This window comes from Hippopotamus amphibius, chromosome 3, assembly GCF_030028045.1.
Source record: "Hippopotamus amphibius kiboko isolate mHipAmp2 chromosome 3, mHipAmp2.hap2, whole genome shotgun sequence".
Lineage (NCBI taxonomy): Eukaryota > Metazoa > Chordata > Mammalia > Artiodactyla > Hippopotamidae > Hippopotamus > Hippopotamus amphibius.
The window spans coordinates 79739215-79811303 of record NC_080188.1 but is presented as its reverse complement, the minus strand read 5'-3'; positions in this window follow the sequence as shown (position 1 = coordinate 79811303).

The following is a 72089-nucleotide window of genomic DNA, read 5'->3' as shown; positions in this document are numbered from 1 at the left end:
AGAAAAAGAATATCACCAGTTATTAATAGAGTCAATTAACATCTCTGCAAATGCCTTATTATTTTCGTGTGCATGTGTGTGAGTGTGTGTTTGAATGTGTGTGTTTGTGTGATAGGCATATTTCATATTTGAGACAATGCTGTACATACTGTTTTACAACTTCTTAAACATAGTTTGGCAATTATAATTGAGAAAGTGAAAAACATAGTATGTTAGCATCTGTCATTTGAGTCCCTTTTAGAGGCAATCTACTGTCTATTGGGAAAATACCTTGATGAGTCATTGGTATAGAATATGAGACCCAGAAGGCTTGGGTGTTAGCAGGCCTTAAGAAATTATTATATGTATGAGGAAATGAGAGGAATTATCAATTTCCTGTGCAATGAAAAGAAAGAAGAAAGCAGAGTAAAGAGAAGGAAGAGGTGAGAGAGAAGTCAAAAAGATGGTGAGACATGAAGGCTGTGATAGGGAAACAGCTAAGGAAATTTCCCCAGTGATGTGCTGGCCAAATGACATCTATGTCTATTATTTTGTTTGGGGATATTTAACTTGGTCATCCAATTTTTAGTAAAATCTTCAGTCCTTCAAAATATCCTGTGAGAGTGATTTTAATTTTTTGGCAGAAACTGAGGAGGGGTATAAATTGTGTTTCTAAGTCAACATAAGTGAAGAGAATCAGCAGGGAACCCAGGGACAGAGGGGACCGGAGAACTTGAGTTACCTGGCAATGTTCAGAGTATTTGAAAGAGTTTGGGGCTGTCACAGGATATAGACTAGGGGATTCCAGCTGAGTATCTAGATCTTAGAGGGCCAGAAAATCTCACATGCATTTGAGTTAGGTTTATTTCCCTTAAAAAAATGTCTACTTCATTGAAGTATTCATACTTATTAAAAGTGATCAAATGATGTTCTTTTAGAATTTTAAAACATTCCATCTATCACAGTATGTCTCTGTCATGCCTAATATCATATATGTGTGTTTTCTATCTTTTTATTCATATTTACACTTGTCTTCAAAAAGGCCAAGATCTTGGGTTAGTTGATCTATTCCGTCATTTTCTATTTCTAATTCGTTCACTTATGGCTATGTCTTAATTAATTATGCGTACCTTGGTCCTATTAATATTAAAGCATATCAAAAATGTGTAGAGGATAAAACAATCTACACTCATTCACCCACCTAATTTAAAAAATAACATATTACATACTCAAATCAAATCCTTGTGTATTGCTCCTCATATTCCATTTTCCTCCCTTTGTCTCACAAGTATCCAGTACCTGAACTTGTGTCTAATATCCCTATGCCATTTTTATAAGTTTGTTACCTATACATGCATCCATAAATCACTCATAAATATCTCCATCTCTTCCCCTGCCAAGTTCATACACTCACACATGCATGTGTTCACACACACACGTAGGCACGCATGAGTGTTATCTTTTTCGCTGGATATTTAGGAGTAGAATTTCTAGGTCATAGGTTACTTGTTCCTACAATCTTACTGAATTGTCAACTTTATCACCAAGGTGTTTGTGCTGAATTGCCGTCCCAGCTGCAGAGAGTGAGAGCTCCTCTTGTTCCACACTCTTGCCTTACTATTGTTAAACTTTGTAGTTTTTGTCCATATAATCTCCTCTCTTTTTATATCAATTTGCTTTCCCCTAATTATTAGCGAGATTGCATATATTTTCATATTTATTGTATGTTCAGCTCTTAGTTTCTTGAATTGTCTCTTTGTGTCTTTTTCCTGTTTTCTATTTGATGGTCTTTTAGTACCAATTTTGAGTTCTTTACCTTTCTGGAATATCCTTCTATTGAGCTGGTCATATCCACTGCAAAACAACAACAGCAACAACAACTTTTCTAAGCCTGTGTGCCTGTGTTTCGTCTTTTGCTTTTTTTTTTAAATATTGTTTTGTGATGTACGTAAGATTTTAATATGAATGTGATGAGTTGTCAATTATTCCCTTATAAAAGTGCTTTGGGTCTTGTAAGAGAAATCCTTCCGGCACTCCAAGGTCATATTTTCTGGTATTTTACCCTTCCACTCCTGTTTTCTTTAAATATATTCGGTTGAATATATGAATTGTTTCTTTCCTCTGAGAGTAGTTCCTGTACATTTTCTTGATCAGTTAAAAGAATCAGATTCACAAATTTCTCTTAAACTACCTTGTCTACATCTCATTAGTTTACACATGCAATGTTCTCATTACTCTTTAAATATTCTTTACATTCAGTTTTTATTTCTTACTTGTTCCTGGAATTATTTAGTAAAACTCTTTTCTTTAAAACATTATCTCCAATTTGTTTTATTTAAAAATACCACCAGGATCTGTGTAGGTATTAACTAAGTGTGACCAATATTTTCTTGTACAAAGTGTGTCATTCTTATCTGTGGAGTCTTTTATCTCAGGAAATTTCCTTCTAATTTGCTTTTTAAAAATATTGGTCTATTTATGTTTCCTTGTGACCTGTATGTTGGATCTTAATATCCTGACCTTTATATCTACCATTTTCTCTCCCATTTGGTCTCTTTGTTGTTATTCTCTGCATTTTGGGAGAGCTTTTCTAGTTTGCCTTTTGCAACATGACATTTTTTTCTGCAGTGTCACGTCTATCTTATTCTAAATCCGATTTTAATTTGGGGGGGTCATGTTTTATTTATGCTTTTAATACTGTTTTATTACTTCACCCATTTTTTAATATTAGTTGTGGTGTTATCTCATCTTCTCTCTTTTGTTTCATAGATTACAAATTTCCCTAGGTCTTATTGAGAGGACAAAGTTTTCTCAAGTGTACTCCTTTAAAAATAACAGAATGTCCTCTGCATCTCACATAGTAATGCTGTCTTCATCTTGCAACCTGCTGAGAATTAGAGGAAGAAGCTGATGAGTAACAGGTGTGGCTTCAAGACCAGCACAGGTGTTGGGAGGTTATATTATGTCCCACACACCTTCTCTGAAATTTCTCACAGGACAAAAGGGCCACTATGAGGAGCTTCTCTCAAAATGTACACAAAAAAGTGGGTCTGAGCCTCATAAGGGGTGGTCTGTCATGCATATTGTAATGTACCATCTGGATCTTCCTTCATCCTCAAGCTTCTGGGAGTGCTTCTGGATGATAGGTCCCGTTTGCAGGAAATGCACTCACGTGCAGAGGTATCTTGCCAAGGTCACACACCTTCCTGGGAGAAACCTGCCTCCAAGGAATAGTCCACATCGCAGTGTAAAGCCCAGTTGCCTCTCCCAAGCCAGGGTAACTTTGAAGGTCCATTCCAGCTTTAGAGCTCTTTATGGGTTTAGCTGAGAGCTTTGTTAAGACTGCAGCATAGCCCAATTTCTCCTTTTACCCCATCTTGCTTCCTTTGTATTTTTGACATGGAGGTTTCCCCTTTAAGCAGTAGTTCCTAATAAACTTTCTGGACGTGGATCTCTATCTTAGAGTCTACTTCCTGGGAAAGACAACCTGCAACATGCACTTAGCAGTCATTTACTCATTTCTTATATATATATATATATATATATATATATATATATATATATATATATAATTATATACATTTATTATATACATATTCAAATATATATATATTTGAAGTATAGTTGATTTACAGTGTTGTGTTAGTTTCAGGTGTACAGCAAGGTGATTCAGTTATATATATGTGTGTATATATATATACACACACACACACACACACATATATATGTTCTTTTTCAGATTATCTTCCATTATAGGTTATTGCAAGATATTGATATTGAATACAGTTCCATGTGCTATAGAGTAAGTCCTTGCTGTTTATCTATTTTATACATAATAGTGTGTATGTGTTAACCCCATACTCCTAATTTATCCCTCTCCTTACTTCAATATATACTTTTTAATTTTAAGAACTACTATGTGCCTGGCATTACTGTCAAGGCAATGAGCCAGAACAAAAGCATAAAATGTAGACCCTAGAATTAGCAGTCAACTCAGGGAAATACCACACATGCTTAGAGAATAGAGCATGTTATATAAAATATCACCAAATACTGGCATTAATGAGAAGATCATGGGGACCAGGGGATCAGACCTCCCAAAAATGAGGGTTTGGGTTACCGCACCAGGTAGTCTGCCAGAATTCTGCAGACTTTACTTGGTAAAGGCAAGCAGAGAGTCAGAAAGTATACAATGGGTTGCTAATTGCATAGCAAAACAGCAAGAACAAAAATTACTCTCTCTTTTTTTTTTTTTTGCTGAAAATAATGGACTGATATACAGTTACCTTAATGGGGCTGGCTGTCATCCCTAGCTCTCTGTGACCATGTGGGTGAGTCTGTCCATTTTATGGGTAAAATATTAGCAAGCTCATCCTGACACTTATCCTCCCACATACTTAAAAAAAATCATTTTATCCAGGCTGATTTTATCGGTTAAAAAAAGAAAAAGCTGACATTTCGACTCTCCATTTACTGACTGCATAATTGGTTCCAACCCCTCACTTGGTGGGGGTAGGATTGGTGATATTGACGCCCTATGATTCTAGTTCCTGTTGAGAAAGGAGCCCAATTGCTGAATATGTGATCAACGTCAGTGGAGAAAACAGATTTGATTTCCAATTAGATGTGAGTAAGCGGTTCTATTCATCTAAGGTGGGTCTCTTTTGAAAACATATTTATTCCACCACCGGAGCATTTATGATCTTCAAATTTGAAGGTTAGGCCTAGGATGGCAGGATTATTTTTAGAATAAATATTTGGATCCAGCTACAATCTTAAAGATCTTCCTTAAACACTGTAAGGAGAGGAATTTCTGTTCTTTTTCTTTATTTTTTTCTACTTTGTAAGAGGGAGAGACTATTTCCTCTCTCTCTCTACTTCATGTACACATAGTCACAGTAGAACTTGGACTAGTTTGTGTACATATGGAACACCTATTAGCATATTTATTAACTACACCTTGTTTAATTTTTGCTGCATATGTTTAAAATATAAGGAAGACCTTACAGTATTCTAAGAATTGCGATTCTATTAAAATACTAAAGAAAGAACCTTCATAGGAACTGTAAAAATATGAGACAAAAAGAAAACATGGAAAATTATCCCCTGCTGATGTTAGTGAGGACCATATAAATTTAGGGGATCTTGTTCAAAACATTGATAAGGATAAATTAATGTTGTGTACCTTGTACTTCTTCCTAAAATAAGACCATACCCAATTACCCTGTTAGCAACTATATCAGTTTTTTGGAGTTTAATTCAGAAAGCAGAGCCATTATGAGTGATGTGGAAGTATAAATTTATTAAAGGGGCTAGATCATACATAATTGTTGGAACTGATTGACAAAGTCTATGGAAGGGTGCTGCTGCTGCTGGTTTGTGGTCCTGAAGTTGTTTCAGGTCATCAGGACTGGCAGTCAGTCAGGATGAAATACTCCATGTGAAGCAGGGGATGGCAAGGACTAACTGGAACCTACAAGGAGGAACTGAAACTCACATCTGTCTCTCACCACCTTAACCCTTGATGACATGGGTGACCTACAACAGAGGAAGCTGATACCTGTTCCCACAGACCTGCACATACATCTAGCCCGGGACTTGGAGAAGCTGAAAGAGGAGCTGGAAGGGCCGTAAGCTTAGCTGTGTCCTCTGCCAAGAGAAGCCAGCAGATTAGCGGCCCCGTGCGTGAACTGCCGGGACGCTCGGCCGCCTACATCATTCTTCAGAGGGTAATGGCTGCTGCTTCATTTCCACCTTCCAAAATCTTGTGCAAACTTTTCTTGTGGCCAATCCTCATCTGGGTTCAGAGACAGGAACATTCTCAAAAATGTATTTCCAGCTCAGGTAATTTGTCACTAAACATGAGTTCACTCCTCGGTATCCAGCTTGGTATCCCTACATATCTATTTTAAGCATGTTTCACTTCCAGATAAACACAATAGAATATGATACAACTATCCTTTGTACAACCCAAAACACACAAACTGCCTCTGTATAATACGAGTCCCGTATGTCACTTTATCCATCTTTGGTTTATGTTCATGCTTCTTCCAGTTGAGTCACACTCTCCCTTTGATATTTTGTGACTTATACATTGAACTGTGAGTTTAACCAATCAACATGCCTTATATTGGATGGTAGGAGAACAGGAGAGGGGACAAAAGATTGGTTAATACACATAAATATGTATAAACGTAGGAAGAGATGCTCATAACTGTTACAGCAGTCATTCCTGATACCAGCAATGTGGTCGAGGCTTACATTTACACCTTCTTTCCTCCATTACCACCTCATCGTCCCTCAGTAGCGCCTCACCTTGCTGTGATTCCATGCCTGGTGGAGTGACTCAACCTTCATTCCTGAAACATCTGAGCCATCAGAAGTCCTGTCTTTATTGGGTTATTATAGTTTAACATTAACATGTACCACAGGATAAAGGACTACTAAGAGGTGCCCTAGGTGACCTGCATCCCAAAATGCCCACTCCTTATGCCCACTGTATGGTAGAAACTCAATTTCCCTCTTAGAGTTAGGGCCAAATGCCCCAGCCAGGAGAGTAAGCTCTTATTTGCCTATTGATTCACTGGCCTCCCTTTCCAGGGGACAGTCTCAATTTCCAGTTTAATGGAACCATTGCTGCGTGCCCTGGTGGAAGCCTCCTCTTGGAAAGGAAGACCTGTAGAGCAGTAGAGCCCAAACTTTTAGGCATGGAAACAAAAACTCTGCTAGTGGATCATTAGGGGTAAAAGAAGAGACACTCTTATTCCCATTCTTTGATCATGCTATGGGAAAGACAGAACCATGATTTGGTTCCTGTTTTGGGGTTGATACTACATCTTAGAGAACAGGATCCTAGCCCTACCAGATGTGGCCACCCAGTTGGGGTCATAACAAAATCTTCCAAATCTTCCTTATTCACACTTGATTAGTTGCTCAGTGAGTTCCTTCCTCGGAAGTAATGCTACGAGGAACATCATGGTAGTGAATAAAGCATATGCAGGTGGTGCTTTTAGCAGAACAAATGTGGGCAGTGAAGGAAAACCTGTATCCCAACCAGGTGTCTGTTGCCATGAGGATAAAGCACTGCCCCTTCCATGATGGAAACAGACCAGTGTAATCAACTTGCCGATGCATAGCTGGCTAATCTCTCTGGGGAATGGTGATACCAGAATATATTGCCGGCCCTTTGGTGAAACAGACTCAAATATTTTCTTTTTTGGTTATGATCATAGGGAACTCTCCAAGAGGCCATAACTATGGTTGAGAAGGAGGAGGCCATGTAATGGGACTGTGGGCCATGAACACCTGGGCATCTGTGCAATTTGCTCCTGAAACTTACTTGTACCTCCATGACATGCTCAAGTTAGACCTCATATCTACCCCTTCTGTTGGATGAGTGAGTGTTTCCGTGCATATCCAACTTCATGGTTTGGTGGTCAGACAACACCCAGGTCTTGCTGGGTACCTCAGGCTGCATGGCAAATGGATGACCCATGGTCTAGGATTCAGTCTCTACCGAGGCCCAGTAGCAGATCAGAAACTGCTTCTTAAAAGGAGAAGTGATATCTGCTGATTATGGCATAGTTTTATTCCAAAATGCTGAAGAGCTGCACAACCATTTACCTATAAATGTTTGCTAATGGTTCTTGACACCATCCAATCAATCCCCCAAAGACACTTCAAGCATCATAAGATCACCTGGGTAATACTGCCCAAGTGGAAAAGCAGGTGGCATGTCAGCCTGGACCTGTGCAGAGATGTCTCTTGTTCTAGGACACACACACAACTGGCATCCTTTTGAAGTTATTTGATAAATGAATACACAAAGCACATCCAAATGAGGCATGTGATGCCTACAGAATCCAAAGAGATCCAATTGGCCTTGTCTATCATTTTTAGTTGTAGGAAATATAAGGTCTAGCAACTCTTTCTTATATTGGAAGGAATATCCCACTGTGCTTCAGAGCATAGTTTCCCTAGGTATTTCTAAGGGTGACAGGTCCTAATTTTTGTGGGATTTATTTCCCACTATCTGGCAAGCATCTATCTTACCCAAGTGTCTAGAGTAGCTGCTACTTCTGCTCACCAGGTCCAGTTAGCATTACATCAACAAGGCAAAGGTCTAGCAGGATATTCTTTGGAATGGTGAGGCAAATAACGCCCCTCTGGACTAGATTATGATATAGCACCAAAGAGCTGGCATAGCCTTGAGGTAGGTTAGTAAAGATATTGGGTTGGCCCAAAAGTTCCTTTGGTTTTTAAGTAAAAATAAAAGATGTATTTTTCATTTTCACCAAGAACTTTATTGAACAACGTGCTCACTGTTTTGTTCCACTACCTTCTCCAAATTTTTTAGGCAACTTCATAATTCCATCTTCCCAAAACTTTTTATCTTTTTGAGCAAAGAACTGTTCCAGGTGACTTTTACAGTCTTCCAGGGAATGGAAATTTTTTCCATTAAGAGAATTTTGTAAGGACCGAAATAAATGGAAATCCAAAGGTGAACGTCCTGATGAATATGGCAGATGAATCAGAACTTCCCAGCCAAGTTGTAGCAGTTTTTGCCTGGTCATCAAAGAAACATGCAGTTTTGCGTTATCCTGATGGAAGATTATGCGTTTTCTGTTGACTAATTCTGGACACTTTTCATGGAGTGCTGCTTTCAGTTGGTGGATTGCAGTTGGGAGCAGTACTTGTTAATTAATCATTTGGTATTCCGGAAGGCAAAGGAAACTGCTTCTGAGATCTTTGCTAAAAGGCATAGAAGAAAAAGTTACTCATCAGAATAGCCACATATCAGCTGCTGATTTTCTCCACAAGGAAAACATTGGAATAGCAGTTGGAATAGGAGTGGATACCTGATTTTGTGGGTACCCACTACATACCAAAAGATCTGGCCAAATAGGCAACTTGAATGGGGATGTGGTAAGAATCACCACCCCTGTATGTGTCAAGAGTTTGATATTGGCAGTAATTCTTGCAGTCTCACCAGAAAGCTATACTGGTTTTGGTTTACTATTTGGTAGGCAGAGCCACTTCCAGTGGCTTCCACTTGGCCCGTCCTGTCATAATAGCTTTAGCTGCACAAGTTTGGGAATCAATATGGAGAGTGTGGGTGTTGTTAAGTATATTCCTCCATCTGTGTATTCACAACTGGTCCAACATCCCCAGCATAGGTTTGGCACCCAATGGACCCACTGAGATGAATGTGAGCCCAACCTGTTCACCTGATATTTATAATCCTTTTCTCTGGCGGATGGACCATAGCATCATTCTGTGTCTCCAGGAATTAAGTTCAGTTCAGAGCCAATGACCAACAATTCCCAAAAAGTTGGGGTTATTTCTTTCTGAAATGCATAGTCACCCTGACAAATGGCCACAGACCCTTTTGGGGAAAAGCTGGGGAAGAACATTTACAGTGTAAATTTTCAGCTATGAGGCAGGATATTTCCTCATGGATGACCCAGCCTCCGCTTCATTCAAGGGGCTTTAGGTTTGTAAATTAGCTCCGGGAAGTGGTTGAGAGGCATGACCATTGTAATGATTAAAGTCAGACTTCCATTCACCAGAAGAGATCTCTACCACTTACACATATCAAGTAATACTGTACTTTAAAAGGCTCTGGACCTATTTCTCTTCTGGGGGCACATTATTGGCCAACCCAAAACTCTTTGTGGACCAAACCACCGTGTTTCTGGCCCTTAAGTGTCACAACATGGTACCTTCCACTGTAGGGTCCCATTGTCCCTGTTGAATTCAGGGAGTCTAGCTTGATTACAGCAGTTCCCATGGCTATTTCTGGACCTCAGAGGACAGCGACTCTACAGCTCCTTCACAAATGTGTGCTGCAAAGCCCCACTGAGGAGGATGCCCTCCAGACATAGCCAGTGGGTGGCAAGCAGGTCCTCTCTAGCATTCCAACCTTCGTTGGATACCATCTTCTCCACGGTACAAAGAAAATTTAGTCATCTAACCAAGATGCCTGTCACAGCCACTCCCAGCTGCTCAAGCCAAAATAATGAAACTAGAATCTCTCTTTTTTAAAAAATTTTTATTTTATACTGGAGTATAGTTGATTAACAATGTTGTGTTAGTTTTAGGTGTACAGCAAAGTGATTCAGTTTTAGATGATAGATAGATAGATAGATAGATAGATAGATAGATAGATGATAGATAGATGGATAGATAGATATTGATGCATCTATTCTTTTTGAAATTCTTTCCCCATTTAGGTTATTACAGAATATTGAGCAGAGTTACCTGTATTATATACAGTAGGTCCTTGTTGGCTATCTGTTTTAAATATAGCAGTGTGTACATGTCAATCTCAAACTCCCAATTTATCCCTCCCCCCCTTAAGTATACTTATATCAAAAAATTCAGTCTAATATACTTTTCCATCCTTATCCAATATAACCTAGGATTTCCTACTGTATACATTCCCTGATATGTTAATATAAGTTGGAAAGAACTTGTTTTCATTTTGTTTGTCTTATGGGTGATAATTTTGCTAGTTTGTCATTATGGGTAATAATTTTGTTTGTTTACCTTTATGGGTGGTCCTGAAGCCTGCCGAGACTGGATTCTGGTGATGAGTCTGAAAGTAGAGAGAGACGGTAGAGCCAGTTTCCGAAGAGGATCAGGAGTCCCCTGACAAATAAATTCCACAGGGGAGGCTAGTACAAATTTTTCAGGGGAGGGAGGCTGACAGGTTTCCTCAGACAGAGGACTTGGTAAATGTGGGTTACCCACTGAAGAAACCGATATCCTTTGCCGTAAACCACACACGGCTCCTGGTCCAGAACCTGGACAGCTACAGGAGGAGCTTGGGCAAAAGCTGGGGCACCCGCAAGCCCCGCTGCTTCCCCAGGTCCACCCGGTGAGCCAGCAGATAGTGAGGACGTGTGTGTGTCATCGTCCTCTGCCAGGTACCCCGGACCCACACAAACACTTAGGGCTAATGGCTGCTTCTGCTTTTGCAGTTTCATACACATTTCTCTTGCAGCCCACCCTAAACTGAACCACACAAGGAAGAGGATTCAGGAAAACACAGTCTTAACTAGGTTGATACAGCAAGGAAAAAAAAATCATCACAATTTCATATCCATATTAATGTGGGTTTATACTCACTATACAGTGATATTAGAACCTTTTTCTTTGGTTTGGTTTGAACCTGAGTCACACGAAGTATCAAATTCTGGTGACTATTTTCTCAGTGTTACACTGAATTCTGATTGAATTCTTTTTTTTTCTTGCTTGGTTATTGGATATAGCGTTTGCATGGTTTCAGAAGAAACAATACAAAGTTTCAGCTGTGAGTTTCCAATGAAAATCTTTAACTGTGGGCAGGGTTTCCCAGATGAATATATGGCCTCAGTCTTCTGCAGGAGTCTCATCAATCTACATCAAGATCATTTTTGCATGGGGATTTCAAAAGCACATTAATGTGCTGATACTGTCTGCTGAGGAGGAAAATTTCTCAGATATACAATGTGTATTTTAACACCGTCAATGAGATCTTTTGCTGCATCCTCATGCACGGCTGATAAATTATTGAATGTTTTATTTATTCAAACAAAACTCCAATTGGTCCCTAATATTTTCTTTCAAAATCTCAGAAAATGGGAACTTTCTAGGTCCAGTGTCAGGTCAAATATTTCTGTGCAGGAGAAAGCTAATTGGAAGAGGGAGTCTGGAGCTTCTTGAAATACCATTTTACATAATATTGGGAGAAAAGAAGATCAAGGATGAGAAAATTATAGAGGCGATGAGTGACCCTAAATTTGCCATTGAGCCACCCTGGGTGCCGCCACTATCTTTACTCTTGGTTTGCTATTATCTAAGCCAGCATCCTTAGAAATATTCCATTTAGTAAAGCACACGGACTTGCCCCCGATGGGCTAGCAATAAGAAACAAGATAATCCACATCTAAATCTCTTCACTTATATTTCCTCAGCAAAGTTGGCAGGAGGGAAGGAAGAAAACAGGAGGTATCAAGAAGGAGATGGTCCCTGGTTGTAACTCTTTATCAGACCTGTGACTTTCCAATATTTTTGGTTCTATGCTTCTTACAAGGCTTTCCAACAAGCCAGTAAAATTTTGTTTAATTAAAAACATAGAGGTGATTTGCAGATGTCTGAAACGGGATGACTTTTTTTTAGGATTTCACATTCTTGCACAGTTTCAGGTTTGAATCTCTAGTACATTTGATAGGGTAGAAGATACACATGACCCTAACCCTAGCCCTAACCCTAACTGGTTAACTCTATTTCCACGATTTAGATGGAAGGGATAAAAAGTGGTTTGTTGAGACTGGGAACTAACTAGCTTTCTTCTCCCTTTCCAGCCAGTCCACTTACATATGGGATTTTCTCTAGACACAGTTATTGGTGAAGACAAGTCATTAATTTGTGACAATTGTGTTTCTTCAGTAGAGCAAGTACTAAGTTTCTTGCACTCGAATACTTTCTAAATACAGGTAAATGTTAATTATTATATACGCATGTCTACATGTAGTCTGACTCACTCAATGGAAGTTTTCATAAATGTTAGGACTTTTTCAAATTTTGCACATAAATAAAAATGTATGTGATTAAAGCTTATATTGTCTAAGGGTTTTTTAAACAATTCTCCAAATCAGTGAGTATTCAGTGTCAGTTATCAAATATGTATGAATTTGGATGGTCCAGAAAAATAGCAGATAGAAATCATTTGCATGAATTCCTTATAAAGTCATCCCTGATTCATTTCCTTATATATACTGCTCTTTATATTTTGAATTTCAGGATCTTCCCGCTTTGGAGGATGGCTAAAGTTTATCTTGAATCAAGGATTGTTTGAATTATTTAGATGCTTACTAAAAGTCAAAATAGAGCTGAAATTCTGGCTATAGTAAGATGACAGCTTCCTTATCTCTTTATATCTCAGCCACCTGAGTAAATCTACATTCTTCCAAAAAGAGGTTCTTTAGGGGGAAAAAATGAAATCCAGGTCCCTACCTATGACTTTCCTTACCCATGTGACCAGATCAACTCTTATGGCCCTTAAACCTTAAATTCCTTTAGAAGATAAACCAGTTCAGGCTGAAAAAATTTAGTCTGACTTAGTTGACTTGTTTTATTATCCTTTGCTTCAAGATTGAATTATGTAGAGAGCATATTTTGGAAAAATGGCCTGATGAGTAATAACATGGGTTCTGTCAAGAGCTTTTCCATATAACAAACATCCTTTTGCTAAACAAACAGAGAGTTTTGCCTTGATTGTTATTGTTTCCATTCTCTGAAGTAAATGAGCAAGACTATCCAACAATCCAAATCTGTGCAGAGAGTCAAGACCCAAGACGTCTCTAAGCCATTACTGGAGCCAGAGAGGGTTGTCTTAGACATCCCCCTCCTGCCCAGGCAGCTCTCCTGCCTAATCCACATGAAGGGAAGGAACTGCTGGATCCACAGGAGCAGAGCGACATCTAATTAGGGTTGGGGAATAAAATGGATGCTATAAAACCATACTAACGCATGCGTCTGGATGAGCTCCTCAGAGAATTTTCTTTCTCTAAGTTCTGAAGGGGGATTCCCCCAAGGGTAACAAATGTTCACAAACTGCAGATCTTTTAAAGACATAATTACTTTCTGCAGAAGAGACTTTAGAGAAATTTCTGCCTGTCTCTGCTTGGAATCACTGTCACCTCATGGATTAACGAATTCTGTGTCCTCCAATCCCCTCATTATGTCCCTCTGTTTTACACAGGTAGCCAAATGTATCAGAATACACTTTAATGAATGTGAGTCATTCCTTATTTTTTAATGATTTAGACTCACTGCTTCATAAGTAAGCCATTAACTGGGCTAAAAATAATAGATACTACCTGCCGGCAAACCTGTGTAGTAATTGGGTTTGTTGCCAAGAGCAGCAAAGAAAGGGTGGGGGGAGAAGAGGAACTATGATGGTGGGAAAAAAAAGGAAAATACCCCTTCAATTTTTTAAGGTTAAAAAAACAGTCCTTTTAATTTTACAGTGCTGAGGATTCACATAGCCAAAAATTTTGTGACCATATTCAGAACCACACTCAGTCTATTTTATAGTAAAGAATTTAAAATATCCGTGTTTGTTTTCTCATAGAAAAAGAAGTCTCAGTCTTTCTGGTCATGATGCTTCTGCCAAATTCTGCAGTTAAGCATCCCTAAGAGAAGCAAATAGGAGTCTGTGGTCTGAATTAGGTGTTTCAGTATTTTAGCAGCTTCTTCTGTTAAATGATAGCTTCTTCTTAATAGTTTCAAGTTAAATCCAAAGTTCACGAAATGCATTTATTTAAAGAGAGAGTCTCTTTCTCTGTGTATTTGTTGGGTTTAATACCTGCCTACTCCTTTAGAATGTAAGTTCCATGAGTGCAGGGTCTTTGTTTTCTGCTCTATCTTCAGAGCCCAAAGCAGGGAGGCTTTGGGCCATAATGAGTTATCAGTAAATATTTGTTAAATCATTGGCCAGAATATGGAGTTAAAATATTAAAACTAACTATAGAAAGAATTTTATTAAGGCATAAACCTAGGAACTAAAGTTTCCCTAACTAGATGGTATGACATGGTTATTAAACATAGAGTTTGTACTTGAAAAGCAGAGAAATGAATTTCATGATTTTCATTTGAAAACTGTAATTTAAGTGGACTTCTGAGATCAGATTTATTTTTAGATAAAAAGCCATGAACTTCATCTCATTATACTGATTGGCTTCTTTGGCCAACTAGCATCTGAAATGGTATAAGTCAAATGCATTAGCAGGCTCATTCATTCAACAAATTAGTATTAGCACCCCTGCTGTGAAAGGCTCTTTGCTAAGTATTAGACACACAAAGCTGAAAAAGATATGGTCTTCTCCTGAGAGTAGCTTGTGGTATAATAAATCGAAATTTTAACGGCACACAATTCCTATGCTAAATACTCATGTAGGGTGCTACCTGAGCTAAGAGGGGTGCACAGTAATGATTTCAGTGAGGGGGTGGGCGGAGAATGCTTTCTTGAGGAGATGATGTTAGACCTATGTCTTGAAAGATGAGTAGAATTTGATAAGATGAAGAAACAGAGAAGGACACTTTAGGCAGAGGGACTGTATGTTGAAGGTGGAGTGACCTGGGACTTCATCATTCAATGTGTTATTGTTGTTTTTTCATGCCTCATGCTTCTTTATTCATTGTTTTTTGCTTTTTTTTCATGGAGAAGCATTTTATTTTAAATATAGCAGTGTGTACACGTCAATCCCAAACTCCCCATCATCATGCAGTTTGAATACTGTTGTCCGTGACTGGAGAAAGAGCAGCTCGCATAACAACAAGGCGAAAACCTCATGCTTCTGGGGTGTACGGACTTCACCAGTCTTCAGTAATCACTGGACAGGGCCAAGGTAGGGATACCTCAAGATGCATTCCTGCTTCAGTTTGTTTGTTTGGAGGATCACTTGTGTCAACAATAAAGGAAAAACATGTGGTTTTTCTCATTTTTTGTTTTTGAGATGACATTTTATGTCTGAGGCATTTTATCTGTATCATCTGTTGAAGTGGTCACTGTCAGGAATTGAGTTAGAGCAAATAAACCTGCATAAACTAATTCTACCGCAGGAGCAATTAACTATACACTTCGGAGAGGGCTTCACTGGTAGACTATTGGGCTAGTCTTTCCACACAGGAATTCTTTCAGTCCAAATGGACAGTGTTCTAATCATGAGCTGGTCACAAACTCCAGTTTTTCAGTTGCAGTTATGATATGGCAATTTATATGCAATATAAATGAACGAAAAAGTCAATTATCTTTAGTTATTTGTCAATCATAAAATTATAAGGTCATATTCAAAGGGAAGGGTTTTAAAGCAGGAAAGAAAATTTGAATCAGACAATGCAAAAAAAAAGGGGGGGCTGGGGAGAAAAACTGAGTGGAGAGGATGCATGGCAACCTGCATCTTGTGTCCTGGGGTTAAGGATATATGTGGTGTCCTGGAGGAGACTGGGCTGGAGAAGGAGGCCAGAGGCAGGGACCAGGGACCTGAAAACCACAGGGATAAGTTACTCATTGCAATGACATGCTCACCGTTGCATTTAAAATTCTAATGTTGAAAGAAAACGCTACAAGCAAAACATAAAACCTATATCTCCGCTAAATAAATTATTTTCAACATTTTCTTTCACTAATGTTTAATGTTGTCAGATAGCACTTGCCTTACACACCACTTGCTAAAGAATGTAAAGTATGTCTCTACTGTCCTCAATATCATTATTCTTGATATCAATAGCTACATACATATATAATAGATTAATACCTTTGTATAATATCCTCTTGGGTTAATATTTCTTTAAGCATTCATGAGATTTCAAAATAAACAAGGGAATTTAATATTTTGTTGTAGCCTACACTCATGCCTCCAGGTACATATACATTTGGACCCAAGCAATATCACCAGCTGTTTTTGTTTTCTTTAATGCAGGAGGAATTGGAAGGGAAGGCTTCCCTTCTTTTAGCCAGATAGGTGCTTCCGTTCTAAAAGATGCTTGCTGAAGCATTTATACAACCTTATGTTTAATTAAGCCCATTTTTGCCACAATGAGTAAAACAGCAGAGGCAGGGTTTTTCAACCTAAGGACAAGTAAGAAAACAATAAATAAAAACAGTAATAGAAAGCTGGTCTTCTATCCACCCACCTCGGCAGAGAAGTAAAACAAACAAAGGCAACTAATTAGTATTGTCCCTGGCAGTGTTCTCAGAGGCCAAAAATGAAACACCCACAAAAGAAAATGGTTCCTTATTCACTGCACTAGTTTGCTTTTACTTTTGAGTCATGAATAAATGACTCAAAAGATATTGTAAAAATATGAAAATGGAGTGGGGTTGTAACGAGAGAGTGTTTAGACCTGTTCTTAGTGCACAATCAAGCCTGTAAAATTTTTAATTGAACAATTTAGAACATTCTTCTAAGATTTTCCAAAATGAATATTTGACACCAGCCTTTATTAAGTCATTTAGCAGAATGAATAAAATATTTTAAAGAAGTGAGAAAAGGAAAGGAAATAATGTTTAACTTCTCTGGATGACACAGCAAACACTGATGGATTTTGCCTTTGTCTTGAGGCAAGAACCCAGTTACCTTAGGCACTCTCCTAACAGACCTCACAAGTATTTTATTTCCTGCTTCCTTTGTCAACAAACTGACATGCCATGGGTGGCATACATACGTCCTCTGAAAAGCTGAATTCTGCCTATTGAAATGGGCTCTACTTTTCGAAAAACATAATACATGTAAAACAACAAAAAAAAATGCATGCCCCATTTGCTCTGAGGTCCCAAAGCAAAGAGATGGATTCTCTAAACTGACTGTAAAAGTAGATCAAAAAGAGAAAATGATTTCAAAAAAATGGTAGCATTGTAGGAAGAATACGGCTAGAGTTCCAATGGAATTCATGTAAAGAGACAAAAATTTTAGATGCCGATTAGTTTGTTTAAAAAATAAATCAGTTTTCTTTAAATATTTTTGGTAATGTCTAATATGGAATAGAATTGACATGCTGCCGTCCATAATACATTTGTGAAAAAGTTAGCTGGGATACTGAATTGCATGATTCCATGATGACCGCAAGAATAGCAACACTGATGCCAGAGCCACATGCGTCTTTATGGTACATGTACTCATGTGTGTGGCATGTGTGCCTGCAGGTGTGCATAGGAAAATAAGGACTGAAAAGATGCACAGTCACCCAGTCACAGTGGGCTAGTCAGCCCTAAGTAGGGCAGGAAGAACACAGGCTTCATTGTGTTGAAGACACTGTACATACACCTCGATGTTGTTTCAGATGCCTGCAGTTAACAAAAGTAGTTTTGTAAACCTAAAAGAAACTTTAAAAGTAAGTTTCCTTAATTTCTGAAGCCTCCAGCTGCTAAGTCACAGATGCAGAAGAGTGGCAGTGATGAGTAAAAGAGGGCATTACCTCTGGTAGCTGCCTCCTTTCTCCTCTCTACCTGATACCAAGCTTTCTCCATGTTACACTGACAAGATTTCTTAAAATTGTAGATCTATCTTCTATCTAAAAAAAACGAAAAGAAAAGAAAAAAGAAAGAAAGATCTTGGGCATAGGATGCCCTGAAGGCCAATAGAGGTAGGATTTTTCAGTCCTTTATGAAAACTCCTCCCATTGTTGGAAATACAAACTTGTTTGTTCACTGGTACTTGCCCCCTAGAGTACCTTCTAATCCTCTGAACACAATAGAGGATTATGAACAGTTAAAACTCAAAAGACCTCAGGAAACCTGATGGGTCATTGAACATTATTTGAAAAAATGGCCTTTACGTTACAACTATATATTTAGACTTAATAACTAACTGCAACCTCACTAATCACCACGAGTTTATCGATAAAAATCTTAAACAGAAAATCAATTTTCTTGTTCAAGGTGGAGAGCGTGTTTAATTAGAATGAGCATTTAATAAGGGATAAACATCTACATCTGTGTACAATCTACACAGAACTATCATTTTTTAAAAGCCAAGCCCAATGAGTTGATCATATGAACTTCCTTTCCAAAGGAAAATAATCAAAAGTGGGATATCTTTGTCATTGAGCATCTTTATCACTGAAGAGCTAAACCTTTTCCCTGAGATAGTTAGGGGCGGTTTAGAAAAAGTGTTTGTGTGTCCAGTGGCCAGGCCTGTGAGGCATATTTTCAACCTTCGCCTTTTTCCACACACAGCACTCCTCACCCTCTCCAGAAACTCAGAGGTAAATAATGTGGTCAGAGGAGATGTCTCCAGAGTTCAGATTTGCCCTTTGAATATAAATGAGGTTGGCAAATATTTTAAGAGGGATAAATTCTTAACTTAGGTGCCAGAAAGAAAAGGCAGAACAGATCCTGTGAAGGTATTTACAAAGTGGGCAAGTTTGCGTAAAGCATAGTGTCAAACACCAAGAATGCAGGTGGAATGGCTTTTCCCCTTGGATGCTACAGAAACGGAGGGAGCTCAGAAAGACATAGCTACCACTTAGGTGTGACTCTGGAGAATTCCCTGCAGAGGAGCCCTTCTGTCACTGCAGCTCTGTTACCTCTGATACTGGATCTATTTAAAGTCCTGGACCCATCAGGAAAGTTCCCAGAAATTCTGGAGTGAATATATTCAGTTAGGCACTTTATAAAGAAGCCTTGGCTAAGACACATCTAAGTAACTGGGCGGTGAAGAAAAGGCCAAGGTCACGCAAGCACAAGCTAGAATTAGCCATAAGCAAGAAGCATGAAGGTTTTGTTTACAGAACACAACGTGTAACGACAATTCCTCATTCTTGTGACTGATATGACCTATTTTAATATATGCAGGTCTTCATGAGCCAAATTCACCATACATTTTCCAGTTCCTTATATCACTTGACTGTGTGCAGCCAAAGTCTGAAAGACAGCAAGTTAATTTATGTATCCTTTTCTTGCCAAGTGTGATTAATTGATGTAATATGTCAATTCCCTTTATGCAAATGTTAAAAATGCATCTTCATTTATATCCATATATATTGTAGATAAATGCTTTCGGCAGGGATGATCTCATTGGGGCAGTCGTGGGCAGTAGCTTCTTCACAGTTCAATTTACGAGGTATTTATTGCACTTACTACTCAAAAGACACTGTGCTTTGTGCCACGGAGGAAATCGGTAAAACTCTTCTCTGCTGTCAAAGAGCTTAAGATCTAGTAGAAAAGATCAGCTTTGGCCCCTCCAAATCTCTCACCTGATCCTCCTGTCTTCTTGACTTCAGTAATTGGAACTACTATCTACTTTGTTATTAAAGCCAAATATTTAGGAGTCATCCTTTATTCCCTCTCCTTAACTCATACATCCATTTCATCAGCAAATCTTATACATTCTATTTCTAAAATGCATCATGAAGTTGCCTTCTTGTCACCTTCTGTATCATGACCCATTTCTTATCTATTGCTAAAAAAATATTACTCCCAAACTTTAGTTCATAAAACACCTTTTTTTTTTTTTTTTTTTTAATGCCCGCAGTTCCTGTGGATCAGGAATTCAGACATGGCAAGACAGAGACAGGCTGGAAGCTAAAGCCATCTGATTCACTCGCACATCGGGTGGTTGGTGCTGGCCAGGGGCTGGACGTCTCAGTTCCTCTCCATCTGGACCTCTCCATGTGGTCCCTCCACAGAAGATAATTTGGGCTTCCTCACAGCATGGTGGCTGGCTTCCCATGGAGTGAGTGACCCAAAGAGAAAGAGCAAGGAGGAAGTATCCTTTTTTTCTGTTTTTATTGGGGTATAGTTTTACAATGTTGTGTTAGTTTCTACTGTGCAGCCAAGTGAAGTAGAGTTCCCTGTGCTACACAGCAGGTTCTCATTATTTATCTATTTTAAACATATTACTGTATGTATGTTAATCCCAATCTCCCAATTCATCCCACCCTGCTTTCCCCCTTTGGTGTCTATATGTGTGTTCTCTACCTCTGTGTCTCTATTTCTGTCTTGCAAATCAGTTCATCTGATTCACCTGTATCATTTTTCTAGATTCCACAAACATGCATTAATATATGATACTTGTTTTTCTCTTTCTGACTTACTTCACTCTGTATGACAGTCCCTAGGTCCATCCACGTCTCTACAAATGACCCAATTTCGTTTCTTTTTATATGACCCAGCAATCCCATTACTGGGCACACACCCAAAGAAAACCAGAATTCAAAAAGACACGTGCACCCCAATGTTGATTGCAGCACTATTTACAATAGCCAGGTCATGGAAGCAGCCTAAATGTCCATTGACAGATGAATGAATAAAGAAGAGGTGGTACATACATACAATGGAATATTACTCAGGAAGCTGTATCCTTTTATTGCCTAGCCTCCACGCCATAACATCACCTCTGCCACACTTCAGTGTTTGGAGCAGTCACAAGCCTCTACTCAATTCCAGCAGAGGGAACATTGACCTCACCCTTCCATGGAAGCAGAGTCAAAGCATGTGAGATACAAGATACCCTAAATCTGGATTACCGTAACTTTCTAAACATCTTCCTTATTATCCTCTATTTGCCTGAGTCCGGTTCCCCACCAAAGACAGTGTAATAATTTACTTTACACTACAGCATTTAAAATAGAAACTGTCTTTTCTTATAGAGCCCTCCAGTGGCTTTCCATTGGACTCGGAATGAAATTTAAATGTCTTGCTTTGGCCGACAAAAGTCTGCATGCCACCATCTTGCTTTATACATAAATAGTATTCTATTTCCTCGAGAATGCAACCTTTTTTCTCTTCCTTAGGGTTTTGGTATGCCTTTGCCTCTGCCTGAAATGTTCTTCCTCCACCTTTTCCATAGCTGTATTCTTCTGGGCCTTACCTCTCAGCTTAAGTTTCACTTTCTCAGGAAGCCCATCCCTGACCAACTGTGATGGTTAATTTTGTGTCAACTTGACCAGGTCATGAGATACCCAGATATTTGACCAAGCATTATTTCTGCATGTGTCTGAGATGGTGTTTTCAGATGCGAAGAGCATTTGAATAGGTGGACTCTGTAAAGCAGACTGCCCTCCTCAATGTGGGTGAGCATCACCCAATCCACCCCACCGAGGGTCTGAATACAATAAAAGGTGACGGGGAGAATTCACCCCATTTCTGAATGACTGATTAAGCTGGGACATGGGTCTCCTCTGGCCCTTTGACCAGGACTTCCTCCATCAGCTCCTTGGTGCTCAGGCCTTCAGGTTCAGACTCAATTACACCATTGGCTTTCCTGGGTCTCCAGCTTTCAGAAGGCAGACTGTGGATGTTTTCCATAATACATGACCCAGTTCCTCTTAATTTCCCTCTCTGTTCTGTTTCTCTGGAGAACCTTGACTAATATAGCCCCTATCTAAAATCCCTCAGCCTTTGGGATGGTTTTAAATCAGCCCCTTGTTTGCTCATTCTATTCATAGCATTTCTTAAAACATATTTATTTATTTGTATGTTTGTTTATGCTTATTTATTTATTTTCTTCTCTCTCTTCTTCTCCTCCTCCCTGTCTCCTTTCTATTTTTTTTTTTGGTCTGTTCCTCCCACTAGAATATGGGGTCCATGAAGTTGTTCTCTGTCCTGTTCTAATACCAGGATTGTGCCTGGCCTATAGTAGGTGCCCAAGAAATATCTTTGAAATAATAAAAAACATAAACATATTTATAACATTATAGAAGAATCTATCATGTGAAAGTTCTAAAGAAAAGTATCAAGTTGAAAGTGGGATGGGTTACATTTAACCAGACAGATCAGGGAAGGTTTCATGAAGGCAGATTTGAGTTGTGTTTTGAAGTATGAGTGTGAAAGGAGAAGGAAGGTGATGGGGAAGGGGAAGTTCACTCAGATGGGTAAAGCAGAGAGTATTGAGGGACATTCCAAGAGGCAAGTGTAGACAGAAAATAGGGTGCTTAAGAAGTTAGGAGAGGAAAGGAGTGGAGGAGTAATGTGGGCCAGATGATGAATGCCCTTCAGTGTGGTATGTAGGGATTTTGACATTATTCTATAATCGATAAAGCCCTATTAATGGTTTTCAGCAGAGACTGAGACATGAAGTGAATTATATCAAAAGACTGTCCTGGCAAGAGCATATTCTGTAGAGGAATGAACTTGATTAAATGTTATGTAATTTTTTTCCTAGATATTTTATCTGCCAAAGGCCTAAATTATCCTATAGAACTTTTAGCTAAAATCCAATTCAGAAAACTGAGGCAATTATTCTACCCCATAAACTAGAACTATGATGCCATTTCTACTTCTTACAAGCAGAGAGACCAGGGATATTCGCAGGCAGAACCTTATTTTCTCTGGAATTTACACCTAATTACTAAAATTCCTCCTTCATAACGTGTATACAATTGGGTTCTACGTGTAAATATTATATTTGGTCAGCTTTCCTCTTAGCAATAGCATGATTTGCCTAAATGAAACACTGGTTCTAGAAAATTACTTCCCTCAATTTTAAGGGTTTAGGATCTAACTAAGGGGAAAAACATTGTGGTTAAAATAAGGGAGATGCTGACCATAATATTAATTCATTTAATTAATTAATTAACTTACAGGAAATCATCTCTAAATACAGAAACCATTCCTCTGTGAGTTTCCAAGTTCACAGAATAGCAATTTTTTACTTCTCATTTTGATTAAACTACCCCAAGAAATGCAGATGGCATTCCTTCGCAAAAGGGACAAAAGTTTTCTCTGTTGCAGTTTCCAGGGTAAAAGCCATCTCACCTTGATAAAATTTATTTACCTGATGGCAGGAGATCTGAAGGCTTGGAGCAACAATGGCAATGCCGAAGGTATAAATCATCTCAACCAGGAGGATTTTGCCTGATGGTGCTTTTTTTTTGAGGACAGATATAAATCCCAGAGGAAAATAGCTACTTAAATACAGGTACAATATTACACTTATGAATAGCAGTCCAGGAACAAAACCCTGTTATTGATCTGTTAATATTTAGACCATTTCTGTTGAATGCCACCCTTTGGATGGACATTTATATATTTGTCTTCCTCTTGATCCTCATTATAGCTGTCGCTGTACTTGCTTTTACGTAAAACTAAACTCACAGCATCATCAGATGCAGCCGGTTAATATCTAACAAATTGTTTTTTGGTTGAGAAAATCATTTCAGTATTTTCTCCTGAGAGAGGTTTTTCTTTGTATCTCTTATCAACTAGATTATTGAGAGGGTAAATTTACTTCTGAATGCCCTACATTCTGATCAACAAAGTCCTCACTTGCTGGTTGCTGTTTCAATGAAGATATTTTAGAAGCAGAGGGAAAAACCTGATTAAGTTAGCCACGTGGCACTTAAATTGGAGCATAAAAACTTCCTAAGGACGTGTTGAGTTTAACAAATGCCTTATTACTTAAAAAAAAATCACAAAACCTGGAGTATAATAAATTCTAGTAGGAGGCCCTGAATTTGGCAGTTAGGACTAATAATTATGGTAGATTTTGGAACATAGTTGCTGACAGCATGGCTCTGGGTAAAGTTTCTCTGTGAGCACAGATCTCTGTTGACATATGGGAGGCTTATTCTCACAGCTCTCTGCCCCCGTGGCACCCCACACATCGCTATTACGGCACTATTATAGCACATTGTTTTATAACTGTTTATCTGTCCATCTTCCCCACTAGACTGCAAATTCTTTGAAGCCAGATATTTTTTTCCCATTTTCATCTTATTTGTCCCTGTAGTTCTAGTAACTAGCATATAAGTCTGAACCATAGAAAAATTGTTATATATTTATTGTGTGTATGTGATTTTTTAAATAATCAGGTACCATTGTCTCTAAACTGATAGACTAAACTGCCTTTACTAGGTGACATCAATAACATTTTGAGTCATTACTTTAGTAGGCATCTGATGAAATAAGGGTCCAGGTAAAATTCTTTTATCCTCAGAGTTGTTTAAACTTCAGTGGATTTTAATCCTAGCCAATCACTTCAATCAGTTCCTCAGGCACAATAAACTTTCTAGTCATTCTGTTACTGAGTCCAAGCTCATCGGCATGACTGGCCAATAAATAGAGAGACGAGGTGTTGGGGCAAGAAATAGCGACCTTATTTGGAAAATCAGCAGACCTAGAAGATAGTGAACTAGTGTCCCAAGAACCATCTAGAATTCATGCTTCTTTTATACTAAAAGGGGAGGAGGTGTGGTTGGTTGTTACAAACTTCTTGGCACCAGAATCCTTTGTTCTTGCAGCTGTCCATGTATGTCTGGTCACAACGTTCCTATAAATCTTCAATGTAATGACCTATATGTGAAAAGAGTCTAAAAAAAGAGTGGATGTATGTATATGTACAACTGATTCACTTTGCAGTACAGCAGAAAGTAACACAACATTGTATATCAACCATACAGTGCTCCAATAAAAATAACAAACAAAAATACTTCAATAAGACAAATGTTATTATCTGTTCTGCAACTTTTACTCTCTATATGAATGGAAAAGTTTTATACCTTTAAAGGTCAGAGCCTTGAGAATGAGGTATCCTGTATATTTCAGGCTATAGAAAACATTCTTTTTTTTTTTTTAATGATCTTAGTATTTTTTTTCAATGAAAAGGTTATAATCCAAGAGAACCACACTTTCAACATGGCAGAAATACTGAGTTTTTCTTTACTTTCTGCAACTGTTTCTGGTGAAGTTACTCAACTGAGTGACTATAGGGAGATACTGTTACACTTAACAGCACATTTAGGGACTTCCCTAGTGGTTCAGGGGTTAATATTTCACCTTCCAATGTAGGGGTTGTTGTTTTGTTGTTTTGATTGGGGAGCTAAGATCCAACATGCCTCACGGCTAAAAAACCAAAACATAAAACAGAAGCAAAATTGTAACAAATTCAATAAAGACTTTAAAAATGGTCCACATCCAAAAAAAAAAAAAAAAAACTCTTAAAAATAAAGAAGATTTTTAATTAAACTTGCAGCATTTTTCAAAGATGAGAAGAACCGTAGCTCAGTCACATCTGCACAATGTTTGTGAGAAGAACTCAGCCAGGTATTTGCCACCAAAAAGTAATGTTTCTTTTCTTAAGACAGAACTTCAGAAAAAGCATGGTCTAGGCTAGACGGCCTGACCCACCTCCTAGAGTAATGAAATTAAAAACAAAAATAAACAAATGGGACCTAATTAAACTTAAAAGGTTTTGCATAGCAGAAGAAACCATAAACAAGATGAAAAGACAACCCTCAGAATGGGAGAAAATATTTGCAAACACAGCAACTGACGATTAATCTCCAAAATATACAAACAGCTCATGCAGCTCGATATCAAAAAAGCAAACAACCCAATCAAAAATGGGTGGAAGACATAAATAGACATTTCTCCAAAGAAGACATACACATGGCCAAGAGGTACATAAAAAGATGCTCAACGTCACTAATTATTAGAGACATGCAAATCAAAACTAAAATGAGGTGTCACCTCACACTGGTCAGAATGCCCATCATCAAAAAATCTACAAACAATAAACACTAGAGAGGGTGTGGAGAAGAGGGAACCCTCTTGCCCTGTTGGTGGGAATGTAAATTGATACAACCACTGTGGAGAACAGTATGCAGGTTCCTTAAAAACTAAAAATAGAACTACTATATGACCCAGCAATCCCACTACTGGGCATATACCCTGAGAAAACCATAATTCAAAAAGACACATGCACCCCAATGTTCACTGCAGCACTATTTACAAAAGGAAATGTTCTTAATTTGTAGCAAAAGCAATAGAATACAAAGGTTAAAGTAAAAGAAGCAGCTCCAATACAGAGTCAGATTTGTTCTTCTCTATTACAATTCCATGAGTCCTTCTTATTCTATGTATTTGCTCTATATCCCCTTAAGAGATTAATCTGTTCTCCACTTCTTAAAAAATAAAATGAAATATTTCAAATGCATCAACAAAAATAGAGAGTAAGTAAAACACAAGTGTACCCACCACCCAGTTTTATCAAATCTGAACATTGTTACATTTATTTCTCTATTTTTAAGAAGTTAAATATTAAAAAGTGAGGGTTTCTATGTACCTCTCAGTAAGTCACATAAAGTAACATCTAAAATTTGACCATTGGAGTAAGCAATGTAACATTTGCTGATTTTTGACAAGAAATCTTTCAGTGGGGTGGTGGGGAAAAACATTGGAGTGGGTTCAAAAGAGAAAGGAGAATTTCTGATAGAAACACAACTGTGTAATTCAGCATTTCCCTACTTGCCTTGGATAAAATACATTTTCTGAAAGTAAAGAGCTCATCCTGAATTACAAAATCCATGTCATTTGCTTTCAAGTATGATAACTGGAATGAACAAGGCTTGGGGCAGTACTCCTCTGGATGTAGTTAGTTCATAAAATCACTGGAGACAGAGCTAGATAAAGATGAGTGTTATTTATTAGAGACAGCCTGCCTATGTAGAAATAAACCAAAAACGAGACCTTTGGGTACTGTTTCCTAGAAAACTACCCTCGCCTTGTTGAACTACTCGCAGAAAATTTCTACCAATAGTTATTAGTCCAGGAAACTACAATTCATTCAATGAAAAGTAATTTTAAAATTACATGCCACAGTATCAATACAAGGTTAAGAAAAAAACATTTGATTAAAGCTGCAGATGTTATCAGCAAGTAAAGAACATTCATAAAAATATGGTGCTGTGGGCTGTTACAAATTATCTCTAAGGATTTTCCCATGGAAATTTTCAAACTTGATGAGGTAATTACATCTTTGAAGGAATATTATAAAACAGAAATGCAAAAACCTAAGGAAACAGATGATAAAAAATAGAAGACAAAATGTGATCTGGGAGAAAGAAATGAAATATATACATATATCCTAATTACATAAATAAAGCACAATTAAAAAAAGCACAAAATAGATCATACATGGGGGAGCACAGTAAGGGACAGACACCAGAAATGAGAAAAGCAATCAAATTGAAACTGAAATTAAGGATTAGAGAGGATTAGAGATAAAAGCAAAATAATGGAAGAAAATATAACACTGAAAACATATAACCCAAGAAACTTTCTTGAGATCCAAGAACACTTAAATCTGCACATTGAATTTGCCCATGTGCCTTAGAAATTTGAACACAACACAGAACATTCAGCACTGAGATATATTTTAAATAAAGTTGTTAAACTTTAATTGTAAAGAAATAAATCTTGGGTAAACAAGAATAGAGAAGAAATCACTTATTGTTAGTGCACCATATATCTCAGACTTTTTTTTTTTTTTTTGGTGGGGATGGGTGTTGGAAGGACAGTCCTAGTTTATGGCTTTTGTTCCAGTATAATTACTGATAGAATACTCCTTTACTCTTAGAATTGACTGTTTGAATAATACATTTTACAACCACCATATTTATAAGCAAGGGATACATCAAACTTGAATTATGTCTCTCCACAGAAGTGAGTAAGTAAAGGATTATCCACAAGTTTATATTAACCCAAAATTATATCCAATTGTAAATGCTAAAGAGAAACAGTTCTGACTTTCAAGAAATCAACAAGTACTGTTCCCATGAAGCTATCTTGAGGAAATTTTTAGAAGATGCATCAAACACAAGGTAATGAAAATGAATGGAGATTTCCTTGATATGATATGACTGTATCACCAATAAGTGAACATCATACTTGATGAGTAAAGACTAGAGACATTTCCACAGAAATCATGCAAAAAAAAAAAAAAAAAGAAAAAAAGGCCTACCATAATCATCAACATAATGAGAAAAGAGGAAATATTTAGAGGCATAAAATTTGGAAAGTAAGAGGTAAAATTATGACTTTTTGCAGATGTTATATTTGTATACCTGTAAAAGCCCAAAAAATCAACTTAAAACTATACAAACAAGATCATTCCATCAGATGATACAGTGTAAATTAGTATTAGAAGTATAGATTTCATATAAACTAACAATAAACAGTTTGGAGCTATAATAAAAAAGACATTTTTTCATGAGCAATAAAAAAATAAAATACCTAGGAATCAAAGGAAATGTGCAAGATTATATGAAAGAAACTTGCCAGAACAAACATGCAAAACCAAAGAAATGCTTCTCAAATGAATAATGTACCAAGATCTTGGGTTAGAACCTCAATGTTACAAAGATGTTAGTTCTCTGAAAGTTAATTTATAAAGTTAATTTATAAATTTAATAGGTCCCCAATAAAAATACCAAAGGGATTTGAAGCACTAGAAAAACAGATGCTATGTTCATATGGGAAAATAAACAATAATAGCAAATAAATTCTGATGAAGAAGGGCAATGATGGAGGGGTTAGTCTGATCAGACATTAAAACCTTGCATTTAAAGCCTCAATCCTGCAATTAAAACAACGTGATCCTGATACATAAGTAGACAAACAGACCACTATGTAAGTATAAAGAAACCTAGAAATAGTCTAAAGTTGGTATTTAAAAGGTAGAATATTAAATAAATGGAATAATATGGTTGCCATCTGAAAAAAAAATAAAATTGATTTATACTTATACCATATTCTAATGGTGACTTTCAAATTTAAATGTTTTAAACAATGAGTCAATAAAATCACTAAAAGAGGACTTCAGGAGATTATTTTATAAGCTTGATATGCAGCTGGTTCTTCTAACCAATAGATAAAATCAATAAGATATATCAAGCATGTTTTCCAATCACAAAGGTATGAAACTAAAAATCAATTTTTGCAGAAAGAAAACTGAAAAACAAACAAACAAACATGCGAAGACTAAGCAATATGCTACTGAAGCAATGAAAAAACCAAAGAAGAAATAAAAAAATACCTTGAGATGAATGAAGACAGAAGTACATCTTTCCAAAATCTATGAGATGCAGAAAAAACAGTTCTTAGAGAGAAGTTTATGGTGGTAAAGCTACCTTGAGAAACAAAAATCTCAAATAAACATCCTAAATTCCCATTTGAAGGAATTAATAAAAGAAAACAAAGCTCAAATTCAGTAGAAGGAATGAAATAAATAAAATAGAGATCAAAAATCAATAGAAAAAATAAATGAAACCAAGAGCTTGTTTTTTGAAAAGATAAACAAAATTGATAAACCTATCTATACCCATTTAAAAAAAAAAGTAGGGCCCAAACAAACAATATTAGAAATGAAAAAGGTTGTTACAATTAATATCATAGAAATACAAACAATTATAAGAGAATACTACAAACAGTTATATTCCAACAAACCAGACAATCTAGAAGAAATGGATAAACTCTTAGAAACATACAATTTCCCAAGTCTGAATCAGGAAGAAATAGAAAATACAAACAGACCAATTACTATTAGTGAAATTGCATCAGTAATAAAAACAAAAACAAAACAAAAAACTCCCAACAAACAAAAGTCCAGGACCAGAGAGTTTCACAAGGGAATTCTAGCAAACATTAAAAGAAGAGCAAATACCTATCCTTCTCAAACTATTCAAAAGAATTGAAGAGGAGGGTACACTTCCAAACTCATTCTATGGTCAGCATTACCCTGAAACCAAAACCAGACAAAGACACTAACAAACAAAAAACAAAAAATTACAGGCCAGTACTTCTGAACACAGATGCAAAAATTCTCAACAAAATATTACCAAACTGAATTCAGCAACATAAAAATGATCATATACCATGATCAAGTGGGATTTATTCCAGGGATGAAAGGATGGTTCAACATCTGCAAATCAATGTGATATAGCACATTAAAATGAAGAATAAAAATCACATGATTATCTCAATAGATACAGAAAAAGCATTTGACAAAATTCAACTTCCATTCATTATAAAAACTCTCAAGAAAGCTGGCATAGAGGGAACATAACTCAACATAATAAAGGACATTTATGACAAACCCACAGCTAACATCATACTCAGGGTGAAAAGCTCAAAGCTTTTCCTGTAAGATCATGACCAAGACAGGGATCTCCACTCTCACCACTTCTATTTAACATAGTGTTGGAAGCAATCAGACAAGAAAAAGAAATAAAAGGCATTTAAATTGGAAGAAAAGAAGTAAAATTGTCATTGTTTGCAGATGACATGATACTATACATAGTAAATCCTGAAAACTATGAAAATACTATTAGAACTAATGAATGAATTTACTAAAGTTGCAAGATGAAATATTAATATACAGAAGTCTGTTGTATTTTTATATACTAACAATGAGCTATCAAAAAGGGAAATCAAGAAAACAATCCCATTTACAATCAAAACAAAAATAATAAAATATTTAGGAATATATTTAACCAAAGAGGTCAAAGATGTCTGAAATCTATGAGATACTGATAAAGGAAACTGAAGATGATACAAATAAAAGGAAAATCCCAAATTCATGGATTAGAAGAGTTAATACTGTTAACTCTTTTTACAAATTTACAATACAATCCCTATCAAAATACCCATGACATTTTTCATAGAACTAGAACAAGTAATCCTAAAATGTGTATGGAACCAAAAAAGACCTCTAATAGCCAAAGCAATCTTGAAAAAAAAGACAAAGCTGGCGATATCACACTCTCTGACTTCAGATGATACTACAAAGCTACAGTAATCAAAACAGTATGGTACCGGCACAAAAACAGACACATAGATCAATGGAACAGGATAGAGAGCCCAGAAATAAAACCATGCATATATCACCATTTAATCTATGAAAAAGGAGGCAAGAATATACAATGGGGAAAAGATAGTCCCTTCAATAAGTGGTACTGGGAAAACTGGATAGCTATCTGTAAAAGAATGAAACTTCTTTTAGAACATTTATATACCATATACACAAGTAAACTCAAAAATGTATTAAATGCCTAAATGTGAGACTGGAAGCCATAAAATTCATAGAGGAAAGCATTGGCAATATGCTCTTTGACATTGGTCTTAGCAATATTTTTTGTGAATCTGCCTCCTCAGTTAAGGGGAAAAAAAGCAAGAATAAGCAATTGGGATCTAATCAAACTGAAAAGCTTTTGCACAGTGAAGGAAAGTATCAATAAAACAAAAAGACAACCTGCTGAATGAGAGAAGATATTTGCAAATAATATGTCAGTTAAGGGGTTAACAGCAAAAATACATAAAGAACTCAATCGAATCAATATTTAAAAATGGGCTAAGGATCTGAATAGGCATTTTTCCAAGAAAATCATACAGATGATCATCAGGCACACAAAAGGATGCTCAACATCACTAATCAACAGGGAACTGCAAATCAAACCACAGTGAGATATCACCCCTTTACCTATCAGAATGGTTATCCTCAAAAAGACAAGAGATAAACATTGTTGGCAAGCATGTGGAGAAAAGTGTACTCTTGCATGCTATTGGTGGGAATGCAAATTGATACAGCCACTATGGAAAAGAGTATGGTGGTTCCTCAAAAAATTAAAAATAGAACTATACCATAAGATCCATCAATTCCACTCCTTGGAATTGTCTGGAGAAAAAGAAAATACTAATTTGGAAAGATAAATGCACCCCAATGTTTATAGAGGTATTATTTACAACAGCCAAGATATGGAAACAATTTAAGTGTCCATCAGTGGATGAATGGATAAAGAAGATGTGGTATACATATACAATGGAATATTACTCTGCCATAAAAAAGAATGAAATTTTGCTGTTTACTATAACATGGATGAACCTGGAGAGTTTTGTTCCTAGTGAAATAAGTCAGACAGAGAAAGGCAAATACTATATGTTTTCACTTATATCCGGAATCTGAAATCTAAAACAAACAAATACAACAAAACAGGAACAGACTCACAATAAAGAGAACAAACTAGTGGTTACAGTGGAGGGGGTTTGGGGTGGGGTAAAATAAGTGAAGGGGATTAAAAGTACAAACTACTAGATATAAAATTGAAAACTTAGAACGATTTAATATACAGCACAGTGAATATGGTCAATATTTTATAATACCTTTGTATGGAGTATATTCTATAAAAATATTGAATTACTATGTTGTATACCTGAAATTAATATAATATTTTAAGTCAACTATACTTCAATTAAAAAAAAAAAACTTCTGCATGGGATAAAAAAATCATAAAAAATGTGAAATACCAATGACCAAAAAGGAAAAATATGTGAGACAAAATGACTAATATCTCCAATATCTAAAGAGCTCCTAGAAACTAATAAGAACAATAGCCCAACTGAAAAAAATGATGAAGGATAAAAACAGACAATTCACAGAAAAATAAATACAAAATTTTCAACCTATGAAAAGATGTTCAGCTTGGTTTACTTAAAGAAACATAAGTTAAAACTACTTTCTATTTTCTACCTGAAACAATGAGAAAAACATTTAATAATTTGACAAAGGAATTTCTTGGAGTCTTGGGGGAGCGGGTCTTCCCACATATTACTATTGATAGAAGAAGTATAAATTTGCACAACTCCTATGAAAAGAAATTTAGTAACATCTTTCAAAAATAAACACACTTTATGCTTTGAACTAGGAGTTTCACTTCTAGAAATTCATCCACATGTGTTTACACACATGCGAAATACACATATACAAGGTCATTTATCATAGCATTGTTTGTAAATGCAAAAGTATGGAAACTCAAAATGTTCATCAGTAATAAAGTGGTAAAATAAATTATATGGTATTTCCATTCAATCAAATACTAGACACATAAAAAAATTGAAAAGCTCTTATGTGCTGATATGAAATGGCCTCCAAGATACATCAAGTGAAAAAAGAAATCTGCAGCAATCGATTGGTATAAATAAATATACATCTGCTTGTGTGCACACAAATAAGTTGAATGATACACAAGAAACAAATAATAGCTGGGAGAGAGGAGTATAAAATAGTGGAGAATAAAGACCAAGATAGAAGAGTGTTTTCACTACATATAAAATATTTGTTTTTTAATATTTCCAAAACATTTGACTCTCTTATCTATCAAAAATATAAAATTGATAAAAGAAGCAGACACAAAACTTGTGAATAATACTTTGAGGCATCTGCTATTGAAATACGTAAGAGAAGTTAGAAAGATTAAGAAAGAGAAGAGGCCGGGGGAATTGCAGACATCAAGTAGAATATAATCAATCCTTTCAAAGAATTCTGCTGTAAAGTAGCAGGAAATGGGATGGTAGCTAGAAGGGAATGTAAGAAGGGATAAGAATAATGAGTTACATGCTCATGGAAATAATCCAGTAGAAATGGAAACCTTGCTCATACAGGAAAGAAAGAAATTCTTAGAGTGGTCTGTTTGAGCAGGCAAGAAGAGATGGGACCTAATGCACAAATTGTGATTAACATTACATTTTGATATTTGTCCACGTTGATGGATGTAGCTCTTGTTCATTCATTATAATCACGTGTAGTACTTCTTTATATGAGAATAACACAATATTATTTATCCATTCCTCTACAGAAAGATATTTAGGTTACTTCCACTTATTTACTATTATAAACGATATTGTTAAGAATCATAGTCTTGTACAGGTTTTTTGAAGCACGTTTATTGAAACTTCCCTAGTGTTTATATCTCAGGAGTACAATTGCTAGATTATCAAGTATGAGCATCATCAATGTTCCTTGATAATGCCAAATTACTCTCCATATTGGCTGTAGCAATTTATATTCTGACCAACAGTTTGCGGGGTTTCCACTGCTCCATAGCCTTACACTTTGAATTTTGCAAATGTGATGAGCATGAAATGGCATCTCATTGTAGTTTTAATTTGTATTACTTGATCACTTTTTCTTTTGTTTATTGGACATTTGGGTGTCCTCCTGAAATACTAGTATTTGCCCATTTTTTTTTCTATTAGATTGTGCTTTTCTTATTTATTTTTAGGATTTCTCTATATATTTTAATACTAATCCTTTAAAATAATTGCTAAAATTTATTGAATGCTTATGATATGCTTGGTCCTGTTTGGGTAATCTTATATTCAATAACTAACTTATTTGATCTTTACAACACCCCTGAGAGATGGAGAAACTTATTATCTCTGTTTTACATTTAGGGAACTGAGGTGCACAGATGTGAAGTAACTTGCCCCAGGTCATCTGATTAATAAGTGGTGGAATCTGGGTGTTAAACTCCAGAGACTATTCCTTACTGTTTCTCAATCTTGTTTTGATTTTATTTATTAAAAAAAAATTCTTTGCCCAGTCTCTGACTTCCCTTTCTACTTTGTTTACAGTACCTGTTTGAAAGAAGACTTTGTTCTCTTTTTCTCAAAAAAAATTTTAATATAGACAAATCTATTAATATCTTGCTTGTTTAATAAAAAATCCATCACTACCTCAGCATCATAATGATATTATCCTTTATTTTCTTTAAAAAGTTTTAAAGTTTTGCTTTGAATGTTTTGATCAGAATCTTTCCCTAGAAATAATTTTTCCTCTTGGGTGTGATTTGATTGAGGGATCCATTATTATTACTACTATTATACATTCCATGTGGATTACCAATTTTCCCATCATCATTGATTGATTAGTTCACTCATTTATAATGTCACCTCTGTCATACATCAGGTTTCCATATACAGTGATTCTATTTCTGCGTCTCTACTCTGCTCCCTTGGTCTGTTCGTCTCTGCATTCATACACACTGTCATAGCTCTCTAAGTTTTGCTGTCTAGTAGGACCTACCCCTCTCTAGTTTTTTTTTCTTCAAATTTGCCTTATTCTTGCTTTTGCCTTTTGCTCTTCCTTATTAACTTTAGAAACAACTTGCCTAGTTCCATGAAACACCCTGATGGGATTTTTATTGAAATATGCTGATTCCTTTGTATAGAATTTCTATCATTACAATATTGAGTCTACATTTAAATTAATACCATATATTGCTCCATTACTTACTGTCTTCTATCATGTCATTAAAATTTTTTTTGTAATTACTTCGTAAATTTTTACAGATTTTGTTATACTTATCTTGACATGCCCTTTATATTTTATAACTAAAAATATGTTCTATTATGTTATCTAAAGCGTTATTGCTGTGAGAAAACCACTGATTTAGGTATGTTGGGTTCATATCTAGCAACATTATCATTCATATTAGTTCTGATAATTTGCAAATTGTCTAATTAAATGATGTTTATATCATCTAATAAAGGATATTTTATCTCCTCTTTTCCAATTCTTATATTTTTTCTCTTTTGCTTTTATAATAAGTAGGGCTTCAGGACAATATTGAATAGAATTATTGAGTGCAGGAATTAACATTTACTCCTACTTTAACGGGAATGCTGCTAGAATCTTAGCATGAAGTATGATGCTTACTGCAAATTTCTGAAAGATGTATTTTAACATCAAAATCTATTTTGTTAGAAATTAAAGAAACATGAAGTTTCTTTGCAATCTTACTGAGTGAAACATTTTTATCATGAATTTGTTAAATTTTAACAACTTATTTTTTCTGACACCTTTGAACTTATATGTGTCACATTAATAGATTCTTCTGATATTCTATTTTCCTTTTCTTTCACAGAATACTTTGTCATAATGTATTTTTATCATACTCGAATTTGACTTTCCAATTTTTAGTATTTTTGCAATTATGTTTAACAACTACGTTGAGTGACAATGGTTTATATATTTTTTCTTGCGCTGTTTTTATCAAGGGCTATACTGTCCTTATCAAGGTTATATTCACCTTGTAAAATATATGGAATAGCTTACCCTGTTTTGCAATTCTCTGAAGCAGTTTATTAAAATTGGGAACTACTATTATATAAAAGTCTGATAAAACTCATATATAAGACAGTGGAAATGGTGACTACAGAAGCAGTATACTTCTACTGTTCAATTTTTAGTGACTATTGGTTTATTCATTATTTTTGTTCTTGGGTTAGAGTTGATAATTAATATTAATAAAAATAATAAACATTACTATTAATAAGCACTTAATATTTGCCTGGTAGTATTCCATGCATATTGCAAACATTATTTCAACCTTTATATTAATGCTACAAAGTGCTATGATTATTCACATCTTCTAAATAGAAAAATTGAGAATTTAATTAATTTGCTCAAGATCATAGCCAGAGTAAGGGTTAAGCTGGGATTCAGACTCAGGCAGTATGACTCAGATGCTACATTCCTAATCATTATGCTAGGCTACTTCTTAAAAAAAAAAGAAAAGAAAAGAAAGAAAGAAAAGAAAAAATACTTTTTTCTAGAAAATTTCTCATTTCCTCTAAGTTTTCAATAAATTTGGAATAAGTTGCCCATGATATTTTCTTAGGATTTTTAAGACAGTGCATTTACATGTGTAGCCTCCTTTCCATTCCTAGTCTTATTTTCGCCTACTTATTCTAAATTAGACTTGCTTCAAGTTTGTTTATTTAGTCATCTTTTCAAGCAACCATATTTTGGTTTTGATGATACTTGCCATTATTTCTTTGTTTTCTACTTTATTAAAATACGCTCTTATCTTTATTTTTTCCTTCCTTCAACTTTTTTTGGCTTATTCTGACATTCTCTTCAGAACTTAATTTTCTTTCCTTAAATTGAAAGTTTAAATTTCCTTATCTCTTTTGCAATGAATAAATTTAAAGCTGTACATTAATCTCTAAGTATGGCTCAAACTGCATCCCTACAGTTTTAATATGTAGTAGTTTTATAGTCAAAACCTAATTTTCATTGTATTTCCCTCTTTAACCCATCAGTGGGTGTTTAAATTACTAAATATATGTGGTTTGAGTGGGTTTATATAAATTACTAAATATATGCTGGTTTAGTAAATATACGAAATATTTGTGGGATACTTTTCACTATTGTTTTATAGTGATCAGAGAATGTAATCTATGTAATATACATCCTTGGAATTGTGTTGTGTCTGGCATTTTTACCTAATACATAGTCAATTTTTACAAATGTTCCACTTGTATTTGAAAAAATATACATTCTCTATTCTAAGTCATTTTTAATATATCTGTTATATCAAACCTAGTAATTGTACATTCCTGTTCAAGTTTTTTTGTAGACTTCTGTTTTCATTTCCTTTGGAAAAATACCTAAGAGTAGAATTGCTGGGTCTTACATAAGATATGTTTAGCTTTATAAGGAACTGCCACACTGTTTTTCCAATGTGGCTGTACCATTTTTCATTCTTATCAACAATGAGATCTTCAGTTATTCCACATCCTCATCAACACTTCATGTGGTCCTTTTCAATTTTAGTTATTTGCAGTTCACTGAGGTTTTATTCTCATTGTCTTGACTAACGATGTTGAACATCTATTCATATGCTTATTGGCTACTTGTATATCTTCTTTAGTATAATATATGTTGAAGTTTTTTGCCCATTTTTAAATTGGGCTGTCTATAACAGATTGTAAGAGTTCTTCATATATTCAGAATAGATGTACATTTCTCCTAGTCTGATTTTCTTAATGGTGCCTTCTTATAGCAAAGATTTTTAATTTGTATAAAGTATAACATGTAAATATTGATAACTCTATCCCTAGGTTGCCAAGAAGTCTCTGAGATTTTCTCCTAGGAATTTTATAGTTTTAATTTTTGTATGCCTATCTGTGACCAGTTTTAGGTGAATTTTGAGGTTACACAGTTACAATAAGAAACCATTCCTCTACCAATCTCTCCTCAAATTGTAGCATGCAGAATCCAATTATCTTAAATGTTGAGTTATCTCATATATAAAACACATGCAGAAAATAACTTGTGACCCAAACTCTGTCTAGAAAAATCTAAACTAAAAATATACTAATATAATTGCTGTCACTGCTGTCATTACTGTCACTGAAGAAAAATATAATTTTCTTCATAAAGCACACAAATCTTGATATCTCTCAAAGCCTGGTTCAAAAGCTACCTCTGCCATCATTTTTTCTTTGATCAACAGATTCAAGGGATGATGCTATCCTCTGAACTCCCAACACACTCTATCCCTATGTTTTAGGCACTTATTCTTTTCTAACTTACAGTGGAGCGATTTGATATTTGTTCTATTTCCCCTACAGAAGTAAAACTTCTTGAGGACAGGATGCTTGGATTATTTATTTTGTATCCCTGAGGCCCTGGCAGAGGATATATTTTGTCAGTTTTTCTTGGATGCATAGAGGTAGTGGCAATTGATATTCTGTGGGTGACAACAGCTGGTATTTTCTGGAGGGAAAATAAATCTGCATTTCATTCTGGACTTCACAATTCACCTTCTCTTACTTATATTTTTAAATAAGAAAAGAATTTACTTTATTAACTACAAAGATAACATCTAAGTATTTAGAGTAAGATGCTCATACGTAATATTTAGAAATGAAAACAAAACGGTCATATGGCCATGGGAAATAGGAGTCAGCTTTTAGAGCACATGTAGCTTTTAGTCCCCCCCTCACATGCATACCCTTGGAAATCATGGTAGTCAAGAGCTACCAGTTAATGAACATTCTTCCAAGCACTGTTCTAAGTATTCTACTCGTATTATTTTTTCTTCAATCCTCACAACAACATTGTGAAACAAATAGTATCATGGCTCCCATTTGATTCCTGAGGAAGTGGATGCTTAAAGAAAGTGAATAATAAACCCAGTCACACTGGCTGGTGGCCATCTAACTCCAGAGTCTGTGCTCTTAACCATTATCCAAGAGGACTTCACAGCACTGTCGTGCAGCTACCCGGCAATCACACATACTAAATTTAAGCCCGCTGGCGATCATTTCCATTATTTTTAGTTTTGTCAAACAGGGTTTTAAAGATTTCATACATCTATTTGGCCTTGTAGAAACAGTTTCCTCTTCTTACTGAGAACTGAACTTAATTATTGAGGTATGCTTCAGTTAGGTTACCTTCTCTATTGAAAAAAAAATAATGAAAAAAAATTTTGCAAAATAAATCCTGTAATACACCTCTTCCTGTGTTCAATTCTAAACTTTACTCCCTCCCTAAAATAATCCTGCCACTTCATGTTATAAATTTCCTTAAAGTTAGCCTTATCATGGCCTCCCCAGAGCTAAAGACTATTTTTCTTTGTGACTGTCAGACATAAGGTATAACTCAGAGTGCAGAAAGCAAGGAGGTTGCTACCTCCAACTGTGAGTTAAAGTCAACCATCAAATATGTGTTATTAGAAAAAGTCCTTAGTGTCTTGTTCCTCAGACCTGTGGATACAAGGGAGAAGGTTAAGAGACACATCATTTCCAATCAGGTATCCTACATTTGATGGAAGGCTTTTTTTCTTAATGAAAAAAACAAAAGCAAAAACAAAAAAGGGCTTCATGTCTTAACATCACTTATTGCTAAGGACATCTGAATAATCAGGGAGCTAGTACACATGTATTATCTAATAATAGGTCAATATGAATATATCACAAAGAAAGACCCATCTAAGGAAAATATAGTTGCCTGTGAGGGACTCCTACTCTTGTAAGCTGTTCTAGTGCTGTAGTATGTCTGAGTGCACTCTTAGGCCTTGTGCAAAAAATGGGCCTCCTATATCACTGATTTTGCTATTACTCGGCTTGTTGAGAATATCATTAGACGCAATGCCTGATCTTAGGAAGAAAGATGTTGAACTGTGAGAATAATGTGTTTGCAGCTGCATCTAATGGAGGCTATGAGAACAGTTTAAAAGCATTTCACAAGACTGAATAGGCTACACGGGACTCGGTAGATTCATCCTTAGGTCTCGGTGGGACTTTTCACCACAAATCGAGCGGAACATGTAGCAGGCAGTTGCACAGCAGCCTGAAATGTCAGATCAGGAACAATTTAATCACAAAAGATGTCATGCATCATATAAAATTCGGGGGTCCTAGTCTATATATGAGGAAGCAGTGGAAGAGCTGATTGTTTGCCTATATCCTCATGAACAGAAGGTGACCAGTCTGTGAGATTATTGGAATTGGTTTCTAACTTGGGGCCAGGTTAGCAATTTAGAAAATTATATATAGATGACAACTTCTTGGTAGTTAATTGCCTAATATTCTTTCTGGAGACTTTTTGAAATGGATGTCCCTAGAGAACATATGGTTTTCTTTCCATTTTTTTTCATATTAAGCTAAACAGTTATTAATCTGAGTTCTTTGATGATTGCCCTTCCCATTCACCCCAGATGAACTGTAACTGAGTTCATGCTGCCCAGACCAGCTCCCGGACCACTGTGAATAGCCAACGAACAGTATTAGGAGAAAGGAAAAAAGACACAGATTTAAAGTCCAAATTCTTGAGAATTTTACATAAATGTATTTTTTAAGTCATAAAGGTAGTATATGCTTACTGTAGACAAACTGAAAGCTATTAAAAAATGTTTAAAGGAAAATAAAAAGTCACTCAAATTCCACCACTCAGAATAGATGGTCTCTATATTTTAGTATATTTCCTTCTGCTTATTTAAATATTTTTACGTGGTCAGAATCATATAGTTTAATTTTATGTGATTTGTGTCATTTAAAATCGTGACATATAAGCCGAAAAATTCTTTATGAATACAATTTGTAATTATAAGGTATTATTTTACTCTATGGATTTACTATAATTTGCTCATTCATTTTCCTTTTGAGGGGCATTAATTTTTGTATTATCAATTTACCAGTTCATCAGAAAAAAGAAGTTCTTTTTCATGAATTTGCAGGGGAAATGAGAACAGAATCCAACTTTAGAAAAAGATTGCTCTTGTATTTGACAAAAACATTTAACAGACCTTTTGGTTTAAAAGTTGAGAGGCCCTAGGCAAAGTTTAGAATGGGGAATGGCAAACTAAAGGAATCTAAACTGCTCTGCAAAATAAAGTAAAAGTGTATTTCCTCCAAGGTTTTGTGATTTAAAAATGGTTTGAAGCACCTCTGTGTGATGTTCCAAGAAAGGAGTTGAGGCTGAGGGAGGCAGGAGGGGCGACAGGAGGCTGGGGTGGCAGGACTCAGATAAACCAGGAAATGGGAAGGAGGCTGCTTTGAAAGGAGAGACCAGTGCCATCAGCAGGATGACAGTGCAGAGCCTGAGAGCCAGCCAGGAAGGGCCTCTCCGGGATGGCCAACTAACTTTAACAACGCAATGTGACCCAGATCCATTTTTGTCATTTCCTATCCTGTGTTGTAAGTCCTTTCCACCATTCCCAAACATTCAGTTATCTTAGGGGTGCTGGGAAGCATGATGGAAATGACATGAAATGAACCAGTAAGACTTGAGTGACACAGAAAGGCAGAGATGAGATACTCCAAGGATTCAGTAAAAGCCTGGTTCGGGAGTTTGGAGAAGGCATGAGAGAAAACCAAGGTAATATATCTTGTTCCTACCACCTACCCCCTTTTCTTAGACATTTTAGAAAGTCATTGGACCTTCTGAAGTTAATGTGGGTGACACTTACTTGGATATTAGAAGCAAAAAATCACCCCAGATAGATAGTTAGAGGACCTAGGGATCCTCAGGTTACATAAAAATCAACAAATTGATCTATTTGTTCTATATCTGGTACTTTTTCCTTATTTATTTTCTAAGATGAGGAATGATTAGCCCCAGGGCTATGGTTTTAAGATTATTATAGCATATTGCCAAGCTATTTTCAAAATGCTTGCATCTATTAATAATCCCACCATCCCTGGACAAGAATGCCTAAAGACACGGACCATTGTAGCTGAAATCTGACAGAATGGTGCTATCAGCAATGACATCAACATAGGTCTAGAGATCTTCCAGGTGTTTACCTTCTGTCATCTGAGGCCCACAAGACGCTCAGCAGACATAAATGAAACAATTTTTTCTTAATCCTCAGTATCTCACAAAGAATGAAACCATATGATACAATTAATACTGAGGAGGGAAAAAAAAGTCTGTCTTTAACCACAGTGGATCAGTTCTGTTTTTAGTTTACCACATTTCACACCGTTTGAATTTACCTTTGACATGAGTAAAGAGAATATAAATCATGATTCTTTCTCATTGCAATTCACTGCTGTATACATGCTCCTCTCCCAGACTCTAAACCAGGGGAAAAAACCTGACAGCTGAACATTCTTCAGAAATCATATGATTCAAAGAGGCAAATAAAATGCTTTATGAGCACAGATTTACCCATAAATATGAATGCTTTAGAAATTACTAGATTAGTTTACTATTTTCTCCATGGGCATAAACATCAGTGATATTCTGCTAATTGCCATATGAACACATTCATGGCAGAAAAAGAAAGGGTAGCAGGACCCTGGAGCTTCCACGATAGAGTAAGATTTATCTTGACTTTTATCCAACCTGTTCTTTTTGCCAGGCTTGAATCCACATATTCTAGAGCCTACAATTTTCCCTGGTAGTTAAAGAGGTTATAAATGTCTATTTGGTCAGCCTGGTGACAAGATGCAGTTTGTAGCTCAGACCAGGAGAGAAATTTTACTAACACAGTATTGGGAAGGTTCTGTTTCCCCCAGACACTCTTGCTTAGAACAGCTTTCAGAAGAAAAGAACCAAAGAAAGTTTCGTGTTTTGTTTTCTGGGTTGTTTTTTTGTTTTTTTGCTTTTTTTTTTTTTTTTTTTTTTTGCAATGTCTAAATAGAAGGGGAAAAAATAAAAAGAAAACAACATTCTTTTTTAGGAAACAATTTTTTTTTTTTGGTCAAAATCAGTATGGTAATACAAGATAATGTAGACAGTTTTGTTTTCACAAGTACAATTGTCAAAAGTTTAGCAACTTTGAACATTCATAAATCACTTCAGTTCCCTGAGGCTTTTATAAGTTTTGATTGTTCATTCAAAGATAAGAAAGATCTGGCTCAACTCTAGAGCCATTTGGTGTTTTGTATTTTGTTTTGTGTCTGAATGATAGATGTGTGAACATGGGTGGTTACTATAAGTCCCTAATCACGCATTTGGACACATGAATGTGATTTAACAAACTGTCTGGCACAGGATGGGCAGAGTCCCATGATGCCAACCCAGCCAATCCAGTGATGAAGTTTCCCAGGATGCCAGCTGACCCAGCTCTGCACATGCAGAAACTGAGGTTACCCCATGGAGGAGTGGCTTACTCTCCAAGTCCCTTTTGCAATGTGATTTGGCACCCAACAAAGAGAACCAAATAATTTTGTATATATCTGGACTTTTCTTTCTTAATATATATCCTCCTTCTACTCATCACTTCCAGCCTTCCTTCAACTTGTTGGTTTCTTTGCTATTCAGACCCCTCAAATATCATTTACACCAGCAAAGCCTGCCTTCCTCATTTAAAAACAAATGTTCTTATTAATCTATAAAGTCAGGAACTAGAAGGAGCTCCAGGTTATTCAGTCCTACAAGCTACTGTGTTCTCTTTGCCTTTGCAGTATGAATCAGGGAACACATGCCCAAAGTTTGCATAGAAATGTTTTCTGCTTCTAGCTTCTTATTACCCGTTTTGTACAAAACTCAATAGAGTGGGTTGACACTCTTATGTAATTTAAATTTAACTCTCCAGCCCACCAGAGTTGACTGTCCAGACTTTCTTAGGCCACCATGTCCAACCTCACATCGTCTTGTCTAAATCCAGCTTTATGATATATTTCTGGAAAAGATGAGATAGATACTGACATTTCTAAAAATAGGAAAGTTGTGCAAAAGAGAGTGACGTTATAACCTTTTGGTGCATCTTTAGCTTTGTGTTGTGTTGTATTTTTTTTTCAGAATACCTCAAACAGAAAATATCTTATTCTCTCATTTACATAGTCTGTTCTAAATAATTCAGTGTTTTACTTCTGGTGTGCCTGCTCTTGTTGAAAGCCACTGTTGATATTCAATCCGATTAGAATGAATACAACTACCAAGGTAAGTCTTCTAAGTTCCTCTGACATTCTTGTTTTGGGAAGGAGAGAAGGGTAGGCATCCAGGGGTTAAAGGAATATGCTCTGACCTAGAAAGATAGGCTATTCAGATAAGACTGTCAGCTTTAGAAATGCGTGATACATGTGCCAGTACAGTAAACACATTTGGTTCCAATTTCCTCACATCAACCATCATGCCATCTCAGTCTCAGATGACCTTCAACACCATGCTAGAAGTACCAAGGAAATAATAAAAGAGCGAGAGGGGAAAAAAACAAAAAAGAAAGAAAAGAAAACCAACACCGGCAACATTATAGCACCTATGAGTCAATGAAGCCTATTTGATGAGGTCTTTAAATGAGTTCTCGTCCAGACACAGGCATAGCCATCTGGGAGTCTGGGACTTGACACGGTAGTTTACAAGCACAACCCTCTCCCGAGTTCTGGATCCAAACTGAAAGAATGGGAGAAATCCTAGATTTAAAAGCCAAGTGCAGAGGACAAAGTGACAGGTTGTACCACCAGTACAACCAATCAGAATCCTGGGAGTGTTATCTAAATTAAGCTGGAGCTTTTGGGCAGAACGTAGAGAAAGATCTCCAAGAACAATTCATCTGGAGAGGAGAGAAGCCTTATTAGACAGATCACACTGACTGGAGAACCTCTACAGAGATAAACAGGGTCAAAATAATGCTGGGTATTGCTTCTGTTTCTTCTGGAGATGGAAGCTCTTCTACACCCCGCAAAGAGTCAAAGGTTAGTCTCCTGATTCAAACCAAGAGAACCTGAGTGTAAATATCTTCTCACCTCTCGGCCACGTGCCTGAGTACACACAAGCACATACCCACACATGTGTATACAAGCACATTGTTTTTATTTTTACATTTCTCTATCACAAGTGGTGAGAAACTGTTATTTTTTTTATCAAATTCTCTTTTCAATCAACATATATAAGTGTCCAAAGAGATTGAAAGGGAGGTGTCTTTTGGTTGCTATTTTACACGTATTTATATCAACAAGAGCAAGACCATTTTACATTCTTCTTTAGAGGCAGGAATTGGAGTAGACACTGGTTCATGTTTATTATTTATCTCTTCCAGTGTTTCTGTTTCAGTGCTGCCTGGAACCAGCAGCCCAGAGACTCCTGAAAGCTGAGAGCTTGCTTTTAGCCTGTAATTCATTTTCATTTCCTTTCATTTTACTTAAATGTGCTTAAACTGTTGAACAGAATAAACTATTAGTTGTAAAAATCTGAGGACCTTTGACCCAGAGTTCTCTAATTTATTTTTCCCTACCACCAGGGAGAAAAATAGAAATACTAAAACCAAAAATATTGTTATACTGGCTCTCACAAGCTTGCCTGGGTTTTCATTTGTTTGTTGAAGGAAAAGGCTGTAAGCAGAAAATCTCAACATACTAACTAAATTAGATCATATCTCTTCAACTGACCTGACACCAGATCTAACTGGCCAGAGTGAAAAAATAATATGGGCTGGCACCAGGAAGTGGATTCATCATTCATACTTGGAAGAAAAAAAAAAAAAAACACCTAAGCAGTATAATCATTTTATATTTGAACTTTCCAAATATAATAAACCAACAAATTAAGTCTCCAAGATAATAAAATACAAGTTGTAGGCACAAAAGAAAACCCAAATAATTCTTTATACAGAACTGCATCTCTTTTCCATCACTAAAAGAAATCGGATTCACTCACTCTTCACTGCTGCTCAGTGCTCTTGAGACTTAACTGTATTTCTTAGGAAGATGAATCAGAATCATAAAAATGCAGAGTTCAAAGGGAACCTAGAGGTCAGCTAGTCCCTTCCTTTACAGCTGGTCAGCAGTGGAGTTTGAACTAGATTTCAAGTCCCCAGACTTCCGGTCACCAGGGTGCCTTTCTCTCAATTACTTATATTTGTTTGTTTGCATTGTTTTGTTTTAAATAGCTGTGCCCATTCTTCATCTCTTGGTCATACCTCCTGTTACTGAATATCATGACTCTTTACGTGGATGGAGTTAGCATGGATGTTTTTAAAACAGTCAAGATTCTGACATCCTTAAGGAAAGCAGAGCATAGTTCTAATTTGGTTCCTTCACATTGAATTGGAATGAGAGTCTTGATTGTCTCTTCATTAGCTTGGTACAGGACTGCTTTCTCCAGGCAACACTTTGGTCAAATCAATAAGATTCAGATGCTGAGGGTGAGGAAGAGCTGCTATATTCACAGTTGATTTCCTTCTTCAAGTCATGCTTTGGGGTCCTTGGTTTTCTCATCTCTTCTTGGAGTGGATAACATACATACCTGGGTACTTCCTTCATCGAGGTTCACTGCCCACATGACTATCAGGGCATGGAGTTCCACGTCATACATCAATGTCCATCATTGACAAGGGTCCATCTGACATGCTTATTCAACATGGAAATCCTGAAGAATGCCAGTGTCTAGCAAGGTTATAGTAAAAGAATCCTTTTCAACTATCCAAAATGTGCCATGGTTCAGTTACTTCCCTGTTATACCTAAAGGAATTAAAATACATTTAAGAACTTAAATTTTCAAAGTATACAATCTGAGAAATGAAATTTAGCACAATAAGGAAAAAGCGCAAAAGAACAAGGATTCATTTATAGAACATAAATTATGTCTTCGCAATTATAAAATGTGCCTGTGAAAAAATGTAATATCTTTGCTCCTCTCTTTTATATTCAAAACATCTTCTCCATTCATTCCAGTCTTCAACATCCCTTGATAAATCTTCTTTCCTCGTTTCTGTTTCTCTTGGTCTCAGCTTTCTTGCACTCTCCTCTTACTACCTATACCCAAAAGTTCTCCACCACGTGGCACTGTGATAGCTTACAAATTCTGCTCCATGTGTAAGCCTTCTAGGTCAAGATTCCCAGGCCCCACTCAGGCAGGCAGACAAGGCATCTGAGTCTTCTGAACATCTGCCCCCACATGGATGACCCTTTAAACTCCCAACAGGGTCAACCGGTTACTAGGAAATATTTCCCATCAGTTCTTCTCACATCCCTCAGTTCCTCCTGATGTCGTTTTAGTAGACTAGCCAGATTTTCAGCTTTAGAAACGTGTGTGACCTGAAGAAAAACTGGGCCTGCATTCAATTGCATTCCCCTATGTCTATCCTGACAGCGTGACAACCATCCCCAATTCCTCTTTCCAGAAGAGTCTGCTCACTGCAACCCAGGACCAGGCTAGGGGCTGGTCGGGTGGTATGGCAGACCTCCCAGCCCGGTCTCCAAAGAAGAGACAGAATTTTCTCTATAGTCAGGCTTCCCCTTACTTCACTGCAAGAACAGCTCTCATCCTAACCTATCCCAGAAGATTCTGGAAAGTTGTTGGCTTTCCCAAAGGAAAACAAAGCATGTATAAAACATTCCTCCTGGGCTGTCTGAGTATCCTTGACTCCCCCGAACTACATTTCTTCAGCTACTGTCAATCAGTTCCTGTGGCAGCTCATTCTTTTTAAGGAAAAGCAATGAATGAAGGACGGGGAAAGGGCAGAATCTGAAACCTGCCGAAGAATAAAGACACTGCTTAGAACTTCTTAATAAGGGTAAGTTAATGAAAGCAATTCACGGAGTGTTTTCTGTATGTCACCATTGATGAGGTTTTATGGGTGTGATATCATAATTTGGCTGTCTTTGACCTGCCCCTCCTGGCCATTCTAAATTCTGCAGACATTATGCAGATATCTTGCCAGCTAAGAGCGTTGAATGCCAAAGACCAGCTTTATTTGGGCAGGAATCAAAGGCCCTGTGGGTTTAAGGAAAGGCAGGCATAGTTACTTTCCCCAGCTCCAAGCTGCTCAGCTGTGGCTAGAATCTGTTTGTAAATATAACTAGAGTTTGAAACCAGCCTCCCCCCGAGACAAATGAATTTCTAAGCAAGTTTGTACTTGCAAATGCACTATGTTATACACTTCATGCCACCTTAATCCCTATTAAACTAATCTGAAGTCATGTCAGGCCAACCTTCCACAGTCAAATGGATTAGACAAGCTAATTGATTAAATACAGGAAAAAACCAAGAGCTTTTCCTGTCTGGCAACCATGCATTTAAGGCATCATTTTCACACCAATGTTTGTTCTTTTCCATTCTTTGGGGTTTCAGCATATTCACAAATGAAATCAGTTCCCTGAGCATGGTGACTAAGAAAACTAAGGCAAAGTCTAAAATTTATATATTTCTTAAGTACATATGGAGAAAATAAAAATATTACTAAGTCCTCAACTGGGTTTTAAAGAACTACTGACATCTTAAGAAAAAAAAATTGGAAAACATTCAACTTAAAACAATGTGGCACCTTCCCCTGTATTTTCCTTTATTCTTGCTATGCAGGACAATAGGAATCTGCGGGGATTTGGCAAGATTGGTCGTGATTGAATCCAAATAATACAATATTTTTTACAGTAGTTCCTTTGTGTTTGTGTTTTGCCTTGACTATTTCCCTATATGTTAATGCCAGCACTAAAAGGAAGGATCAGAAACCAGTTATTAGTTTTATAGACTACAAATGGCATTACCAACGCTGGAAGGTGTCAGTGTCAAAGCAATATGTGCCTTGCCGTATCTCATATTTCAAAACAGAAATATTTTATTTAAAAGAATATTGTACTCATCTCTGCCTCATATTAGCTCCTGCCACCTGTTTAGTGTGTGTGTGTATGTGTGTGTGTGTTTCCAGCTTTCCTACCTCTAAGTTCTCTTTCAGCCAGTTCAATCTGCTAACAAAGTATTTCACTGTTGCATTGCCACCCTCTCCAAAGTCCACTCGTGAGGATTCTACTGCTTTTGAGATTAAAACTATATTTTGTGTGTAACTATACATGTGTGTATATATCCATTGAGGTCAACCTTATTCCCTCACTTATTTCTAAACCTCTTCTTTTCCAACTTTCTTTTCTATACCCATTCTCAAGAGAAAGCTTCCATACGTTATCATGAGTTTTGTCATTAACTTTCCAGAGTGTTAGATCTTTGTAATGACTGCACAAACCAGGCAATATGGACAATCATACTTATTTAGGGAAGAAGGAAGGGGAACCACATCAACGATCAAGATTGTAAAGAACAAAAGAAAATTATTTTTGAGACAATTGCTAAATTCACAGACCCCCTCCCAAACACACACCAAAAATAGTCTCATGAAATAATTAAAACACAACCCCCAAGTCAGGCTGCTAGTGACAGCTTTAACTGCCCCACTGCTGACAAAGAAGCTGTTGAAGACTGCAGCCTGGGAGATATGTGGGAAAATAATGGTATTTTACATCTTTTATGTGGTCTAGGAAGCCCTGTTGAGGTGGCACTCAGCATAGACACTTCCTTCTCCTTGTAAAAAGTTAAGAAGATATTTGAAATCACTCCCATCACTTCTGTGTGTAGACCAAGAAGATATTCCCAGGCAGCTTTGCCAGACATATTTGGCAGGGCAGGACTGGAGGAGAGCTGTACTCTCCCAGGCTCAGCATTTGTTCAGTAGGAGAAATAGCTACAGCTGGAGAACTTTAATTGATGAAAACTTTTTACTTTAAAGACAGATTCTTGAGCAATTGTTGACGGATACTTAGACCTCCGAGTAGTGGATCTATCAAGCAGGAACACGAAAAGGGTGAGGGAGATCTGGTTAGGGTACCCTTTATCGAAGGCTCAGAAAAGGAGGAGTAAATGGCAAGACAGAGAAAGAAAAAGTCTGTTCCACAGACTTGCAGACACACCTTCTTCCTCTGTCAGTCCTGCCTGAGTCACATCATCTTGGTACAAAGTGTTGACCATTAACACTGGAATCATATACTCATTTCTTATTATTTGAAGTTGTAATATATTTTTTTAATAAACCTTATATGGCTTAGTTCATTATGCTGACTCAGATTTCAACTCCTTGTTTTCCTCACCCCTTTTAAATCTGGTTTTAAATTGTCTCCTTCATTACAATTCTCCCTGCATTCAAATTTGGATTCTGCTTCTTACAGTCTATATGACCTTGTACAAATAATTTAAGCTTGTAAGTCTCAAATTCCATAAAACTGAGATAATAATAGAATCTGCCTCATATGGTTGTTAGAGGATTAAATGGGATAAAACATGTAAAGTGCCAAGTGTCGTGCCTGGAACAAAGTACGTGTTCATTCATTGATGTGACAAGTATTTATTGAGTCTCTTGTACAAGTCAGGTACTAACCAAGGAACTGAGCTTAGTGAGCCAGACATGTGCTCTGACTTGACAGAACCTACTCATTAGGGACGGAGATAGATTTTGATCAAAAACACATTACAAAGGATGTACTATAACTTATTGGAAATGTACATATGTAAAAGTACTATACATGTGACATCTACGCATTATATAACAGAAAGAACTGACTGAATTGGGAGTCAGGGAATTTTAAACTATGAAATTTAAGGTTGAGCTGAGATTTATAGGAAGAGTAGGATTTAAATATATAAGCTGGAGGGAAAAGCATTCTAAGACACAGGGGAACCATGTTTAAAAATCCCACCAGTTGGGCTGGGAAACAGGAAGTATTTAAGAATCTTTAACACGATGATGGGTGATGACTTAGAGGGGTGGGATAGGGAGGGTGGGAAGGAGTCGCGGGAGGGAAGGGATATGGGGATATATGTATAAATACAGCTGATTCACCTTGTACAGCAGAAACTGGCACAACAGTGTAAAGCAATTATATCCCAATAAAGAGCTTAAAAAAAAAGAGGATCTTTAACAGGTTGGTGTTCCTGAAAAACAGAATGCAAGGAAGATGGGGCTGGAATATAATAAAGGTGTGGTCGTGGTCAGTGTACAAATGACCTTGCATGTCACATTAAAGCTTTTTCTTTTTATACTAAGAGAAACGAAGAGTCTCAATAAGGAAGGAAAATCAGATTTGTGCTTAAACAAACACACCCACAAATATTCTGGATGCAACATGAAAAACAAACCCTGTGTGGTAAGAGCGAATCCCGCAAGTGCAATTAGGAGGCTATTGTAATAACAGGGGCCGTGGCAATGGAGAGAGAGAAAAGCAAAGAAAGGGGAAAATATTCAGGAGATAAAATGCACCAGAAATTGTGATGGATCTGCACTGATGTTCAGAAAAAGGAGGTACAAAGATGACCTCCTGAATTCTGACTCGAGTAATGGATTGGATGGGGATCTCTTTCATTGAGACCCATGGCACTGGAAGAGGATAACATCTAGAAGTGTTGGGGGCAAGATGGAAGGAAGAGGGGCAATGAAAAGAAAATGTATGCATTTGGTTTTAGCTATTTCAAGTCTGAGGTTCCTTTGAGACATCCAAGCAGAGATGACAGGTGAACAGTTTGATATGTGATTCTGGATTTCAGAAGGACAGTAGAGACTGAAAATACAGATAACGGGCAGCAATCACTAACAGAGAGGTGGTCACTGTAGCTTTAAGGAGAGATGAAATCTTCAGGCAAGAGAGTTTATCATGAGGAGAGAAAAGTACCTAATTTCCTAATATTTTTGCACTGTGAAGATCAAGAATTCATTTGAAAAGACTGGAACCAGAGGTGGCTTCATGGACATATGATCTGGGCAGTCACACAGAACCCGATGGTCAGAACGACCTCATGCTTGGTTTTATGCTCTGTGATCATGGTCTGAAAATTCTTACTGATTTTGTCTTTGAACTTGTGTTTGGAAAATGAAGGCTGATAGAACACTGTAGCATAACTGTGAGCAGAGGAGACAGATGCTCTATGCGGATTTGCTCTTCCTTGCCACCTGCCTCATGCAGAGTGTGTATGATGGCCATGAACACAGAATGCTGGTGAACTCAAGATGTAGGAATTCAGAGAGACTCAAAGCAACTACCTGGTGAGCATGTACTGTCTTCACTGAGTGAGCTGACAGCCCAGATAGGCCATGCTTTCTGGTGCAACTGAAATTTGCTTCAATTGCGGAAGAGGCAGCGTCCTTCCAGGAAACACAAATGGCCAAGGAAGTTTACTGTATCTTTTCCTGCTGTGTTGCTTCCCTGTATTAGCCAACCATTTAGGCTGAAACTGATGGCAGAGCAGGAAAGGGAAAGATAAAGCAACTGATAGGTCCTTTACCTTTTCAGTCCTTCCTGACTCATGAGTAATCCCAAAGTAGAGAGTATTGGGAGAATGTGTATGCATCACAAGTGAGAAAAAAAAATCAGCTGAGTTAGTTTCGTGAGGCATTTCTACTCTTGTGCTAAGTACAAAATACATTCACACATATGAGTTACAAATCGTGTAACTTCAGTGATTACACATGAGTTCACTGTTTTTATATTTGCCTTTAAAACTGGCATTGCACAATATAAAGATGGACAGTAATGTTCATATTAATAATTTAAATGTTGACTTTTTCTTTACTTAGAATGACATTAAATAAAAAGCATCATAAGAAGTTGAGAGGGATTCTGTTGCAAAGAGGAAAAAGCTTTATATTTTAGAATCTTTGACGGTATTACTTTACTGTCTTTGAACAAAGGGCTTCAGGTGGAATTTACAAAGAAAAGATGGGCACCAACTACATGAAAATCACATGAGGAAACTACAAAGTTCAAAAGTTTGATGGAGTTTAGTGTGGAAGGGCCCAAGACTTCAATTAAAGCACTTCCAGAATGGCTGAAAGGGAATTTATGCCATATTTGAGAAAAATCGAGATGACAAAGGTATCAATTCACTTAATTAAACAAACAATGGGTGTGAGACGCTGCATTAAAAAGCCAAGCCAAAATGTGCAGTAGTCTATACAGATGCTAATAGCCTAAATAACAAAAAGGATGAGTTTTAATGCTTGGCAGCAAAAGAAAACCTTGAAATAAATTGTCACTAAAGACTTGATGTATGAAAGGACCCAGTTAGACACAATGCCATTTATTTACAAACTTTAAAGAAAGATTCGGAAAAGTTACATGTAAAGCACACTTCTTTTTTTTTTTAATTGGGGTATAGTTACTTTACAATGTTGTGTTAGTTTCTGCTGCACAAGGAAGTGAATCAGCTCTATGTAGATATACATACATATTCCCTCCCTCTTGGACCACCCTCCCCCCACCCCCATCCTGCCCATCTAGGTCACCACAGAGCACTGGGCTGAGCCCCCTTGGATCATTGATGTTTTCCTATGCCTGAGGGTTTTTCTCTCAGTACAGGTGTGACTTTCCCCAAATTTCCCCATTTTTTTTAAAGAAAAACTTTATAATATTTAGCTTGTTTGGTGAAGATTGAGCAAGACTATTTTAATAAGACAGCAGAGCTTTATGAAGTTGTGCATGAGGAAGTTAACTAGCTCACTTCCAAGCAAGTCATTCACTTTTCACATCAGCCTTGAGGCACTTATGATCCTCTTTTTGGCAAAAATGCATGCAGAGATTTGCTACAAGGATACTCATCATCACATTTTTTTATTCACAAGTAAGTAGATAATTAAATATCTCAACAAGTGATCAATTAAGTTTTGATCCATCCATACAATGAATTCTGTCTTTGTAAAAATGATATTGTAGATGACTAAAGAAATTTGATAAGAAAGTGATTTCAAAAGACTGTATGCTATGTTGAACATAAAAAGTAAATTACACAACATTATTCATAGTATGACCCCATTGTTCTTAAATACAGTTCCATTTAAAAAACCCCAAAAGATTATATGTAAGTATTGTCAACTATAAATTGGAACTTGCCATCTGCCTGTACAAGAATTAAGTCACTTCGTGCTGCTGTAGCTACAGACTTTCCACATCCCCTGAAGGGAATTCAGGGTGGAGACCAGGAATGAGGCACTCTATGCTTTGGAGGATGGGTGGAACAGATCTTCAGATAGTTAGATGTTTTCAGGAGCTGATTTTATGAGCCCAACCCTTGCATCTCCTCATATCTAGAAAAGCACTAAATCCCTACATGGTGACGTCTGCTCCTCGTGACTAGCAGAAACCCCTTACAAAAAATGTGTTTGATTGCATGTACTCCTCCTTTACCAAGAATACATATATACTAATCTTCTCCCCTGCCTCTTTGGAACAGTTTCTCAGAGCTATCTGGGATGCTGTCTCCCGGGTTGCAGTCCTAATTTTGCCCCAAATAAACTCAACTCGCAACTCTCATGTTGTGCATTTTTTTTAAGTTGACAGTTTATATGTCCAAGTGTAAACAGGAGGTTATCTCTGATGGTAGATTGTAATTAATACTTATTTCCCTTTTCTGCTTTTATATATTTTAAATGGTATACCATAAACAAATTTTCATTTTATAATTTTTCAAAGGATAAAAACTTTATTTTATATTTAAAAAAATCAACACAAAGTGACTCAGTATACTTACAAATGACTACATGTCTTTCAGGGTTGTTTACAAATACCACAACTGCACTATTAAATCCACAATGTCAGAGTTTCCTGCAGGATTTGCAAACCTGAATACCTATAGGGGTTGGGCAAAGGTAGTAAGTGATGAGTGTGAAAAACTGAAGAGAACATGACCTTTCAAAGGCATTTGAAGGGTAGCAGATTACAACACCCCAAAATATGTCATTTTGGCATAAGGATTATTTGAAGCTGAAAGCAACTGAGAAGAAATAGATACAAAGAAAGTTCTCTGCTCTTCCTGTATTTGCTTAAAAGCACAACATAAATTTGTAAACGAGTCTCCCCTCCTCGCTCTTCCAAGAAGACAGAAGTTAATCACCAGAGATAACTTTAGACCCTTATCAGTCCAAAGACAGCCCGAGAGGAATTTACATAACAAACTTTACAACTTGCCCTTGTCTTTCATTAGTTCCCTCATGTATTTGCCTTCCCACAATTGCCACTATAGAAACAAAACCTTTTTCTTTCATTTTGCAACTTCTCTAAAAATTTGTGTTTTTTTCTTTAAAATAAGCCCAAGTTTTAACCACCCCTTTGAGTTACTCATCACTGAGTACTCCTATGTGTATATGAGGTGCACATGTTAATAAACTTCTGTTTGTTTTTCTCTTATCCATCTGTCTTTTGTCAGTCTAATTTATAAGGTCCCAGCCAATGAATGTAAGATGGGTAGAGGAAAATGAAAATTTTTCCTCCCCTACACATTCAAATTCGAAATTTGTTAAAACAGGGTAGACCAAGCAGAAGGTCTCATCTACTGTACTAATTCTCCCATCTTTAAAAATAAGTCCTTGCCACCGCCCTCCAGCTCCTTTCTCATATTTCTGCTCCTTTTCCTTTCCTATAAAGAGTTTCCATAGTTACATATATTTCTCTTCTCTTTCTCATTCTATCAACAGCACACAACAAAGTTGATCACTCTTCCTTGAAACAATTTTTCATGGCTTCCTGAAATTTCCTTCTACCTCATTGACCATTATTGGTTCCTTTACAGGTTTCTCCTTTTCTCAGCTTTACATAGGAGTGCCCCAGGGTGCAGTCCTCAGACATTCTCTATCTCAATGTTCTATCTCTTCTATATGCCTCTCAGTATCATGGCTGGGAAAACTATCTATACCATGAAGACTGCAAGAGTTCTATCTCCAGACAATCCTTTTACTGAACTCTGGTTTCTATATCCAGCTGCCTATGTAACATCTCCCCTTGTCTGTGTAATAAACATCTCAAGCTTGCTTGTGCCAAACTAAATGCCTAACACTGATGCCATATAGTTGATAGCAACTCCATTATTCCAGTTCCCTAGACCAGTAAAATGTGAAGTAATTCTCTGTTGTCTGACATTCTATCACCAATTCATCAGAAAATCTTGCTGTCTCTACCTTCAAAATATATCTACTGATGCCTTTTCTACTGCTACCACCCTGGTACAAGCCACTGTCATCCCTTACCTGAATTATCACCACAGTGTTCTAAGCGATCACTCAACTTCACATAGCTCATACTTGAGTCAATTCTCAACCCAGCATGTTACTCTTCTGCTTGAAACCTCCAATATCTCCCTATTTCTAATGGAATATAAGCCAAGGTTCTGACTCCCTTGGACGACTCTAATCTCATCTTTTACTGCCCCTTTTTTCACTCTACTCTGCCATACTGACCACCTTGTTTGTCAGCAAGGCCATCAGATATGGCCTTGCTTCAGGGATTTTGCTCTATCTCTTCTGCATGAAATAGTCTTACCCCAGATACTGGCATGGCTTACTCCCATACGTCCTTCAAGTCTGCTCAAATATCACCTTTGCAGTGAGGTCCACCCCGCCTTTCTAATTTAAATTACACATATATAACCCCCAGCTCTCATCAGCTTTGTTACTTTCTTTTATTTTTCTTCATAGTGTTGATAATCTTCTAATATATTGTATATTTTTCCTATTTATTGCTTTGCCCCCCTCTAGAATATAGAATCCATAAGGTCAGAAATCTTTGCCTGGTTCAATGCTTTATCTCAGAACCAAAAACAGTACCTGATACATAATTATTTAACATACAAGTATTCAAGAAAATATTTGAATAATGAAGGAATTCACCAACTTGTGATACTCAAACTACTGTATAGTCTATCTCCCCATCCAAGTTTCAGTTCCTTAAGAAAAGTGTGGATAATTCACATCTCTTAGCCCAGTGCTGCGGCAGTCCTAGACCTTACTAAGGGCATATGCTGTTGATGAAAATAACAGTGGAGAGGATGCTGAAAGATAGTAATAATGAAACAATATTTTCATGACAAAGAAAAAAACATGAAATTGCTGTTGGTGAAAATTCCATACTTAAATCATATGCTTGTGATAACAGAGCTAGAAATATTTAGTGGGAGTGGGAAGGCTTTAGAGTTTATCTTACTGGTTATAAAATATCATTTTAAATTAGAAGTAAAGTAGATGATTGTTTCCCGTCAAAGCAAAAGTGAAGAAAATATATTTGGCTTCCTAAGTAGTAAATAGAAACCAACAAATCACTTATTCAATTCCCAATCTACAAGTGTTTCAAAGACTATTATGGGTTGGGTGTTTGGATTTCAGTAAGCATCTGGATTGCCATTATTTGGCCAATTCTCACAGCTCTATTGCTAACACTATCCACTATCATTCCTCACCTGGATTGTTACAACAGATGGCTGATATTAGAAGCAGCAATTTAGTTTTCAGGATAAAAAGAATATTGTGGATTGGGTGTTTGGATTGCAGTAAGCGTCTAGATCTCCGTTATTTGGCCATTTTTCACAGCTCTGTTGCTAACAGTATCCACTATTAATTCTTATCTGGATGGTTACAATAGATGGGTGATATTAGAAGTGGTAATCTAGTTTTTAGAACAATATTGCATCCTAGAAAATCAAACAGTACTATTAATAAAGGTTAAAGAAATTACAGCTGAAAAAATTACAGCAGAACAATATATATGGTATGAGTTTATTTATATGCATTTACCTATACATGAAAAGGTACGGAAAGACAAACCCTAAGCTGATAATAATAGTCCCACTGGAGACTGATGTAGTGGTTATGGGGTAAGAAAAGTAATGAGGAAAGAGGGGATAAAGATTTTTTCCTTTTTACTTGTATATGTCCAAACTGTTTAAAGCTTTAACAAGGAATAGGGGTTACCTTTGGAATTTAATGTAAAATAATTTAAAAGTGTCAAGGCCATTCATGTAAATAGTGCTCTAGGCATCTAGAATAAGTCAGGAATGTGGTCCAGCAGGCTGGGGCACCTTGAAGTCAGGTAGCCAAACAAAGGCAATGAAGGCTGTTCTTGGTTGTAGCATTCTTTCAGTGAGCCTTGACTCTGACAATAGAAATTCAAAACAGCAACATTTTCTGAATCCAGGGTTGTCTCAGCCTGGAGTGGTAGGTAACAAACACTGTTCTAGCAGTTCCCTGAACAATTCTGCTATTGTGGGAAGACATTCTGGAACCTTTTTGAAACATTGAAAATGTTGAAGTATGTGGGCCGATCGATGGGATTCAGAATGTCCTGCTTGAGCAGTGGAGGAGCTGAGGGTGTGGGGCGTGGAGACTAATATCACCCTGTTTGGTCCTGAGGGATGGCTGGTTAGCCAAAGACGGGTAAGATTCCTCAGAGGAGGAACAACCTAAGACAGGCACAGCCGCAGAGGGGCCAACAGGGGTGGTGCATAGAGCCTTCCTTATATCACCGTGTTTGGCCCTGGAGGATGACTAGTTAGCCAGAGACGGGTAAGATTCCTCAAGGGAGGAACAACCTAAGACAGGCACAGTCGCAGAGGGGCCAACACGGGTGGGGCACAGACCCTTAATCCTTCTGAGAGAGGTCTCCTGCCCCCAGGGCTGCTTTGCTCTCCACGCCCAGCTCAAACCCATGCCACGCCCAGCTCAAATCCACACCCAGCTCAAATCCACACCCTGCTCAAATCAGGACCCAGGAGGCAAACAAAGATCATTGCCCCCAGTCATGTGAGGCCTTTGATTGTTTATGGGATTAACCTGGGAGTGTCAGACCCTTAGGCTATGCCGAGAACTCAATAAAAGCAACGTGGGATCAATCAGCGAGGCTCTTGATCCTAGAGGTCTTGAGTCCCCCGGTCCCATCTTTCTCTTCAGTCTGTGTCTGTGTCTTCTTCAAGCTTGCGGCACCCATCACTCACCTCGAGTCGCCGAGCTGGTCTCGGCATGCTATCTCTTCATCTGCCAGCAAACTGATGCCTCTGAATTTGAGTCTTCACCTGTGTTTACCTAGGCTCCTCATTAGATACCTCTGACAGGGAGTGTCTTCTTCAGATTGTGTAGTAAGCTGAATGGTGCTCCCCCCAAAAAAATTATGTCTATATCCCAACCCCCAGAACTTGCAAACATTACCTTATATGGCAAAAGAGGTGATTCATTTAAGATTCTCGAGAGAAGATGCTTAGCCAGGATTACCTTCCTGAGTCCTAAATACAATCATATGTATCCTTATAAGAAAGAGACAAAGCGAACCCTCTTGCACCGTTGGTGGGAATGTAAATTGATACAACCACTATGGAGAACAGTATGGAAGTTCCTTGAAAAACTAAAAATAGAGTTACCATATGACCTAGCAATCCCACTGCTGGGCATATACCCAGAGAACACCATAATGCAAAACAACACATGCACCCCAATGTTCATTGCAGCACTATTTACAATAGCCAGGACAATCAAGCAACCTAAATGTCCATCAACAGATGAATGGATAAAGAAGATGTGGTACCTATATACAATGGAATATTACTCAGCTGTAAAAAAGGAACAAAACTGGGACATTTGTAGAGACATGGATGGACCTAGAGACTGTCATACAAAGTGAAGTAAGTCAGAAAGAGGAAAACAAATATCGTATATTAACACATATGTGCAGAATATAGAAAAATGGTACAAATCAACTGGCTTGCAAGGCATAAATAGAGACACAGATGTAGAGAACAAACATATGGACACCAAGTGGGGAAAGTGGGGAGGGTTGGGGGGGGAATGAATGGGGATATTGGGATACCAAATTGTACACTCTAAATATATGCAGCTTATTGTCTGTTAACTGTATCTCAATAAAAGTTCTTAAAAAAAAAACCCAAACGATGCTTCTATTTAGATTTTAAAAATTCTATTAAGCAATTAATGAGAAGTGAAAAATTAAATTACAAAAAGTGGGGGGGGGGGTTGGGCTGGGATGAATTGGGAGATTGAGATTGCCATACATACATTACTAATAAGAGAAAAAAATATCAAATTGTATGCTTTGGATATATGCAGTTTATTGTATGTCAATTGTATCTCAATAAAAGTTCTTAAAGAAATAAAAAAAGAAAGAGACAAAGGAATTTTGGGAACAAGCACACACAGAGGAGAAGACAAAGACAGAAAATAAGGTGATGTAAAAATGGAGGCAGAGTTTGGAGTGATGCAACCACAAGCCAAGGAAGCCAAACCATAATAGGAACTATGTATCTTTAGATGCTGTAGTAGATTGAATAATGTCCCCCTAAATTTCATATTTACCTAGAGCCCTAGAACGTGGCTTTTTTTTGGAAATCTACTTACAGTATTAATTGAGATGAGATCATACTGGATTAGGGTGGGCCATAAATCCAATGAGAATATCTTTATAAGTGACAGAAACAGATGCAAAGAGACAGAGAAAAAGGTCATGTGAAGGCAGCCGTAGGTAGAGAGTGGAGGGACACAGCTCAATTACAAGCCAGGGGATGCCTGGGCCAACAGAAGCTGGAAAGGCAAGAAGGATTCTTCCCTAAAACCTCTGGAGGGAGTATGGCCCTGACTACACCTTGTTTCAGATTTATGGCCTCCAGAACCGAGAGAATAAATTTCTGTATTAAGCCACCAAGTTGATGATAGTTTGTTACAGAAGCCACAGGAAACTGATGCTTATAGACAGCAGAGAATTACAGAATCAAATACCAAACCTTCACATGCTCAGTCCCAAGCTCCAGGTTAATTAGCGAAATAAATCTTTCATGTCTTCCATGAACAGAAATTAACCAAAGGCCACAGACATAGGAATAGACAGTTTCTAACATTCTCTCAGCTCCACAATAAGCATGTGATATCCTTGATCCTAACCACAGTGTTAGGTACTAGCATTTCCCCATTTTACACATAAGGAAACTGAGACCTAGAAAGGGTAAGAAATCTGCTCAAAGTTGCACAGCTCATAAGCCATAGAGGCTGGAATCAAATCTACACAATCTATCTTCAGAAAATAGGCTCTCACCCACAAATATTCAACTAATTAACACTAAAAAAAAAAAATCAGAAAACAATACTATTGCCCAATAGAAGTAATCAAACAAAATAGAAAACCAGTACTCTAAAATGTTTATCTCTTTACTTTTATGTATTCAAAGAGAAGGAACAATTAATTAGGAAAAAATAAAGTATAAGAATAAAATATTAAGGGTGGTTTTGAAATACAGTTTAGAGTATTTCAGGGGACTTTGGTATTATTTCTTTTGAGTCTCTTTTCTTTCAAAAACCCTTTTTTAAGGGAAGACTGGGTGGGTCATTAGGTCATATTCTTAAAAAATCATGGATTCTAGATACTTCTCCTGGCATTGTCTAGGTTAATTCCTCTTCAGACTCCTATAGTTACTTTTCCTCTTATTTAGTCTTATTCTTCTACCCTCATCTCACTCCAATTCCAGCTTCTTCTATTTGACCTTTTATTTATTTATTTATTTTTCCCACCAAAACAAGATATCAGCAAAGCCCTAGATCTTGAGGACATTTAAAAAAACTTTTATTTCAGAAAATCTCAAACACATACAAAAGTAGAGAAAATGGTATAATAGACTCAACATACCTGTCATTCAGCTTCAACAGTTGTCAATAATACATTGCTGATTTTGTTTCATCCCTACTCACACCCACTATCATCTTTCCTTATTTTAAAGCATATCTCACACATTCTGTTGTTTATTCCGTATTTCGCTATTTATCTCTGAGATAAAAACATATTCTCATGATTATAACCACCAATAGATGACCATGCTTTTAAAAAGTGATGATTATTTCATAGTAAAATTAAACATCCAATCAACATGCACATTTCCTCAATTGAAGTGCATTAAATTCATACATTAGGTAAAAGTGACATCTTTATGGATGTTGAGACTTTCTGTCTCCACTTGTTCAAATTCACTTTTCTGTTGTATTTTTCAGTTCTACCTTCCACTTTGTTCTGTATTCTAATTTCTATTTCCTTTTTGAGAATTTCTGTTTTTTCAATTTGTTTCAAGCATTTTTGTAATTGCTTGTTAAAGCATTTTATGATGGCTGCTTTCAAGTCCTTATCAGATAACCCTAATATCCGATTCACCTTCATGTTGGCATCAGTTGATTTTGTCTTCTCATTCAACTTGTGAATTCCTGGTTCTTGGTCTGATGGGAGATTTTCAATTGTATGCTGGACATTTTGACTATTGCGTTAGAACTCTCTGGGACCTATTTAAATCTTCTATTATAAGAGATTGTCATGGTGTTTAAGTTCAGCAAGCAGATCCTGACCTACTTTCATAGACTGTGGTTTCAATGACAATATAATTTCTGGAGCCTTTGAAGTGCTACTATAATCTGCTTGATTTATTTAGTGCTATGAGGCTGCTACTAGTGTTTGATGCTGCTGCTTGAGGACACAGAAGGAGCTTCTGAGGGCTGGGCCAGGCACCTAGTGCCACCAGGTAGGGGAAGGGAGTCCCTAGTCCACAGAGATAAAGAGGCTTCACAATTTTCTTGTTGTGGTGGGATCTGCCTTTTGAGGTTACCCAGTGACACTGTGTCTCTTGGTAGGGAAGTGGTGTCTCAGGAATGCAGCGCAAAAGTCTTCATGGGCTGAGTACTTGTTGTGGCTCATCCTTGTTGATAACCCTTGGTCTCCTGGTGTCTCTTAGTGGGGAAGGAAGGATGTGGAGTAATGTTTTAACTACATTATCTACTTCTATAATAATCGGTGACATTCTGTTTCAAAAAAAAAGGTCATGTTGAAGTTTATTTTTTCCGAAAAGGAAACCAATGTTTCTCTAGGTCAGGGGGTCCCCAAACTTCTTATGTAAAGTGTATGGTAGTAAATAGTTTGTTTCTGCAGATGGTAGTCTTTGTTACAACTACTCATCTCTACCATTTTAGCAGAAGCAGCCATATACAATGTATAGTAGAGTGGATGTGTTTCAGTAAGACTTAACTTACAAAAACAGGCAACTGGCCAGATTTGGCTTGATGAATATTCACGTTTTGAGGCAAGGCATGAAAAATTTACACATAAAACGTATTCTCTGACCTTTGGCCTCCTCCCTTCCCTCTGGTGTGCATTGCACATCTGCATTAGGCGTTAACCAGACCTCCACAATGGCAGAAATACCTGCTCAACCATAATGATCAATTTTTTTTCCTTCTAGCACCAGCCATGTGAATCCTCACGAGAAAACATTCGTTTCTCAATCCTCTAAGGGGCCAAAGTGACCCACCACTTGTCTTGGTAGGGAAGTGGAGTCTCAGGAATGTGCAGACATCACTGGTGAGCTTTATGTGCAATGCCAATATATCATTTCCCTTAAAGATAGCAATTGGTGCAGAACAGACTGGTCAGATGACCTGGGGAGATACTGGGCAGCACCTAACTTAGTTCTTAGCTTAATACTTACTTATGACCTTATTAATGTTACTAGCTATATTACTTGTATTCTGCCTGTTTTACAAGATTATTGTTTCTTGCATTACCAAATGTGTGACTGAGTCTCAGATAAAATTAATGATGATTAGGCCACTTGAAACGATTGACCAAATATATAGTTCTATGAGATCCATGACCATAATCATGTAACTTCTTCTATATGGGAAGAAGCAACAGGAGGGAACCATTTCCTGGACAGTAACAGACTAGTAAGACAGGTGGCCAGAGGCTTTTGGTTACTGTTAAGAGAGCCTAGTCCAGTAATAGCACATTGAGTGGCCTATCAACAAAATCCTCACCTGACCTGGGAACCAGCATTCCTAGCCCCATGGGACAAATTGGTCACGAAACGTGTCCAAAACCTTGGTCGAAATTAAGACTGAAAGGGAGGGGATCATAAAATAAAGAATGTTGCCCATCACCCAGTCCTACAAGAAGCAAATCATTAGCCACTGTGGGTGCTGACCTACAATACACCCAGAAAGGAATTCAGGGTGAAGATCGGGATGAGGCACTCTGTGCTCTGGGAGAACTGGCAAAACTGGCCCTCAGACAGATATTTTCAGGAGAAATTTTTTTTAATGAAATCTGTGCATCTTCCCATATTTAGAAAAGCACTAAAGCCATTAAGTAAGATGTCTGTTCCCTGCAACCAGCAGCAACATTCTACAGAGATGTTTGCTTGATGGCAAGCACTCTTCCTCCAAAATCACACATATACTGACCTCCCCCCTTACCTATTCGTAACAGTCCTCAGAGCTCGCTGAGAGACTTGTCTCCAGGGCTACAATCCTCAGTTTGCCTTGAATATGATTTTTTATTTCTTTCTTAGACTATTGATTAATTTTTTGTCAACAGGTTCATAGCCTACGGTTTTCAGAACCTTGCTCAAAGTTTTAAAGCTTATTTGATAAAGTAATACAAACTAGTTTCTCATAACTCCTATTTTAAATTTCTACTGTTATGGCTATCATTTTATGTATTTGTACTTTCTCCCTTTTGCTCTTACATTATACATTGGCGTGCCCATTTTGTTGAGGTATTTTTTCCTAAAAACTACCATATAATTTTACTTAATAATTTTACTTCTTTCAGTTTTTTAAACCACCAATTTTGTTTTTATCTTTATTCTTTCCCACTTTGTTTTAGTTTGTGTGTTTGTTTTTCTTTTCTTAAGATTCTGAAATGAGATGTTTACACTGTTATTTACATAATAATTAATTCTATGTTTCCTTTAATAACTTCTTTGTTTCCCACAGATTCAGATATCTCATGCTTTAAAGCATAATTTTAAAGAAATTTTGTAATTTAATTTTTCACTTCTCATTAATTGCTTAATAGGATTTTTAAAATCTAAATAGAAGCATCATTTGGGTTTTTTTTTAAGAACTTTTATTGAGATACAGTTAACAGACTATAAACTACATATATTTAGAGTGTACAATTTGGTATCCCAATCTCCCAATTCATTCCCCCCCAACCCCCCCCCCCCCCCACTTTCCCCACTTGGTGTCCATATGTTTGTTCTCTACATCTGTGCCTCTATTTATGCCTTGCAAACCGGTTGATTTGTACCATTTTCTATATTCTGCATATATGTGTTAATATACGATATTTGTTTTCCTCTTTCTGACTCACTTCACTTTGTATGACAGTCTCTAGGTCCATCCAGGTCTCTACAAATGTCCCAGTTTCATTGCTTCTTACAACTGAGTAATATTCCATTGTATATATGTACCACATCTTCTTTATCCATTCATCTGTTGATGGACATTTAGGTTTCTTGCATGTCCTGGCTATTATAAATAGTGCTGCAATCAACATCGGAGTGCATGTGTCTTTTTGAATTATGGTGTTCTCTGGGTGTATGCCCAGCAGTGGGATTGCTAGGTCATATGGTAACTCTATTTTTAGTTTTGTAAAGAACCTCCATACTGTTCTCCATAGTGGTTGTATCAATTTACATTCCCACCAAAAGTGCAAGAGCTTCCCCTTTTCTCCACACCTTCTCCAGCATTTACTGTTTGTAGATTTTCTGATGATGCCCATTCTAACTGGTGTGAGGTGATACCTCATTGTAGTTTTGATTTGCATTTCTCTAATAATTAGTGATGTTGAGCAGCTTTTCATGTATCTCTTGGCCATGTGTATGTCTTCTTTGGAGAAATGCCTATTTAGGTCTTCTGCCCTTTCTCTGATTGGGTTTTTTGTTTTTTTGATATGGAGCTGGATGAACTGTTTATATATTTCAGAGATTAATCCTTTGTTGATTCGTTTGCAAATATTTTCTCGCATTCTGAGGGTTGTCTTTTCATCTTGCTTATAGTTTCCTTTGCTATGCAGAAGCTTTTAAGTTTCATTAGGTCCCACTAATTTATTTTTGTTTTTATTTCCATTACTCTAGGGGGTGGACCAAAAAAGATCTTGCTGTGTTTTCTGTCGAAGAGTGTTCTTCCTATATTTTCCTCTAGGAGTTTTATACTGTCTGGACTTACATTTAGTTCTTTAATCCATTTTGAGTTTATTTTTGTGTATGGTGCTAAGGAGTGTTCTAATTTCCTTCCTTTACATGTAGCTGTCCAGTTTTCCCAGCACCACTTATTGAAGAGGCTGCCTTTTCTCCATTGTATATCCTTGCCTCCTTTGTCATAGATTAGTTGACCATAGTTTATCTCTGGGCTTTCTATCCTATTCCATTGATCTATATTTCTGTTTTTGTGCCAGTACCATACTGTCTTGATCAATGTAGCCTTGTAGTATAGCCTGAAGTCGGGAAGCCTGATGCCATCAACTCTGTCTTTCCTTCTCAAGATTGCTTTGGCTGTTTGGGGTCTTTTCCATTTCCATACAAATCATAAAATTTCTTGTTCTAGTTCTGTGAAAAATGCCATTGGTAATTTGATAAGGAGTGCATTGAATCTGGAAATTGCTTTGGGTAGCATAGTCATTATCACAATGTTGATTCTTCCAATCCAAGAACATGGTATGTCCTTCCATCTGTTTGTGCTGTCTTTGATTTCTTTCATTAGTGTCTTATAGATTTCTGAGTACAGGTCTTTTACCTGCTTGGTTAGGTTTACTCCTAGGTATTTTATTCTTTTTGTTGCAATGGTGAATGGGATTGTTTCCTTAATTTCCCTTTCTGATATTTCACTGTTAGTGTATAGAAATGCAAGTGATTTCTGTATGTTAATTTTGTATCCTGCAACTTTACCAAATTCATTGATTAGCTCAAGTAGTTTTCTGGTGGCATCTTTAGGATTTTCTGTGTATAATATCATGTCGTCTGTGAACAGTGACAGTTTTACTACTTCTTTTCCAATTTGGATTCCTTTTATTTCTTTTTCTTCTCTGATTGCTGTGGCAAGAACTGCCAAACTATGTTGAATGGTAGTGGAGAGAGTGGATATCCTTGTCTTATTCCTGATCTTAGAGGGAATGCTTTCAGTTTTTCACCATTGAGAATGATGTTTGCTGTGGGTTTGTCATATATGGCCTTTATTATGTTGAGGTAGATTCCCTCTATGCCCACCTTCTGGAGCGTTTTTATCATAAATGGGTGTTGAAGTTTGTCAAAAGCTTTTTCTGCATCTATTGAGATGATCATGTGGTTTTTATCCTTCAATTTGTTAATATGGTGTATCACATTGATTGATTTGCGTATATTGAAGAATCTTTGCATTCCAGGGAAAAACCCCTCTTGATAATGGTGTATGATGCTTTTAATGTATTGTTGGATTCTGTTGGCTAGTATTTTGTTGAGGATTTTTGCATCTAAATTCATCAGTGATATTGGTCTGTAGTTTCCTTTTTTTGTTGTATCTTTGTCTGGTTTTGGTATCAGGGTGATGGTGGCCTCATAGAATGAGTTTGGGAGTGTTCCTTTCTCTGAAACTTTTTGGAAGAGCTTGAAAAGGATGGATGTTAGCTCTTCTCTAAATGTTTGGTAAAATACACCTGTGAATCCATCTGGTCCTGGACTTTTGTTTGTTGGGAGATTTTTAATCACAGTTTCAATTTCATTACTTGTGATTGGTCTGTTCATATTTTCTATTTCTTCCTGATTCAGTCTTGGAAGGTTATACCTTTCTAAGAATCTGTCCATTTCATCCAGGTTGTCCATTTTATTGGCATATAGTTGCTTGTAGTAGTCTCTTATGGTGCTTTTTATTTCTGCAGTGTCCGTTGTAACTTCTCCTGTTTCATTTCCAATTTTAATGATTTGAGTCCTCTCCCTCTTTTCCTTGATGAGTCTTGCTAGAGGTTAGTCAATTTTATTTAACTTCTCAAAGAACCACCTTTTAGTTTTATTGATTTTTGCTATTGTTTTCTCTGTTTCTATTTCATGTATTTCTGCTCTGATCTTTATGATTTCTCTCTGTCTACTAACTTTGGGTTTTGTTTGCTCTTCTTTCTCTAGTTTCTTTAGGTGTAAGGTTAGATTGTTTATTTGGGATTTTTCTTGTTTCTTGAGGTAGGATTGTATTGCTATAAACTTCCCTCTTAGAACTGCCTTTGCTCCAACCCATAGATTTTGGATCATTGTTTTTTCATTGTCATTTGTCTCTAGGTATTTTTTTATTTCCTCTTTGATTTTTTCAGTGATCTCTTGGTTATTTAGTAGTGTATTGTTTAGCCTCCATGTGTTTCTGTTTTTTACAATTTTTTTCCTGAAATTGATTTCTAATCTCATAGTGTTGTGGTCGGAAAAGATGCTCAATGTGATTTCAGTTTTCTTAAATTTACTGAGGCTTGATTTATGACCCAAAATGTGATCTATCTTAGAGAATGTTCCATGTGCACTTGAGAAAAATGTGTAATCTGCTGTTTTGGGATGTAATGTCCTATAGATATCTATTAAATCAAGCTGATTTATTGTGTCATTTAAAGCTTGTGTTTCCTTATTAATTTTCTGTGTGGATGATCTGTCCATTGGTGTAAGTGGGGTGTTAAAGTCCCCCACTATGATTGTGTTACTGTCGATTTCTTCTTTCATAGTTGTTAGCATTTGCCTTATGTATTGAAGTGTTCCTATATTGGGTGCATATATATTTATAATTGTTATCTCTTCTTCTTGGATTGATCCCTTGATCTTTATGTAGTGTCCTTTCTTGTCTCTTGTAATATTTTTTATTTTAAAGTCTATTTGATATGAGTATTGCTACTCCAGCTTTCTTTTGATTTCCATTTGCATGGAATATCTTTTTCCATCCCCTCACTTTCAGTCTGTATGTGTCCCTAGGTCGGAAGTGGGTCTCTTGTAGACAGCATATATATGGGTCTTGTTTTTGTATCCATTCAGCCAGACTCTGTCTTTTGGTTGGTGCATTTAGTTCATCTACATTCAAGGTAATTATCGATATGTATGTTCCTAGTACCATTTTCTTAATTTTTTTATTATTATTATTATTTTTTTGCTGTTGTTGTTTCTGTAGGTCCTTTTCTTCTCTTATGTTTCCTGCTTAAAGAAGTTCCTTTAGCATTTGTTGTAGGGCTGGTTTGGTGGTGTTGAATTCTCTTAGCTGTTGCTTGTCTGTAAAACTTTTGATTTCTCCCTTGAATCTGAATGAGATCCTTTTTGGGTAGAGTATTCTTGGTTGTAGGTTCTTCCCTGTCATCACTTGAAATATACCATGCCAATCCCTTCTGGCTTGCAGAGTTTCTGCTGAGAAATATGCTGTTAACCTGATGGGAGGTCCCTTGTATGTTATTTGTCATTTTTCCCTTGTTGCTTTTAATAACTTTTCTGTCTTTAATTTTTGTCAGTTTGACTACTATATGTCTTGGCATGTTTCTCCTTGGGTTTATCCTGCCTGGGACTCTCTGCGCTTCGTGGACTTGGGTGGCTATTTCCTTTCCCATGTTAGGGAAGTTTTCAAGTACAATCTTTTCCAATATTTTCTCGGGTCCTTGCTCTCTCTCTTCTCCTTCTGGAACCCCTATAATTCGAAAGTTGGTGCATTTAAAATTGTCCTAGAGGTGTCTCAGGCTGTCTTCAGTTCTTTTCATTCTTTTTTCTTTATTCTTTTCTGCATCAGCGATTATCACCATTCTGTCTTCAAGGTCACTTATTCACCCTTCTGCCTCAATTAATCTGCTATTGGTTCCTTCTAGTGTATTTTTCATTTCAGTTATTATGTTGCATCTCTCTGTTTGTTTGCTCTTTAACTCTCCTAGGTCTTTGGTAAACTTTTCTTGCAACTTTTCAATCTTTGCATCCAGTCTTTTTTCAAAGTCCTGGATCATCTTCACCATCATTATTCTGAATTCTTTTTCCGGAAGGCTGCCTATTTCCTCTTCACTTAGTTGTTTTTCTGGGGTTTTATCTTGTCCCTTCATCTGGTACAAAGTCTTCTGTCTTTTCATTTTCTCTATCTTTCTGTGGCTGTGGCTTTCAGTTCCACAAGACAAAATACTGCTGATACTGCTTGATACTGCTGTCTGCCCTCTTGTGGAGGAAGCTATCTAGGAGGCTGGTGTGTGCTTCCTGATGGGCAGGACTGATGGTGGGTAGGGCTGGGTGGGCAGAGCTCAGTAAAACTTTAATCTTACTTGGTGGGTGGAGCTCAGTAAAACTTTAATCATCTTGTCTGCCAATGGGTGGGGCTGTGTTCCCACCTTGTTGGTTGTTTGGCCGGAGGCTACCCAGGACTGGAGCTTACAGGCTCTTTGGTGGGGCTAATGGTGGACTCTGGGAGGGCTCATGCCAATGAGCACTTCCCAGAACCCCTTGCTGCCAGTGCCCCTGTCTCCTCAGTGAGCCATAGCTGCCCCCCACCTCTGCAGGAAACCCTCCAACACCAGCAGGTAGGTCTGGTTCAGTCTCCTATGGGGTCATTGCTCCTTCCCCCTGGGTCTGGTGAGCACACTATTTTTTGTGTGCCCTCCAAGAGTGGAGTCTCTGTTTCCACCAGTCCTGTGGAGGTCCTGCAATCAAATCCCACTGGCTTTCAAAGTCTGATTCTCTGGGTATTCCTCCTCCTGTTGCCAGACCCCCAGGTTGGGAAGCCTGATGTGGGGCTCAGAACCCTCTTTTTTGTGGGTGCACTTCTTTGGTATAACTGTTCTCCAGTTTGTGAGTCACCCACCCAGCATTTATGGGATTTGATTTTATCGTGATTGTGCCCCTCCTACTGGCTCATTGTGGCTTCTTCTTTGTCTCTGGATGTGGGGTGTCTTTTTTGGTGAGTTCCAGTGTCTTTCTGTCTATGATTGTTCAGCAGTTAGTTGTAATTCTGGTGCTCTTGCAGGAGGGAGTGAGCATACGTCCTCCTACTCTGCCATCTTGATTCCTCATCTTTTGGGTTTTTGATTTTGTTTTTAATTTTTGTTTTCTTTTATTATGGTCTAAGATATTGTTTATATTATTTCTAGTCTTTGGAATTTATTGAGTTCTTTTTCTATACCTTGACATAGTCAGTTTTCATAAATGTTCCATGTGTACTTCATAGAAAATGTCTCTTTCATTAGCAGGATTGATATTGGTATGAATTTCTAAGATCTACTTTATTGAATACACTGTGCTTTTCTATAGCTTTACCAATATCTTGTCCACTTGGTTTGACTTGGATTTAGAGAAGAGTATTAAAGACTTCCCTATTGGTGTAGTTTTTGCTCTAAGGAAGTTAATACTATGCTATTGGATGAATTGTAGCCATAAGCACTGTAAAATCTTATTTTGTATCTCTTAATGCATTTGGTCTTAATTCTACTTCCTCTGATATCCAGTATTTATCATAATGTTCAATTTATAATTTATAATTTATTTAGTCTGAAATTGTTTTTATTTTAAGCGTATTTATATTTATTGACATGATCAATATGTCAATGTGTTTTGCCTTAGTTTCATTCCATACATAAATGAATATGTATATATACATATATATGCAAACACAGGTACATTAAACTAACACCTTAAAATATATATTAATATCTTTTTATAGTACCCTTAATTTTATTTTTGGCTATCATTTATTAATTCTCTACTCTGAGCTATGCTGAAATTAACTAGTAACTTTTCCTTCCGCCTTACCCTTTTACACATACCCTACATGGAGTAACACTTTTTTTACTCCCAGTTAATATCTTTAAAGCAATCAGAAAGTTTATTCTTCTTTTCATAAATACTCCCTATCTCTCCCTGTTTTTGATCATTGTCCCATATCTACATTGCCAGAAAGTATAAGCATTACCTTGCTAACTTCAATGTCTCTCCAATCTTTTGGTTGGCAGACACTCATTCTTTAATGATTTACTCAAATACAGCTCATAGGAAAAACATTTCCTGAATTACTACAGGCTCATAACCATTTGTTAGCAGCCTTTATGTTGACAGTCAGTTTGTTTACATAGGAAATGTAGCTAAATTTTCTTTCTTTTAAGTATCTTAAACGTTACTCTATTGATCTACAGAATAAAGTGTTCCTGTTGAAAACTCCAATGACAATCTGATTTTCCTTTATTATAAATGGTTTTGTTTTTTACCTCAATGCGCAGGGGATTTTTTTTTTAATCCAATATTTTTACTAGACTATGCCTTGATGTTTGCCTTTCTGTTTAGATTTTTGCAGGTATATGATATACACTTTACTAAGTTTTAAATAAACTTTTATTTCAAGAACTTGAAATTTTTTTTTTTAGTTGTTAGAGTATATTTTGTTTCCTTGACTTGGTTTTCATATAAGGACTCCTATGATAAATATGTTGAACTTTCTCTATGAACCTTTATATCACTATTCCAGTGGACACATGAGTGATAAGAAAG